This window comes from Lactuca serriola, chromosome 9, assembly GCF_051521515.1.
Source record: "Lactuca serriola cultivar US96UC23 chromosome 9, Lser_US96UC23_V15, whole genome shotgun sequence".
NCBI lineage: Eukaryota > Viridiplantae > Streptophyta > Magnoliopsida > Asterales > Asteraceae > Lactuca > Lactuca serriola.
This window is the reverse complement of record NC_136416.1, coordinates 10,477,088-10,549,176: the sequence shown is the minus strand read 5'-3', so window position 1 is coordinate 10,549,176 and position 72,089 is coordinate 10,477,088. Positions and strand designations below refer to the sequence as shown.

The following is a 72,089-nucleotide window of genomic DNA, read 5'->3' as shown; positions in this document are numbered from 1 at the left end:
ATACATTTATATATGTAATTATTAAATATTATATATATGATATTAAATTACAATAAATAAGTTTTTTTCTTTCTTATTTTAAAGTTGTAATGTTGTATATTAAAAAATATTTTATTTTTACACTTTAATGTTTAATCATTTTTTAAATCAACCCGTAATACACGGGTCTCACACCTAGTTGATGATAAATATATTTAAGTCGGTCCTTCTTTGCTTTGGATTTGTATTTAATTTTAATTTGTTTAATTTGGATTTTGTATGGAATTTATATTTTATTTTATTTTATTGTAATTGTTCAAGAAATTTATTCCGTTTATTTTATAAACAGAAACAGACGAAACCACAATTAACATGAGATTATTGACCATAACATGTTAGTTTGTTACAAAGGACTGCAAACGGTTTAGGATATCCTATTTTGTCGATGCATAGAATCCTTTGTTTGTTATTATAGCTAAAACTGGTTTGCACTAATGAATATAGTTATGTTTTTTTAATAGTTGTAATATTTTAAATTCTGATTTTGTGACATCTTAAAGTCACATTTTATCGTAATAGATAATATTTTGAAAGATAAACAATATTTATAAAGTTATTTATAACGTTTATAGGTTAGTAAATGCGTAAATAATAAGCAATATTCATATACTAATAACTAGTTTATAACCCATGAGAACCACAGTTATAAAATTAATTAATTTTTTATAGTAAAAACTCAAAATTCTTAATTAATTATTTTAAATAAATTATTAATTTAGAGTTTTTTTTAGTTATATAAATTTAATAATTGATTTAAATAAATATGTGAAATTATATCATTTGTATTATTTTTATTTTAATTTTTATTATAATATTATTAATTTAATGTAATTAAAGTGGAAATTTTAAAATTTGAAATTTGAAATGGAGTTGACAAGTGTATACATTAATTAGGAGACATAATAAGGTGACACATGGCAAAAGAAAAATAAAATATGCATTAATTAGTAGGCCTAATAGGATGACACATGTCAAAAGGAGAATAAAACTATTCTTTTATTAGAATAGAGAATAATTGAATTAATAGAGAGTCATACGTGTCACATGTTTATTTACGGTGTCAAAATAATAAAAAATGAAATAAGCTATTAAAATCAAGCAAACAAAAGGTGTTACAAAAATTTTGAGTTGATATTTAATTATTTACCATTCCAAATTTAAAGTAAACTTGTAGAGCTTAACAGAGAGGAGGGGGGATTTTACTGTTTTTCATAAACACTTACGTCTTAGATATGTGTACTAAAGGGGTATATATATATTAGGTATAGAACCATCAAAATTGACTTCATTTTGATTAAAAACACAATTTTTTTAATTGTTAGCTTCTTCCTATTGCTTTTGAGCTCATATTAATTCTTATTTCATAATTTATCCCCAACATTTACGTATTACGAATGTGTTGTTTATATTAGACATCTAGTAGGCTTCATAACTTTCTTTGACACCTACCATATATATACTTGCATAGTTCTTTTTGATGTGGTATGGGAAGAAGTTTATTGGGTTTTTAATGAACAATTTCAATCTTTCACTATAGTTTTCTATATTAAATATGAAGATTTACAGGCAGTTTATAATGTATTTTTATACATAGTTTGTGGTGCAAAATTTAATATTTAAAACTCCATAAAAATATGTACAAAGCCTATCATCTTGTCTAATAGATAATAGAATAAAGCTAGTAAAGAGATTTGATTGCATTTTGTTAAAACTATGTAGATTTTAATGGTTTTATACCTAATAGTAGGTACATAACAGTCATATATTCCCTAAGCCTATATATATATATATATATATATATATATATATATATATATATATATATATATATATATATATATATAGGGTTAGGTTCATTTGAGACCACTTATATTTTGTGAGACCGTGAGACGCATTTGTTTATTTTTTTTTATTTTTTTTTATTTTTTTTAGTTAATTCATGTTCCGAAAATAATATTTAAAAAAAGAATTTTTTGATTTTTCCATTTATTTTGCATTTTAAAATTATTTTTAGAATATGTACAGTGTAATATTCTATTTAGAATATTTCACGTATTTTTCAAAAAAAATAGAATTTTTTTTTTATTTTTTTTATTTTTTTAATTTTTAGTTAATTCAAGTTCCGAAAATAATATTTAAAAAAAGAATTTTTAGATTTTTCCATTTATTTTGCATTTTAAAATTATTTTTTAGAATATGTCAGTGAAATATTCTATTTAGAATATTTCACGTATTTTTCAAAAAAAAACGGATTTTTTTTTTATTTTTTTTTATTTTTTTTATATATTTTTTATATATTTTTTAGTTAATTCAAGTTCCGAAAATAACATTTAAAAAAAGAATTTTTGGATTTTTCCATTTATTTTGGATTTTAAAATTATTTTTAGATTTGGTCTCACGGTCTCACAAAATTAGAATGGTCTCAAATGAACCTGAACCTCTATATATATATATATATATATATATATATATATATATATATATATATATATATATATATATATATATATATATATATATATATATATATATATCGAAATGGACTCGTGTTTGTTTTAAGTTATTACTGGACTCGTGAAATACACACTTATTTTAACATTTCAAAAGAAGTGTCCAATGGTTGATGGGTGGGGTCCGTTAAATGGTAATATGGTCCTATGATCCAAAGGCCCGTTGAAAAAAAAAGGAGAACAAAATGGCATCCTATATTGGGGCTGATGCACGTTTATTTCGTGCCCCGTCATCATTGAAAAATACTATAATCATGCTTACCGTACAATTTTGATTATTTATTTTACAATTCTTTTAATATTAAATCCAAAGTTAAGATTTAATATAGTTACGAAACATATTTTATTACACGGACTTTAAAACGAGTCTATCACTGAATATAGCACACAGTTTGTTTTTAATGGGTTTTTATGATTTTTTTTTTTTTGGAAAGGGAACTTCCCTAACGAGGGTTTCCGGGCCAGCTTACGCGCACCGACTAATCTCCCGCTGCAAACATGAGACTTTGCCTCATGCCCTGGAGTCACTGCAGGCGAACCTCCATGGCCACAAGGGCTGATTAGTGCCAAGATTTGAACATGGGTCAATAGGTTATCCACCATATCTTCCACATGCCTTACCAAGTCACCACAACCCAAGTGGTTGAGTTTTTATGATTTTCATAACTTCACAAAATATTCGTGGACTAGATTAAAAGACACACAAAAATAATATTGGTCTTAGGGAACCATATAAAAATAATGTCGCGAATCAACAAAATATTTCGACAAAAATTATGTAACTCGGTTTAAGTTGTTAAAAATGTATACGAACAGAAATATATATATATATATATATATATATATATATATATATATATATATAGAGAGAGAGAGAGAGAGGGAGAGAGAGAGAGAGGTAGGTTCCGTTGAGATTAAAAATAAAATAGAGATCTTGAGATTCAACCTCAGCCACGTATTTCACATCTGCCGCAATAATCTTCCCGCGTACCGACGCGGCAGGTCTGGAATAATCATAAATGATTACACAGCGTCGCCCATTCCTTTATCCTCCGCCACCATCCCCACCACCATAACCGCCACCGCCACCACCCCTACCACCACCTCTGACACCATCCGACTCAACCATTGTCACCTCCGTTACTTATACCACCGCTATCTTTGTCACCACTACCTTTTCTGTCACCAACTGTCGTAATCATATTTGATTACTCGGTCTGTGAACAGACATATATGTATAATCATTTACGATTAAACATATATGTATAAACATGTATAATCATATATGATTATACCTCTCTGACATATAATCATTTATGATTAGGCATAGTCCGCTGCTGCCGGTACGCTTGAGTGTTAGAGCGGCAAGTAAGAAATACGTGGTTGAGGTTCAATCTCAAGATCTCTAATTTTTTTTAATCTCAACTTACATGAGTCAAGGGCAATCTTGTATTTTAGCATGAGGATTTTTTAATAATTAATCATAGAGTTTGTTACTATTCTGTTTTAGAAGTTTGCACAAAGTAAACTTCTATGATGTAATGTTCATAGTTTTTTCAATCATTGAAAGATTCAAGTTATTGTTTCTTATTCTTTCATTAAAGATTTATGTGGTATCAGATTGATCTGTTTTCTTCTGTAAAATTTCTTCTCAACAGTTCTTGATTCAATCATGTCTACACCGGATCCTCATTCAATCGATCCTATAAACATTTTTGTTTCAAATCCATTTTATCTTGGATCTTCTGATAGTCCAAGTTTTGTTCTCGTATCCACTCCCTTCAATGGTGTTGGCTTTATAGCTTGGAAACGATCCATGGTACATGAGTTAAGGGCAATCTTATAATTTAGCATGAGAATATTTTAGTAATTAATCATAGAGTTTGTTACTATTCTGTTTTAGAAGTTTGCACACGGTTAACTTCTATATGAAGTATATATGATGTAATGTTTATAGTTTTTTCAATCAGTGAAAGATTCAAGCTATTCTTTCTTATTCTTTCATTGAAGATTTACAAAAACCAAAATACAAATAACACACCATTGCAACTAGACAAATGTATAGCATCAACCATTATTAATTGGTCATTGTAATTAGAAAAAAGGACATAATTACAAAGGAGGTAATTAACAAAAATGACAATATTTATGGCATTTGTAATACACGGGGGGTTTCTGGAATAAAACAGGTCAAAACTTATTTGTATTGTTTTCCCTGTATATATATATGGGACATACCTCTTATAGGAACGTCATTCTTAAAATTTTTGAAAACATTTGGACTCTATCTTTGAAAATCGTGTCTAATATAAGCATATATTCAATATATCGGGTTAGATTTCATGTGAAATTTACTAAGATTTTAAGAAGATAATACTATATTTGTTGTCCGGAATGCGATGATCGATTACAAAATGCTTATAAGAACTCTATAAGATTTTGTATTTGAATGTTATGATTTTTTTTTCGTATTCATGTTATTACTTATTAGAATCTTCGGTAGGCCTCATGGCAACCTGTACGTAAAGTAACAACCTTACCTAATAATATAAACTTTGTCTGAAATATTACTTTTATCCCGATTTGAAAAACTAACTTGAATTAACAATCATAGTAATGTTTTTTATGATTGTTTTTTCATTACTATTATAATGTTCTATTATTATTTAATAAGTAACAGTTATTTACATACAACCAAATGTTGTGAATAAGTTTCAAATCCTAAGCAATATTTCAAATCAGTGTCAAAGCTCACCCGAAGCATTAAAGTAAAAATTAAAATGGGTGTTCACATATTTCTTGATGTGGATAAAAGTTATGTGTATAACAATAAAAAAATGGGTTGATAAATTTTCTTCGTGAATTCAATTTGATAAACTCATTTTCATATCAACTAGGTGTGAGACCCATGTATTACATGAGTTTATTTAAAAAAAAAAGGGAGAATTTCATATATGCCCCTCTTAAACCTCAAAATATCATATTTGTCCAGCTTAATTTCTTAATATCATATTTAACCTTCATAAACCTTCAAAATATCATATTTGCCCAAATCATTTTTTATAATGTTTTTAATATTTTATAATCATTTTTTATAACTTAAAATTACTATAATAATTAAAAAATTTAACGATATTATCCTTAGTTTTATGATAATGGAATGTGAACTTCTAAATTGTTGGAATGTCGTCCTCTTGACAAACAAAAATATTCATCTTCAACCCTCTATGAAATGTATATTTTGATTGTTTAGTTTTTTTTTTTTTGATTATGTTGTAGATGAAGGATATTTTAGATATTACCATTGATATTTTGATGTTTAAAAAATGTATATACGATATTTTGATATTTAAGAAGGGCATATATGATATTATGATGTTTAAAAAGAACATATATAATATTTTGAAATTTTATAAATGGTAAATATGATATTTAGAAATTTTATGAAGGGTAAATATGATATTTAGAAATTAAGTTGGATAAATATGATATTTTGATGTTTAAGAAGGGCATATATGAAATTCTCCCAAAAAAAATATGAAATTTTAACAATTTGAGAAGTTTGAATTTATAAGAAAAATGAAAAAGAAAATTTAACTATTAAAATTAATAAGGCTTTAATACATTAAATACATTACATATATAAATCATTTCTAATAAATACCTTACATATATATACTACCTTACATATTAAATGTGGAATTTTAATTTAATAAAATAAAAAATACAATAAAATGACAAGTGGAAAATAGAAAATTCAAAAATTTTAAAAAATGTCATGTGTCCATATGAAGGAGAAGAGGACATGTGGCAAAAAAAAACTTTGATTTATTAAGGAGGATAAGCTATAAAAGATTATTGGTTGTGATGATTGTAATATATATATATATATATATATATATATATATATATATATATATATATATATATATATATATATATATATATATATATATGGAAAAGTTTAATAAAGAACCATAATTATAGGTTCTTCAAGGAACCAAATATTTTTTTCAATTTCTAGAGCTTATTCTTTATCGGAAAAAAAAAATCTAAAAATATCTAAATTCATATATATTAACATTGTGAATGTGAAAAATATTTTTCGGATTCACCGTATGAATCCGGATTTATGTTGTGAATTTTCGAAGATTCACATTGTGAATTTGACGTAAAAAAAATTCGAATTTTATATCATTGGAAAAAGGATAAAAAGTTATGAATTTCAGTATTTTTAGTTTTTTTTTTTTGATAAAAAATAAGTTCTAAAAGTTGAAAAAAAAAGATTGGTTCCTTGGTTAATTATTGTTCTCTATTGAACCTCACCCTATATATATATATATATATATATATATATATATATATATATATATATATATATATATATATATATATATATATATATATGGCAAAAGTGAATATGTGGCTCTCATGAATATAACTTTGCGTATAGAACCATTCAAAACGACATAGTTTTAAGATAAAATTACACAAATTACATATCTTTAACATTAGGTTTTAGGTTATATGATTTTTCATGTCTGCAGATATCTTCATTTTCTCTTGGGAATTAAAACTCAAGGAGTCGGAAACCTTCAATTTATATATGTTGAGGGATTAAGATAAAATTACACAAATTACATATCTTTAACGTTAGGTTTTAGGTTATATGATTTTTCATGTCCGCAGATATCTTCATTTTCTCTCGGGAATTAAAACTCAAGGAGTCGGAAACCTTCAATTTATATCTGTTGAGGGAATCGTGAAACATTAATTACTTTTTATATTTAATTGTTTTATTTGTAATCATATGGTATTCATATGAACTAGGTGTGTGACCCGTGTATTACACGGGTTTATTAAAAGGTCCAAAAGTAAAATGTGTGAGCAAAAAAAATACCATTCATGCAAGTTTTGATAACCACAAGGACCCTTTATGTAATTTAATCTTAATTAATTTATACTAATAAAATTAATTAATATGAATTCACAAATAGAAGGTATTATCTACATTAATATAATTATACATTAATTAATATATTAATAGAAAGAGAAATTCACAAATAGAAAATTAGTATGTACATTAATTAATATATTAATAAAATTAATTAATATGAGATGGTATTTAATAGGTGGAAGTTGACTAAAAATGAAAAATTCTATAAAAATGACAAGTGGTAGGTCTGGCAATCGTGTCGTGTTCGGGTTGGCGTGTCACGGGTTGGCGGGTTGGCGGGTCAAAATATGCCAACCCAAACACGACCCATTTAAATATACAGGTCACGGGTTGGCGTGTCACGGGTTGGCGGGTTTGGAACATAAACCCATATATGACCCACGAACCCATTTATTTATACGGGTTCACAAGTTGGCGGGTTTGTGGGTTAGATTTGGGTTCGTGGGTCAGATTCCATAAATAAAATTAACAAGTAAACATGAATAAATTCTTGATGGTTGATACAAACATATCTAAATTTTAGACACTTAACTACTTAAGTCTTAAAGTCTTAAACATCCAAATGAAAATTAAAAACATTCATAGAAACATGTTCAATGCCTCAATCGCTCATACAACCATACGCTGATACGCCATTTGATTTAGGAAAAAAATGAGGAAAATCAATTGGTTACAAACTTACTTACGACCTTATAAGTTAGGACCACAAGTCAAAATATAAATACATTTAAAAATAAAAAATATATTTTTTTAATCAAAAATATAAACGGGTTGGCGGGTCAACCCATTTATTTTTTGAGAAACTCATATATGACCCGTTTAATAAACGTGTTGGTAGGTTTGCGGGTTGGCGTGTTGAAAAACTCAACCCAAACCCGTTTATTTCGTGTCGTGTCGCGGGTCGTGTCGCGTGTCGTGTCAAGAATTGCCGGCTCTAACAAGTGGATATTAAATAATTCAAAAAATCTAGAAAATGACAAGTGTCAAAATAAATAAGAATAGGACATGTGACAAAATCATTCTTATTTATTAGGGTAGATTAATTACTTTTCATTTATTGTAATTTACAAACAATGGCAGATTGGCAGTGGGATTTCAAGGTTTGTGATCCAGCACAATTTCATATCTATATGTATGATTCGTATACATTAATTGTTCAAGTGATTGTGATTATTTTAACGCACCATTGATATAGATTTATTTTTATATTTGTAAAAGCGTTTTATTGTAATGTAGTTTTGATAATTTTATACATACTTAACAGCCACATATTCATCAAACCATATATATATATATATATATATAATGATCAATAGAAAATACATAAACCTTTGGAAACCTTAAAGCCTCGAACAATCAATACAAATACATAAAAAAATATTTTGAGACATCTATTCTCTTTTATTTTATTTTATAGAGATAAAAATCATAGATTTTTTAACAAATTTGTTGAAAAACAAAAGTTGAAATTATATATATATATATATATATATAATTTTGTAGCATCCCAAAAATACGGTCCAAAAATTTCGCTTTAAGTCATTTAATAAAAACTATGTTTCATCAAACATCATAGTGATAAAGCCACAAGTATAAAAATGTTAGAAATCATGTATCTCAAAAATCTCATATCATCTATCAATGTATCAAAATCATATGTCAAAATATCATAGTGAATCCTCACAGGCTAAAAGTTGTGGTGTGTGCCATACAGTCATCCCGAGCTATTCCCCTTACTAGCGGAAGTACCTGAAAGCAAAACTGAAAATTGTAAGCACGAAGCTTAGTGAGTCTCCCCAAACTGCCACATACCATACATATAATCACATAATAGCATACATTGGGCCTTTCCCACTACATCGAGCCCTGCCCGGCATCAGGCCCCTCCCGGCATCGGACCGAATTATGGTATACATATAACATATCATCAAGCATAACATAAACATATAAAAATTCATCGGGCTTGCCCCGACATCGGACCAAAGTTCGGAACACATAACAAACACATGCAAGAATCACGAAGACATAAAGCATACAAACATTCCTCAGGTTTGCCCCGGCATCAGAACAAAGTCCGGGAACATATAATCTACATCGGGCTAGCCCCGAAATCGGACCCAAGTCTGGTATAAGCTAACATACATAAACGGGTCGGCATTGGTACCTTATACCTGCTTCTACTAGAGGAAAACTCACCTCTCAAGCTTACTACTGAAATCTCGTGTGAGGAATCTCTGATGGCTGCTCTAATCGACTCCCCGACTATCATCATCACAATAAGCACTAAGTCAAAAATTGGTAATTCTTCGAAGGGTAAAATGATCATTTTACCCCTGCTCAAAGTCAACGTTCTGGTCAAAGTCAACATTATGGGTTGACCAACTCGCCGAGTTCTTTAACTCAACAATCCTGAAATTGCGACCCAACTCGCCGAGTCAACCCCCTGAATCGTCGAGTTCTATCGGACTGCTTATGGTCGCGATTTAGGGAATCAACTCATCGAGTCCCTTCACAGACTCGTCGAGTTCTATCTTAAGCTGAAACAGGACAACACGACCCAATTTGTCGAGTTCCCTTATGGAATCGACGAGTTCCTCTATCTATTTGGCCATCTTAACAGATTAAGCCTCTACCATCAGATCCAAAGTCCAAACTTCGTCTATACAATGGAAATGCCCCTTTTTGGGTAAAGTTTCCAACTTTACCCGTTAATAACCCATCTTAATTGGTTTAGCTAAAACCCTAGTTCCTCGGGACATAGATCTTTGTCCAACAGCCTTATTACTCCAAACCAATGCATGAAAACCCAGATATAGGTCCTAGATACCAAAAGAACACGTAAAGCCTCAGACTTTCCTTCCATGCATGGCCTTTTGGGGCACAAAAGGCCATAACAACACCTTAGAGATTGCATGAGGGCTTCAATGGCATACAGCTTGCACCTTTATGCCTTAACAACCCTTAATGATCCTAGATCTGAAAGGATCCTTGCTTCGGACATCCAAACCCTAAGGGTCAAGCTTCTTGAACCAAAACCCTCAAAAAGTGAAAATAAGTAGATCTAATGAATAAATGATCAAGTTAGAGACGTGATTACCAGAAAGTGAAGGGAATGAGATGTTGTTTATGGATCTACAATCTTCTCTTGGAGTCCTCAAGCTTCTTCTTCTTTCACAAGCTTCAAAACACACAAGAACACTCAAAAATGGTTCACACACTCACATAATTCTCTAGGGTTTCATGGATTAGGGTTTGGGACTTGGAGGCTAGAAATGAGGCCAAAAGGTGAGGATTAAGATGCTTAAATAGGGTGCAAAACCCCGAAATTAGGGTTTCACTTGGCATACCTACTCGCCAAGTAGAGGGCTCTCGACTCATCGAGTAGATAGCTTAAAACTCGTGTCCAATACTCATTTCTACTCGACGAGTTTGGGGCTTCCAACTCGTCGAGTAAATCTATCAAAATGAATAATTTATAAATAAATGCGTACCAGGAACCAGACGTTACATTTTTTTTCAACGATTCTACATAAGAAGTAGCGATTGTTATCCTTGTAAAGTAAAAAAAATAGATATCTCAAACTATTTTTTTATACATTTTTAAGGTTTTTATGGTTTTTTTAGGTTTATTCATTTTCTATTGATCATTTTTCTTTCTCTCTCTCTCTCTCTCTCTATATATATATATATATATATATATATATATATATATATATATATATATATATTTAGTGAGGTCTCGTGAGGACACCTTAAAAAAATTGAAAAAAAAAATACAAATCATAAAATCGAATTCAGTGAGATCTTGTGAGGACACCTTAAGAAAATTGAAAAAAATACAAATCATAATAAAATCGAGCATAATACTATATTGAAGAAAAAAAATGGAAAACAAAATTTTAGATCATTAAAATTGAATCATGAATCATAAAAAGTGAATGATGGATCATAAAAATGATCCATGCTTCAATTTTAATGATCCAAAAAAAAATACCAATTTTTTTTCTCTCAATATAGTATTATGCTCGATTTTATGATTTATATATATTTTTTAATTTTTTAAGGTGTCATAATGAGTTTTCACCGAAAAAAGAGTCCTCACATGATCATGATTCTATAATATATATATATATATATATATATATATATATATATATATATATATATATATATATAGAGAGAGAGAGAGAGAGAGAAAGAGAGAGAGTTAGGTTCATGTGTTCTAAGTAATTATTGTGTGGATGTAGGGATGATTATAGACCAATCATTTCAAATTTAATTAATTTTAAATTTAATTAAAAGATAAGGGTACAATAGTAATCTTGTATATCCATTAAATAATATCCTTAATTATAATATCTTTTTTTATGGAAACAATTCGATACAAATAGAAAAACAAAAAATCAAACTTTTAAGCTTTATATATATATATATATATATATATATATATATATATATATATATATATATATATATATATATATATATATATATATATATATATATATGGTCTCTTTATCAGTTATGAAGCCCTAGGAAAAAACTTAATCACATACACATCGTTTTATGCCTCCGCCTATCTCTACAAAATTTTCAATCGCCAACCACTTCCACACTTCCATCCTCGCCTACAACAACCATCGTCTACACCCTCTTCCATCGTCTATTGTTCGTCGAAGTCCTATTCCCTCTTATACTCACTGTCGGCGCCAAATCGCAAAAGTCAACAAAAGGCAAAGCTGTTGGGTACGCCTAGCATACTCTGCTTTTGGCCAGTACGCGCTGCGTACAAGCTGGGTACGCCCCGCGTACTCCGCAGTGGCCCAAAACTTGCCATTAAGTGCTTAATCGATTAAGCCACTTTGTCCAATCTCAGATTTGATCCTAAATGATGTCTTAACACATAAAGTTGGCAGCTTTATTCCTATGGATGTCTTAATGGGACCCAATACTCAATGAAACCTATGATAAGAACCCTAAATCATGCATGGTCCAATATAACCCAACAAGATTGCATTTTTATGAATAAGGGACCTCAAAGGTGCTAAGATCTACCATACGTGGCTTTTGGAGTTGACCATACTCTCAAGTATGGCTTAAAGGTCCCAAAAATGCACAAATAAAGCCCTAAATTGGATCTAGCATAAGGAACCATCAAGTTGAGAGCTTTATACCTAAAATAGCTTGCAAAGATGATGATGATTCTGGATCTACAAGCTCAATCCACACGAAAGAAACCTCCAAGTGTTCTTTTTCCTTCAAATCACCAAAGCCACCACCAAACCTCACTTCCAAGCTCAAATATCACAAATGACAATTAGGGTTTCGTTCTTAGGGTTTAGAGAGGTAGAGGATGGTCATAAGAAGATCCATGAGTGACTTAAGGTGATTAAATAGGGCACAAACCCTAAAATTTAGGGTATTCCCCTGCTGGTCGTACGCCCTACGTACGTTGAAGCCTTCACGATCCGAATGTCGATTCAGTACACCTGACGTACTTATAGCGTACTCCCAGCGTACTTGGCTAGGGTCTAGAACCACCAATCTTTCGGAGGCCATAAATTCTTTGTTTTAAGTTTGATTTTTCGTTCTTTATATCCACAGAAAATTAGTGAGAAGCTCTACAATTCTATCAACTCTCATTTGCCTTACAAATTCTCGAGCTTAGATCTAAAATTCATAAAAGGACCAGAGTATCACTTTGCCGTTATACCCTTGGGCTTCAAAACCGCGAACCAAACACCCGGTACTTATAACCTACATTATCCACCATCCAAATATGCCTAAACGTACGACTACGGTATTAGAACTAGCATGTAAATGTTTCAGAGTGATAAGGATGATTTAAACGTCAAGTAAAGGTCTAAATTCACCTTATTTGGTGTATAGATCGAGATGGTAAGGACCCGTAGCGGAAACGTAAACGCAAATGGGAACAGGAACCAACCCCCAGTGGTTCAGCAAATACCTGTTGTAGAAGAAGTTGCGCCTGAGCCAGTCACCATGGCTGGAGTTCAAGCCATGATTCGGGCTATGTTGGCTGAACAAAGGGAAGAAATGAGACGGATGTTGAATAGGGACGAACCTACTATGCCCATTGAGCAACCCGAACTGATTCCCGAGCAATCTGAGGAAGGGAACTACAGCCGCCAAGTGAGTAAAGTTGGGACTCAAGGTGAGCAAAGGGATGGCCCAGAAGGGAGAAACAACAAGGATGGGCGGATGTACAAGAACTTCTTGGGTGCGAAACCACCAAGCCTCTCAGGAAGCCCAAAGCCGGTTGAGATTATGGATTGGATCTCTGAGATGGAGATGGTGTTTGAGAGCTGCAGCTGTAATGAGAAACAGAAGACTGTCTTTGCAGTAAGACAGCTGAAAACTGGAGTCTTGAGCTGGTGGAAGCTATTGGCAGATACGATGCCACGAGGAGAAGCCTTAAGGATGTCGTGGGAAGAGTTTTTGGAACAGTTGAAAATGCAGTACTGCTCGGAGGTAGATCTGATAGACTTAAACAACGAGTTTCAGAACCTGAAGAAAGGGAAGGTGAGTGTTGATGAGTATGCCACCGCATTTACCGAGAGGATGAAGCTATTTCCCTACTTGGTGCCTACTGAACTCTCCAAGATTGATAGGTTTGCTAACGGACTGCCCACTGACTTTGGTCCAATGGTCAAAATGGCAACTACCTTAAAAGCAGCTATTAGGGCAGCTAAGAACGTAGAGGCCCAGATAAGAGAAAAGGGTCTAGAAAAAGATAAGGCAGGAGAGAAGCGAAAGTTTGAGGGATCTTCGAGGTCGAACAAGGAAAGAAAATTCTCAAAACTCGGAGGAGCAGATGGAGGTGAAACAAGATGGTGTGATAAATGCAAGAAGAAGCATGGTGGGAAGTGCAACGAAGAAGTGACTTGTTACAAGTGTGGGAGGACGGGTCACTATTCCAAAGACTGCACACATAATGACAAAGTATGATACGGATGTGGAGGCAAGGGGCACATGTCCAGAGACTGCCCAAGGAAAAATAAAGCAGCAAGAACAGAAACGCCACCAAGGCCAAGGGCATTTCACATGATCCTCGACGAAGCAGAGAACCATGCGAGGAATCAAGAATGAGGACTTCTTACCCGAAGATCGGATTATGCAGTAGCCATAGTTTCGTATGATGTAGCGTAGTAGAGGCATAGTCTAGGGTGAACTTGAACACCTATATAATCGTTTCAAGAATTAATATAAAACCTTTGTTTTGTTATCTGATGTGTTGAATGATTGTATGATTTGCTGCATGGTGACTTGGGAAACTGCGAGACAATACTTGGGACGAGTATGAGTAGGTGTGAATGGTAGTAGAGGCCTATACTACCGGAAGCACAGGACTCACACTTGGATTAGGGAAAGTCACAAGGTTACCAAGAAGCTAGTAATTGATTTCGTTTTATTCAAGTGTGTTGTTACCATCGTTTCGGTAATGACTAAGAAGATTGTTGATATTCCGACCCTAGTGGTCATATCGAATCGAGTCCGACTACGATGAGTATGTTGTGTGGCTCAGAGGACCAAGTTTGATGTAGCGTCCGACTTAAACCAAACGGTTGAAATCAAAGCGATCAATAGAAGTATCGCACTCGTTGTTAAAGAAGTTGGTGGCTAGAAATGCCTAAAGTTAAAGTGTGATTATATCACATTAGAACATGAAGGAAGGCATAGTCTGTTTTAGAATTTAACTCTAAGAGACCTAAGTCTAAGTGTTGCAACATACGATGATAGGTCATTAGAATATGACACATCGATCTATAGTAGTAATAAAAGAACTTATCTCAAGTCCGTATCCAGCAAGGATCGAGATTGTGACTTGAAGGTCATAATTTGGAGTCTAACCTGAGGTAGAGAGCAGGTGCACGATCGAGTACTCTTACAGTCAATGAGTTTAAGAGATAGAATTGAAGGAATGTAGAAGTTATAATTATTACCTAGGATGAAGAGATGACGTATGGAGTCATTATATGACCCTGTTTTGTTGATGATTCCGGGACGTAATCATCCAAAGGGGGAGATAATTGTAACGCCCGCAGATCCGGGCTAGTCAATTTAGAGGCAATAGGGGTCGAAAACGACTTTTCGACAAAAAGATTATTTAGAAGATGTCACAGGGTTTCCGTACATATAAAGAACGCCGAAATCCGAGTTATAACAAAGAAGTTATGACCCGTCGAAGTTTCGCGTCGGAACCGGCACGGCGCCGGGAAGCGTAAATAGTAAATTTATGATAGAGCGAGATTTAGATTTAGCGCTCTAAACGAAAGTCGTAGAATATGTTAAACTAAGAACTTCGATAAAAAGAACGCCCAAATCTGACTTCGTATGAAGAAGTTACGATTTTTCGAAGTTTCGGATTAGCAGTGTACAGTCCGAAATTCGAATATTAGATCGAGCGATTTTTAGCCGACACAACCTAAACGAGAATTGAAGATCTCATTATTAGTAGCGTAACAATAAAAAGACAGACGAAAATGGACGTCGGATGAAGAAGTTATGAGATTATAACGGACCAATCCTGTCCCGGCCTGTTAAAAATATAACTTTAAAAATAAATTCAAAATTAGCCGAAGGAGTCTAAACGAAAGTTGTAGAGTGCGTCTCCACCTACGCATGGATATAAAGAACGTCAAAAACGGAGTTCGTATGAACGAGTTACAAATTATAATAGCATATTTACGTATTAAAATAAAGTATAAATCATATATACATACACATATATATACATATGTATATATCATTAGAAATGTATCGACGATGCGGTCATTATAAGACTAATGTTGAGTTATTTCGACATTAGTTTAGTACAAATATCTTTAAATCTATTTAAAATAGTATTATAAATGGGTGTTTAGTTGTTTATATAACTATAAGGTCATTAAGTAATTATGGGGGGTAGTTTTTGTAAAATCAATTACTATAAATAAGAGGCTTGGGCTCTCATATTTCTTGCACCATTCTCTTGATTCAAGAGTCTTTCTCTCCTTATCCCCCGAGCATTTCGGTCCCTCGTGATTCGACTTCTCTTTCTGTAGTTTTAGTATAGTAAGGTGAGCGCTGAAGCGCTGCATGAATCTTTCTTAGAAAGATTCAGCGACGAAGTTCTGCCCCTACAGAGCCCGACTCCTAGCTAAAATCCCCTTGTAAGTAAGTTATGCTTACCCTATTTTAAATATAGTTTATATTTAAAATTAGTATTGTTATTATAAATTTATAATAAATATTTGAGCTATTATTATGACTTATATAAGTGTCGTTATAATATCTTTTTAACTACTCGCGGTACGGGGAATCTGGTTTAAAGGGCCGCATAGGGTTGTTGGATTTCAGAAGTGCTATATGCCAAAATGGTCCTGCCCTCCGGTGTTTTGTGTCTGGCCCCTGTCTGTACATAGTGGTTGGAAAATATTGTTTAAACGCTTATATAATAATAATAATAAGACTAATAATTAGTCACGGTAAATATTAGACTAAAATCTAGTGGTAATAATATTAGGTTTCGTCGAAGGAAATTATTTTAAAGTAAACGAAGCGCTGTCCGAGTACCGAGTCACCACCTTCTCAAGTGAGTGCATAGTTACTTTCATCTTACACATAGATATGAAGTATTTTATATAAACTACGTGCTATGTGTGCACATTATCTGAATACTTGCTGTCTATGCTGGTTGAACGTTTTATACATGTTTTAAAGGACTTAAATTGTATACGTATTTTATATATACGAAAATGTTGGGTATGAGATGGGTAGATGAATGATGAGAGATAGAAGATGACGTGAGTATACATTGGCAGCTACAGACTTAGTGCCTATGGGACAAACACCGGTAGCTATGGACTTAGTACCTTTTAGACGTTGGTAGCTATGGATTTAGTACCTGTAGGAATTGGTAGCTATGGACTTAGTACTTATTAGATAAAGACTGGTAGCTATGGATTTAGTACCCGATGAATAGACTATAGCAGCTATGGAATTAGTGCTTTATGAACGAACATTGGCAGCTATGGATTTAGTGCCAGTCCCATAACCCTGGAAGTAAGGGACTTCGGAATAAACGAATGCAGGATAGATGACTCTTAGGTTAAATCCTTAAAGAGTAAAGAAGATAATGGGGATGGGTAATTGGGTTGATTGTTTGATTGAACATAATAATTATATTATTGTGGGTTGAAAACCCTATGTACTCACCAGGTTTCCCAACCTGACCCACTCAGTTTATGTATATCACAGGTGACGAAGTGAAGTGACATTACACTGAGAGATTTAAAAGAGATGTAGATCACTAGTGTAAATCATTGTAAGTATGTTTATGCTTATGTTTCGGTATTAACGATGACATCCCAAACATTTTTAAATGAAATAAATACGTTTCTTCGAAAATGTTTTAATAACGTATTTACCATGTTTTTCTGGGAACAAATTCCGCAACCTTTTTATAAAATGAAGTACTCTGATTTTTATAAAGCATAAACAAAATCGGTCTTTTCTGGCCGTGATTTTGGGGATGTCACAACATTATCAAAACATATCCAAAGAATCCTCATCCATAGGCTTCGTAGATTCTCCGTGACTATCATTGATTTGAGTATAGATCATGTGCTTTCAGTAATACAGGCGCAATACTACCTTTCACACCTATCCATAATTTCCTCAAGAATCATACTGAATCCTCTAAGTCACCTTCTCAAACTGGTATTCTAAGTACTCGCTACACAACGCATCTAAACCCACTAAAAACATTTCCTAGGATCTTCTAGGTTCCCGACCTCCCCCTGCCATTAGCTGCTAAAGAACTCCCACTAATATCAGCTTACTACTTCATGAATATAATCACATGCCATAAAGCTTAGATAATCCTTCAAGTAACAGACTCAACCCTACAACGGTTAGACTCAAACGAGAGCTGTGCAATAGAGTCAAATCCATCACTCTAAGATTATTTAACCTTCATAACATGTGACTTGACACATTCACTTGGTAGTCAGCTCATATCACTAAGAGTACCACAAAACACAAAACAAGCAACATTCACATAGAAACACTCCAAGCCACAAAATAAACAAAGAACCTTCGAAGCTCACTTACTACAACCCATGCTAGGATCTTCCACTCTCGCTACCGGTTTCCTTATGCGTGCAATTATACACAATACTGGATCAAATAGAATGTCGAATAAAAGACTCTACCCTAGGACCACAACCAAACAAGAAACATGAAATAAGGCCAAAATAATCATTCTAGGGCTATATGATCCTAACTGTATACAATTTTTAAAGCATACACTTAGCAATTACTTCCACCAATACAGATTTTAAAATCTAGCATAACATCTGATCCTCCTATGCTACGAGGCATCACATATCAGGAAAATCCATCCAATCACCTGATAATCCATTCTAGCATGCAATTCCATAAGTTAAACCAATCAGGCATATAAAGGCATCTCTCCTAGAATGAAATTCTGAGAAGATCCATAGCCCTAATCTAGCATGCAATTCCCATAACATAAAATCATAACAAACATGTATGGGTATTATGGGAATCACTTACTTCAGCTCGACTGATTGCATGCACCGCACCCTTTCCTGTTATTAGGAAATCTTTGAATAAAACTTTTATTTTATGAAAAATCTACCAAATCCTCGGGTTGAGTTCAGACACACCCAAAAGTATGTCTGAATAGCTCAAACCAAGGCTCTTATACCAACTTGAAACGTCCCAAAAATTAAGACAAAAAATTTCAAATTTTCGAATAATAAAACCATCTTTCAAAACGTATTCATAAAACCATAATAGAATCAGAGTATATCAAAAACATCCAAATACATCATAGTCCAATAAAATGCGGAACAATATGGTGTGTGCGATGCGATCACCCTGAGCTCTTCCCATTCAATTCGGAAATACCTGAAACATAAACTAAAAACCATAAGCATTAAGCTTAGTGAGTTCCCTAAATACCACATACCATACATATCAAACATATAACAGGCCCCACCCGACATCGAGCCCCGATCGGAACAGATCTGTTAGAAATATGAGATAGGCCCCACCTCATCACATTCATCTGGCCCTCCTGGAATCGGGCCCTACCTGGTATACATATAAAAACACAAACACATGCAAGAATCACAAAGATAAATAACATACACTATACTCATCGGGCCCCACCCGATATACATATCAAATATCATAAATGCAAGAGTCACACAAACAACTAGCATCCTAATCATAATAAACCGTGGGCCGACATTGGTGCCTTCAACCCGCCAAGCATAATAAGGAAACTCACCTCAAGCCACTGAGTATCTCAGATAAAAGCTCGGACTGCTAATCCGGAAATCCTCGCGCTAACATCATCAAATAATAACCAATTAATAATTAGGCCATAATCCATGATGAGGAATCTAATTCATTTGTCTAACTCCCACGGAAAAAGACCATTTTACCCTTTCCTCACTTGGTCCAATAACCATGTCCCAACCCAATGGCTCCAAAAGCCCAACATGGCCCAAACTCCCAAATGACACCTAAAACCCATTATGGACCCAAATCCAAGAAGACCCAAATCCAAGAAGACCCAAAGCCTTAAAATGACCCAAAGTCAGAAAGAATAATGGACCAACAAGGCCCAAAACCCTATTAGTCCAAAAATCCCAAATCACAAAATTTAACAAACGTCAAAGCTATCGTGTATGCCCATCGTACTCCGCTTTTGGTCAGTACTCATCGCGTATGAGCTGGGTACACACAACGTACTCTGCAATGGCCAAAAACTTTCCATTAAGTGCTTAATCGATTAAGCCACTTTGTCAAATCCTATATCTGATCCTAAATGATGTCCTAACAAATAAAGTTGGCAACTTTATTCCTTTGGATGTTTTAATGGGACCTAATACTCAATAAAACCTATGATAAGAACCCTAAATCATGCATGGTCCAATATAACCCACCAAGATTACATTTTTATGAACAAGGGACCTCAAAGGTGCTAAGATCTACCATACATGGCTTCTGGAGTATATCATACTTTCAAATATGGCTTAAAGGACCCCAAAATGCACAAATAAAGCCCTAAATTGGATCTAGCTTAAGGAACCATCAAATTGAGAGCTTTACAACTCAAATAGCTTGCAAAGCTGATGATGATTCTAGATCTACAATTTCAAGCCACACCAAAGACACCTTCAAGTGTTCTTCTTCCTTAAAATCACCAAAGACATCACCAAAACTCACTTCTAAGCTCAAATCTCACAATTCTCTATCCCTATTTTGCGGCTCTTGTCTGAGTCCAACCCTTGTAGGGTAGGAACTCTCATTCGAAGAATTATCTGGTCTTAGTAATATGTAATGGTATTCACTAGCTAGTTAGGGAGAAATAGTAGGGACTTTTTATGCAACTTATGGCAGAGAGTGGGTCAGAGATCACCCTAGGGTAAGCCTATGATAAGGTTAGTACGAGCAGTAGTAGTGAAAGGGACTTAATGGAGTCAAGGAAATTCTTAAGGAAAGTATGGATAGATGTAAAAGGTAGTATGGGCTCGTACTATTGAAAGCAGAGGATCCGTAATCGAATCAAGGAGAGCTGAGATTAAACCAGGGAACTTGTATCGAGATCAACGAGAGCCTCACCTTCGTGGAAGAACCGTAGTGACCATGAACCGAGAGGTCAAGCGGACGAAGCAAAGCCGCATCCCATTAGTGAAGGTTCGTTGGAGTGCCAAGCGAGGACCTGAATTCACTTGGGAGCGCAAGGATCAATCGAAACTGAAATATCCTCATCCTTTTAATTGATTATTCGTTACTACTTTCTTGCTTAAACTCTAATTTTGGAACAAAATTCCCTCTAACGGGGGGATGATGTGACAACCCGAAATTTTCTATCCTGTACACTTGTTCAAATCTATCAAAATTAGCCTCGCTTTGCTATTTTACAATGTAGTTTTGGGTCTATATAAGTGTATTAGGCTTGGTATAATCAAGAGATGAGTCTTAGGATGGGTTAGAATGTGTGTAGCATCGCAAAAATGGGCCAAACACACCAAGCAAGGTGTGTGCGGCCGCACACCCGAATATGCGGCCAGCCAGCCGCACACAGCCGACCGCACACCCCCTAGCCTCACACTCCCACCTATAAATATATCCCTTAGTCATTTTTGAACACTTTTTACCACTCCTTCAAGCTGGAACTCGAAATCCTCTCAAGTATCATTCAACTTTTCACTCCAATCTTCAAACAAGTAAGTGATTCATCATTGGATTAGCTAATGCACGACCATAACTAGCCTTCCCCTCTACTTTGATCCATGAAAACACCTTCTTGGTGTTAAATCTTCAAGAGCACCAAGAACACACACTACCTTTATGGACTATAACTGCACTTTTAAGCCCCTAAATCGGTATACACTTGAAATAACTTGATATAAGCAAAGGATCCTTGAAGTTATGCATGAAAATGCCATTTTCACATGATCTTCAAGTGTGTACGGCCACACACACCATGTGTACGGCCGCACACACCAAGTGTAACCGCACACACACTTTTAAGGGTCCAAACTAGCAACAAACTTCCATTCCGACTAAGCAATGGTCAAAACACCTTCCCTAGAACATTCCTAAGGCTTGGAAATACGTGTTGGCACACTTCATAGGGAGTGTGTGGCCGCACACACACCCTGGCCGCACACACACTAAACCTTTAGTTTTGTGGCCTTACACTTCAAAATAGGACCCTACACCCCTTATGTGCAACCATGTGTGTTGGTAACACTTAGTTCTAAGTGTTTTTATGTCCCTAAGGCATGTCCCTATCACCATTAGTGATCATATACATTAAATGTATTCATATATGTGTAATTATATGTTAAATAGGATTCATATCTGCTCAAGACTCCAATTGACACCCAACAATCCTATATCGATCTTTCCTTCGAGTTACTCACTACAGGTGAGTTCATAACCCCTTAACTAACCCTTTTAAATGTTTTTAAATGTTTAGAAATGCTTTTAGGGGGGGATACAAGTTGAATCATGCTATTTAGTACATCAATCACATATGATTAATAACTAGCATACAAATGGATTTACTACACTTTTAGCTGTTTTACCAAACATATTACTTCAAATGACTTCCTCAAAAGTTTTTACATGTTAAAACTCTTTATCAAACTGTCTTACATACTATATGTTTCCATTAAAACTCCGCTACAAATGTGTTTCAAACCAAGGTTTTCCTTATACTTAAAACTGTCTTATTTAACAAACTATTTCCAGATCGTTTTATAAACTGACATCAAGTCATCATTTCTTAGTTATTAAACTTTTCAAAGGTTTTACAAAACTTCTTTTATACTTTTATATTGTCAATTGCATGCCTATATATGTATAGTTATATAAGTAATGTTTAAAGGACTTAGAACTGCTAGCTCGCTTTAATTCCTTTTCCTTGTTTGGATGTGGCCTTAGGGTATCGGTTAGTTGTCCGGATGTCGTCTAAATATTAGTTATATATCATGTATACATATATAGACATAAAAGTTCCATCAGTCAGTTCAGTACCTATGGGTAGCAAAGGCATACTTTCGGTTATACACGTACATTACTAGTAACTATAATAGGTATAGTTAGGAGATACTACTTACTATTCCAAGAACAAGGTATCACACATGTGACAACCCGAAAATTTCTCGCGTACACTCTTCAATTATTTCCAATATTAGACTTATATTACTATATGGTAGTACCCTTTAGAGCCTAATGAAGCGTTCTAAATGTGATATAATCAAGGTAGGAGTGTTAAAAAGGGTTAACTCGAAGTGTAGGAATCAAAACCGGGCCAAACACTCCAACAAATGGAGTGTGCGGCCACACACTTGTGTTTGCGGCCTCACACTCTTCCCAACCGCACACTCCACCTATATATACCATACTTAGTCATTTTTGAACACTTCTTTCACTTCTTCAAGCATAGAACTCGAAATCCTCTCAAGCATCATCCATTCTTTTTGAAGATCTTCATAAAAGGTACCAAAAACACCAAGAACACCATGTTTCTGGCAGCACACACCATCTGGCAGCACACCTGGCCGCGCACATGGCCGCACACATGTGCTGGCAGCACACTAGGCCGCACACCTGGCCGCACACACACACACATATAGTGTGTATTTTGGCCATACACCATCTTGTATAACCTTATAAACCCTCATACAATCATATATGATTGTAACACTTCATTATAAGTGTTTGCTAGTCCCTAAGGTGGTCCCAATACATTAATTAGTCGTTCATAATACTAATTATAATCATATATGTACAATATATGCTAAATAGGATTCGCGTGTGTACTCAAGTCACCACTTGACACCTAGCATCTAATCCAACATTGTCATCAGAACCACTCACTACAGGTGAGTTCATATCCCTTTAATTAACCTTTGAAATACTTTTAAATGTTTTAAATGCTTTTATGGGGGGGAGGGGGGTACAAGTTGAATATTTATAGTTATTACATCAATCACATGTGATTAATAACTATAAAACCAGTGATTTTAATATTGTTCACACTGTTTATCAAACTATTTTACTTCAAACTGTTTTACAAACTCTTTTACGTATCAAATACTTTTACTTAAACTTTTTTACACTTATTATAAATTGCATGCCCGTATATGTATAGTTATATAAGTAATGTTTAAAAGACTTAGGAAGGCTATCCACCTTGTTTCCTTTTCCTCGATTTGGATGTGGTCTGATAGGATATCGGGTACTCGTCCGAAGGTCGTTTAAATATTAATTATATATCATGTGTACATATATAGACATAAAACTGCTTCCATATTCATGCGTACTAGTTACATCATTAATAGGCTACCATCGGGGTAGCACAAAATCATACTTATACTATTGCTAGATCAATAAGTCAGTGCATTTATGAGTCAATACTTATTACTATGAGAACATATACATTACATTACTATGAGTACATATACAACTATACTAGAGAAAGAACATATACAACTATACTAGATAGAGAACATATACAACTATACTAGAAGGAGAACATATACAACTATACTAGAGAAAGAACACATACAACTATACTAGATAGAGAACATATACAACTATACTAGAAGGAGAACATATACAACTATACTAGAGAAAGAACACATACAACTATACTAGAACAATTCATTACATTACATATACAAGAATACGTTAATTATTGTGATATGAATCGGAGCATGACTTAAATGTCATGGCCCGAGTTGTAGCCAGAGTCTCTTGAAGGGAGAGCGTGAGTTTGTGTATAGATCTATACTGGATTGAATATCCTACACCTTGCTGCTAGCTACAGCCGGACCTGCAGGTCTGCGGGTGCCAAACGTCATTTCTTTTTACGACCTACATTTGTCGTTGTTTATCCAGTCGATAGTATGGTACAATAAATCACATGATACCTTAATATAAATCCGGTTTAAGGTAGTTAGTACAACAGTAGTTCATATAATACAACACTACAGTACTACAATAATTTACCCATTACATATATTTAGTGATTAGGTCACTTAAACATTAATGTACAAACTATATTTTGTTAATGATAGTTAAACTTGGGAAATTACACACTTTTACAACAAACGAACATACAAAACAGTTAAGCCTTGGTAGAAGGCTACTTTAATAGAAAATATAGGTTTTTCTGAGAGATTCAAACTTTTACAAACACTTACAAACATTTACATACATTTTACAAACTTACACTTAAGACATTGTTCAAACGTTTTGATAACAAACACCGACACTAAAATACTTATGAACTCACCAGCTTAATGCTGATAAACTCTTTCAAAATAACTTGTATTCTCAGGTCGACAATAGACAGGTACCGAGGCCAGATTTTGAGAAGACGGAGCGCATCCAAGACTCATCTTATTATTTTGATTTACACTATTTTTGGTGTCTATAACTGTTTAGAACCCGCTTGTATTAAAATTATATATTTAATGCAATGGATGATGTTGTATGCTTGTTTACTCTTACTGTGTTGTGATACTTTACATGACGTCCTCCGCCCCAGAACGTTTCCGCCGTTCTTGGTTTTGGGGTGTGACAACACAAGAGTCAGTTCATTCATGAGTTTATACTAATACATTACATATTATACGAAGACATACAATTACAAGACATACTATATGAAGAGATACGATTACATACAATTACAAGACATACAATTACAAGAGATACGATTACATAGATACTATTAGATACATTTCGAGACTTACCATTCCACACCCAAGGCTGTTAGCTACAGTAGGGAAAATGCTCACCGATGGGCGTCTACAGTTGTACTGTTCAGCGAGTTACCACGCCGTGAATATCCTAGTGCAAAAGGATACAATTTCAGTTATTATATTATTTTCCTTATTACCTTTACTTTGTGTCACATTCACATAATCGATGAGGTGGATTAGATATGAATAATAATAGTTGTACAAGGGAAAAAACTTCACATATGTAGAGGTTCAAACCTTCAAAACAGTCGAGTCTTGGTAGAAGACTACATTTTATACTAGTAGGAAATATGAGATTTTCTAGGGTTTTCATACTTATACAAACTTTTCTTCAAACATTTACAAGTCTTTTCTTTACAATTTTACAAATCAAAGACATTAAAATACTTATGAATTCACCAACTTTATTGCTGATACTCACTTTCAAAATAAATTGTATTCTCAGGTCACAAATAGACAGGTACGACGACCAGGTTTTGTGAAGACGGAGCATGTCAAGACTCGTCTTTTATTTTGATTATTCATTATGTTGTTTTATACTATGAAAGAACACACATGTATTTAAAATTATACTATTAATGCAATGGATGATGTTGTTGTTTGTTTACTACTTTGCATTGTTGTGATACATTACATGACGTCCTCCGCCCCAGAACGTTTCCGCCGTTCTCGGTTTTGGGGTGTGACAATGCCACTCCAGATGTGGTAATGGGTATGTTTCTTCTCCCTAACTTTTATTGCATATCAATTTTGATAGTTATTGATGTGTGTAAAACCAACTAGTTTTAATCCTACTAACTCAGACACAAAATAAACACACGAAAGGCAGTGTACCTATCGATTAGTAATATAGTTCAAGCAAGTAGGGTATCGAACACAGGGAACGGTAAACAATTAAAATAAATGCTAATATTATCTAAATAAAACAAATAACAAAATGGGGGTTTTCTCTAGTTTTACAAGACTAGGAACTTAATTAGAATAACCAACACACAAATAAATTAACTAGCAACTAAAACAATTAATTACCAACTAAATTCAATAGTAAAGAGGACTTCTGTTTAGGTACGACTCATTTGTTCCCATGGATGATTTTAATGTATCGGATTAATTCTTCATTGGCTACCGATTAAGATAATTAGGTTCACGTTCGCTATTCCTAATTCTTAGAAAACAAATTAACTCAAGCAATGGCCAGTTGTCTAAATTAACGGGTTTCCTAGATTATTGATTCGGGTTAAGTAAGACTTGTAATGGTTAATTAAATTGACCCTTCAATTAACCTATTGCTGATGTTCATCAAACAATCTCACACATTAACTTATCTATCTTCTAGTTAATTCTAGTTTCACATTCGTTATTCCTAGACATACAACTATGTGGTCACAATAAATCATATGAAATTAATAACTAAGAGATGTTCATACAACTTAATTACTAATTTATTAACAGAAGAATAGTTATTGTCAACACATAAGGTTCTTTAACAAGCTTAACAAAACATAACTACCAATTAAAAATAATCCTACTCAAATAATCAATCCATGTTCACAAAATTGTCTACCCTAACAGAAGAATAAGTTTTTAGCTCATGATTGCAGTAAACATAAACTCAAAAACAAAATCAAAGTATGTAAACATGATTCAAATCAAAAAGTTACTAAGAATAAACCAAAATTGTCTTGATTTTCTTCACAATTGAATGTAGGGTTGATTCTTTAGTTCCTCATGACCTAGCAGCACTTCCAATCGTTTCTCAGCCTCCTAGGGTTTCTCTCCATCCTATGATATCGATCTGAAAGTCCCTTTATATAGATTTTCACAAAACAGAGGCTACTCGGCGAGTCCAGTGACCTACTCGCCGAGTACATCACTTAAAACCCGTGTACGGCAAGTCAGCGCGTCCAGAATCGCGAAAGTTCGATACAACTCGCCGAGTAATCGACCCTACTCGCCGAGTACGTTTCGAATCAGCATTTTCTCAAAACATGAAAGTCGTCCGAAATTGTGTCTACTTTTCAGAACATTTTGAATCTCGTCAATCGGAGTTACGGTTCGTGAGATATGGCCAAAACACTGACGAGGGGTCAAGCTGTCCAGCAACATCCTTCTTTCTTCAAAATCCAAGATCCAAGCCTCCAATTGCTAGTTCCGCTTCATTTTCCACCCGAGCATGTAATTGTTGCTGAAAAATGAAATTATAAACTAATTAAGCACCTTTTGTTCATTAAATGAGACAAAAACAACATAAAGTATTAAGATAATGCATGAATTATATGACTAAATATGCTCATATCAGTTATATTCTATATGTTTTATTTAGGATTGTTCCATATGAACGACATCCCAGTACAAGTATTATTTGACTCGGGGGCTAACCGATCATTCGTATCTCTAGCACTCAGTAAGAGGTTTGCTGAGTCTTCAGGCATGTTGGATTATCCTTTAGATGTCGAGATTGCGGACGACCGATCCGTCCGGGCATCAGAGGTTTACAGAGATTGTTTCTTGAGGATGTATGATGATCGTTACCTCGTGGATTTGGTTCCCATACCTTTACGTGGGAACAAGGTCATCATAGGCATGGATTGGTTGAGCCCAAATGGGGCAGTGATCGACTTTGAGTAGTAGTTGGTTCGTGTCAGGAACCCAAGTAGGGGAGAGTTGGTGATTCAGGGTGAAAGGCCACAACGCGGGCCTACTTTGTGTTCAGCAGCGAGAGCTAGGCACTACCTTCAGTAGGGTTGCATAGGTTATGTCACCTATGTTATGGATACCTGAGAGGGGGTAAGGTGACCGTGAGCGATGTGCCAGTTGTGAGGGAGTATCTGGATGTGTTCCCGGAGGAGTTTCCTGGGATACTTCCGGAGAGATAGGTGGAGTTAAGGATTGACCTAGTTTCATTTGCGACTCTAATAGCCAAGGCACCATATCGATTGGCTCCTCCCAAGATGCATGGGTTGTCTACATAGCTGCAAGAGCTGTTAGACAAAGAGATTTATCAGGTCATGCAGTTCGCCTTGGGGAGCCCCGATTCTGTTTGTCAAGAAAAAGGACGGGTCACATTGAATGTGTATAGACTACTGGGAGTTGAACAAAGTAACAGTGAAGAACTGTTACCCACTCCCGAGGATTGATGATCTCTTCGACCAGCTTTAGGGGTATCTTGGTTTTCCAAGATCGATTTGCATTCAGGTTATCATCATGAAATTTATTCCAGAATCTGGAAGTGGGTACTCGTCTGCACTTCAACATGACTTTTAACCCGCAGACGGATGGTCAAAGCGAGCGGAGGAAGTGTAGAACCCCGATATGTTGGGTTGAGGTTGGACAGAGGGTCATGGGGAGTACCGAAGTGGTACTCAAGATGACGGAGAAGATCCAGCAGGTCTGAAGTAGACTCCAGACAGCCCATAGTCGGTAGAAGAGCTACGCCGACAGACGTCGATAAGACCTGAAGTTTCAGGTAGGAGGTATGGTCCTCCTGAAGGTGTCACCTTGGAAAGGTGTCATCCGGTTCAGGAAGCGGGGGAAGTTGGTCCCCAGATACATAGGTTTGTTCATGGTATTGTCTCAGGTGGTTCTAGTTGCATGTCGACTGGATCTGCCAGCAGAGCTTAGTCAGATCCACATCACCTTTCATGTCTCCCAGCTGCGGAAGTGCTTAGTATATGACTCTGCAGTGGTGCCTTTAGAGGATATTCAGGTGGATGACAGTCTGGACTACATCGAGAGACCAGTAGTCATTCTCGATAGGAGGACGAAGAATCTGAGGAACAAGAGGGTAGAGTTGGTGAAGGTGCAATGGCAGCATTGCAAGAGCTCAGAATGGACATGGGAGCCGGAGCACGAGATGAGGGAGCACTACTCATAGCTATTTCCAGACGCAACAGACTTCAAGGATGAAGTCTGAAATAAGCGGGGGAGATTTATAACGCCCGGTTCCTGGTATATATTTAATTCTCAATTTATTCATTTTTGTATAGAAACTCGACGAGTTGGAGGCCCCAAACTCGTCGAGTAGAGATGGATTTACTCGAGGAGTCAAGAAGCCTCAACTCGACGAGTACGACTGGTAGAATGAAACCCTGATTTTCAAGGTTTTGCACCCTATTTAAACACCTAAACCCCCATAAGTGTCACACCTAAAAAATTCATGCCAAATTAAAACTATTTCAAAACATTTAAAACCGTTTATCATTACAAAGTTTGTTTTCAAATATATAATATCAGAGTTTTCCCAGAAACATAAACAAATCATGAGGAGCTGTACGATCATGCCTTCACCTTGCCGCGATCCCCTGATGTACCTGAAACAATAAACCGAAACTGTAAGCCTGAAAGCTTAGTGAGTTCCCCCAAAACGCAAACGCCACACAAATATAACCATATCATATAAACATATAAGAAAACAACATACATAATGAGCCATCAGTATGACTAGACCAAATCCCGGTCCTCAGTCTATCTGGACCGCTCTCCGAGCCTTCGACACGTCTGGACCGCCCTCCTCGGGGCCTTCAGCCTATCCGAACCACTCGCTAGGCCTTCGGCCTGACTAGATTTTCCCGGCCCGGGCCTACAGTCTACCCGGTCCGCCCAGGGTGTCTTGACCTACTGCACACAGCAGGACTTGCCTCAACCCTTTTCCCCAAACCAATAAACATGTGCACGTAAACATCATACACTAGCATGCAATATTAGATAACCATACCGATCTAACAGATCATAACTCATGGCAACATCCTACAACCAGGATACCGAGCTAACAAATTACTAGCATAGCAACCATCCTAAGCCAGGATAAAATATAACATATCAATAACATAACAACCATCCTAACCACGAATGTAAATCATAAAGGGCCGACCTTGGTGCCTTAGACCCTGTAGATATAATGAGGATAACTTACCTCGCAAGTAGTGCTGAAGTACTGCAAATCTCTGACTTCTGTCTCCCCGGAATCCTACATTATCACACCATAAATAATAAGTTAACACCCATCATGACCTTCTTGACTAAATGTCCCCACCATTATCATATTTTCCCAAAATACCCCAGAAGTCCAATAGTCAAAGTCAAAGTCAACTGTCAAAGTCAACAGTCCATGTTGACCTCAACTTGTCGAGTACCCTCAGCTACTCGCCGAGTTCCTCGCATGACTCGCCAACTCGCCGAGTCACTTTAGCGACTCGTCGAGTTCCTAGTGTCAGTGGCCACAACTCTTTAGCCAACTCGGCGAGTTTTCCCCTTTCAACGTGCCTCGTTCATACGTGTCCAAAGGTTGGGAAAACCCTAGCCGACTCGCCGAGCCCAAGGCAATCTTCATTGGACTCACCGAGTCGTTCATCCGACTCGCCGAGTCCTTTCAATCCTTCATCCATACAAAGGCTTTTTAAGCCATGCTAATACTCCAAATTGTAGATCCATACCCCCAAGGCATGTGATGATATATGGTCCACTACCATGGCCCAGACTGCTCTAGCACGCCAGCCTGGCATGGCATGCTCCTGTCAGCCCTACCTGGCGTTCCCTTGCCATCCTTGCCTGACGCTCCCTTGCCAATCTTGTTGGGGACTCTCCCGCCGGCCTGACCTAACTCTCCCTTGCCAGCCCTGCTGGGGACTCTCCTGCCGGCCTGGCCTGGCGCTCCCTGGCTTGGCGCTCCCTTGCCAGCCTGCCCTGGTGCGCACCCGCCACCCTTGCCTGGTGCGCGCCCGCCAGCCTCGCCCGGTGCCTCTGGGTGGCCTCTCCCAGCTCCTTGCTAGCTGGGCCTGAATTGGGCTGGCCCAAGGCCTGACCTAATTCCCCTTGACCTAATTATTCCCAATATAATGAACAGTACCACCTCCATGGAGAGGAATCTTCCCCTTGGCTTAGCCGCCGCCCTATACTCCGGACACCCGTCGCCATCAGCCACTACCCCCAACACCAGCACCAACACCAATATGGTTCTCTCTAGCTAAAGAGAACCATCTCAGATCTACCAGATGATCCAACTTGACCATCGGAGTCCGCTCCCGGGGTACAGTCCCTGGGGCGGCTCTAACGCATCTCTCTGGTTATGATATCCAGATCTCCGCCATAGCAGAAGACAAGAAGAATCGCCGGAGGTCGATGTCGCATCATTTGGCGCCATCTCGGATTCGAGCAAGTAGCAAAAGCCTTAGTTGGCCTCCATCTCGATTTTGCCCAGATTTGTTCAGATCTGATGTGTTTTCATCTAAGATTTGTTTAGATCTTTTCATTTCTACCCATCATTTGTTCAGATCCGTTTGGATCTTGCCAAGATCTTTTCAGATCTGTTTAAATATCGTTTAGATCTCTTAATTTGTTCACTTTTTTCGTTCAGATCTTTAGATTTGTGGAGTTTTTTGCTCAGATTGTTAGATCTACTTTGCTTTTGCTCAGATATCTAAATCTGCCTTGTTTTAGTTTATTTGAGCAATTCTCAAGTTAAAGGATTTTATCAGATCCATCTCTTGGTTTATATTTTGATATATTATTCAAAAAATCGGGGAGAAAAGAGGTTTTTATGACTTTTTTTCCCTATCTTTGTTCATATTTTCGAGTTTTATCCAGCAAATGGAAGAACAAACAATATTTTGCAAGTTTTTACTTCTTTTGCTTGCTCATTTTCGAGAAAATCGGTCTTTGTTTCCAGATTTCTCATGTACAACTTCATTCAAGTTGTTTATTTGATGCTTCCTCTAGAAGCTTAGAGATGGAAAACAAAATATTTTCAGATCTATTGAGCAAGCTGAAGAGTAAAGAAGGTTTAGTGAGGATAAAACTTTGTTACATCCATTTTGTGTTTAATTCAGATCTATGGATCTACATTATTTTCTTCACTCAAATACTCCCGAAATCTGCAATAACTTTCTTAGATCTGTTTTTTGTTTATATATTGGGAGTTTGTTTCAGAAGAAAAGAAGTTTTATGAGTTCTTACTCATATTTTTCAGTTCATAAAATCAGCAGAAGACTCAAATTTTTACACCACTTTTTATATTTTTGGTGTTTTTTCTTTTGAAATTAGAGGAGAAAAACGAAAATTTCCTCCAGATCTGTTGTTTGCCCATATCTTGATAGCTTGTTGAGCAAGCTGAAAAGAAAATGAAGCCTTATGTGCAGCACTCCACATCAGATCTGTTTTTTTTACTTATAATATGGGGTTTTGTTCAGCAAATCTAAGAAGTAGAGAAGTTTTGCCTCATTCTTAGTTCATATGTTACAGAAAACGATTTTTGTAAAGAACTTCAATTTCTGAAACATTTATTTGTACATATAGTTGTGTTGCTTGTACATTTTACAAAACTCTTCAGGAAAAGAAAAGAGAGAAGAAGAGATGAGATTTTCATGGGTTTTCAGAAAATCCTGTTTGATGTATGATTTTCAAGTTTATTCAAGATGTTTAAAAGCTTGAAAGAAGAAATAAGTTTCTTTGAATTTTTTACCTTCTCAAATTTCTGGAAACTCATTTTTCATTGGAGTATTCTTATATATTCTCAGTCTAAATCCTAGGAGCTGCTAAGATTTCTGATCATGTTTGAAAGGATTTGTTTAAATCTATTTTTGTTTATATGTTGATGGTTTTATTTTACTTTTAGAAGAAAGAAAGCTTTTATGAGTTTTTACTATCTTTTAATTTATATATTATCAAAAGTTATCTTAGTAACTTGTGTTGTAATCTTGGCACATTTCAAAACACCAGTGAAAGTTATTTTTACTTCATAGTGTTACCATTTTATTTGATGGTTTAAAAAAAAGAGGGGGAGGGAGAAGAGTAGTGTACTACTCTTACTCGTGAAGCGTTTAAAAACAATCGTGATGAGCAGTATGAATCGATTTATTATTTCAAGAAAAAATACTAACTATTTGATCGAGTTGTCTTTTCAGATAATTGCTCCAGTGTCGCTTCACTCAGAATGCACCAATAGCAAACTCACAGAGTAGAGCTCGGCCTGTAAAGCATATACAGGGGACTTGTGAAGTGTGCACCGCCGACCAGTCACTCAGAGTTACCATCCAGCGGGCATAGAAATATAACTCCCCACCCGGTGTTGGCTGCGGGTCTCGTCCCCCTCATCGGGGTACCCGCGCGACGCTTAGAGCGTCTATTTCTATTAAAAACTTTCAGCTGTGACTAGAACGCGGGAATCATGGACCAAGTGTATTGTATTTATTCATAGACCTCGGAGCTCGGCAACGGTCTTAGAGACTGTGTGGCGGGGTTACGCTTCTTAGCTACCCTGACCCGACATTTTATCGACATCAGTGTCGCGCAACACTCTTTAGTAGCCCAGTTGCGCATAACATTGCCAACAACAGTTATGCCGCATCTCACCGACGGATCACACTCCTCTCAATGAAGGTGTACCAAGCCAGCTCAAGTTGCATAAGCAATGTTTGGCTCATCACACAACCCCACAACTCTCGTGGGTGAGGTTTGGTCATTCTCTCTATTATTTAATGTATTTGTGCTTTATCTAGTCCGATCTGATTGTCAGCAACCCAATCGCATCAGACTAGGGGGACTTGACGACACACAGTTCATATGACTAAGTCCAGTCCGATGTCATTGGCCGCGTACCAATAACACCAGACTGGGGGGACTTGATGATATATGGTCCACTATCATGGCCCACACTGCTCTAGTGCGCCAGCCTGGCCTGGTGCACTCCTGTCAGTCCTGCCTAGCATTCCCTTGCCAACCTTGCCTGGCGCTCCATTTCCAGCCTTGTTGGGGACTCTCCCGCCAGCCCGACCTGGCTCTCCCTTGCCAGCCCTGCTGGGGACTCTCATGTCGGCCTTGCCTGGCGCACCCTAGCTTGGCGCTCCCTTGCCAGCCTGCCCTGGTGCGTGCCCGCCAGCCTCGCCCAGCGCCTCCGGGCGGCCTCACCCAACTCCTTGCTAGCTGGGCCTGAATTGGGCTGGCCCAAGGCCTGACCTAATTACCCTTCACCTAATTATCCCCTATATAATGAACAGTACCTCCTCCATGGAGAGGGATCTTCCCCTTGGCTTAGCTGCCGCCCTATACTCCGGCCGGGTGGCTCCGCCGCCAGCCACTACCCCCAGCACCAACACCAGCGCCAAGATGGTTCTCTCTAACTAAAGAGAACCATCTTAGATCTACCAAATGATCTAAATTGACCGTCGGAGTCCGCTCCCAGGGCACAGTCCCTGGGGAGGCTCTAACGCATCTCTCTGATTGTGATATCCAGATCTCCGCCACAACATAAGACAAGAAGACTCGCCGGAGGTCGATGTTGCATCAACATGTTTATCACGTAAAGTTGCAAACTTTACTTGCATGCAAGGCCCTATAGTCTTAGAATGACAAACTAAGCTTGCAATGGAGGTTTTGCACTTAAGGAGAGTCTCGTCTTTGCAAAAGTTGGAAGCTTTATGGACTTACAGACCCAAGAGAGTTCAGATCTGAAGCTACAACTTCAGATCTTAGCTCATACACAAGCAAGGCTTCCAAACATAATAGGAAATCCCTAAAATCCACCCAAAAGAGATATAGAATGAAATGAGCCAAGGTAACAGCCTAATACCTTCAAAAGGGTGTCAACTGGAGTAGATCTCTGCTTCCCATGAGTTTCCTTGCTTCAATTTACTTGTTTTCCAAGTGTTTCTTCACCAAGATTCCTCTTCTAAGCTTTAACACACCAAAGAAAAACACACACGATTTAGGGTTTAAGGGTGCCAAGGAGTTGTAAAGGGGAGGCTGGGGGAGGCCAATGATCCTTTAAGTAGGGTGCAATACCCCAAAATTTAGGGTTTCATCTACCAGCTCCTACTCGTCGAGTCCCTTCTTGGACTCAGCGAGTAGGTCACTAAAACACATGGACCAACCCGCTGCTACTTGACGAGTAGGGCAGCCAACTCGTCGAGTAGACCTTGAAAACTAGAGAATTCTTATAACATCGAACCTGAGAATCGGGGCATTACAATTATCCCCCACTTGAACTAGTCTTCATCCTCGAAGTCTGCCGCGGTGAATAGCTCCGGATAGGGCTCCCACATCTTTGCCTCTGGCTCCCATGTCCACTCGGACCCCCTCCGATGCTCCCATTGTACCTTCACCAGAGGTATCTCCTTATTCTGCAGAATTTTCATCTTCCTCTGCAGTATGGCCACAAGCCTCTCCACGTAATTCAGGCACTCGTCGACCTGAATATCATCCAATGACACCACTGCCTCCTGATCCATAATACACTTCCGCAACTGTGAAACATGCAAAGTGTTGTGGATCCGACTAAGTTCGTTTGGTATCTCTAACCTGTAAGCCACCTTGCCAACCTTGAAAAAATCCTGAACAACCCAATGTAATGGGGTCCCAATTTCCCCCTCTTCCTGAAGCGAATCACAACCTTCCAGGGTGAGACCTTTAGGGGTACTGTAACATCCGGATTTCCAGGCATGGCAATTTGAGTATTTCTTATTGAAATATGAGAAGTGACTCGACGAGTTGACGCCTCAACTCGTTGAGTAGGATCGTGACTCGGTGACCTGTTTAATGAAGGGACTCGACGAGTCGGATATCTGACTCGCCGAGTCAGCGCTGTTAAGGAAAACCCTAATTGTCCGGGTTTGGGACCTATTTAAAGGACCTTATGGTTGTCTGTGGCGGCCACCTACACCTTGAGAGACTCCTTTCGAACCAGAGAGCTTAGAGAGTGGAGAAGATCCATCTTGAACCTTTTTGGTGTGACATTGCAAAGGATAAAGAGAGTTTTATCAAGAAGGACCAGAGGAGGGTGATGTTATGAGACTTTGAAGCATGGAGCTTCCCTTTGAGGTAACAATTCGGACCTTTCCTTCTGTATGGTGTTGATTGTGTGAATCTAGGGTTTCTTGACCTTTTTCTTTAAAGGAATATGGAGTACATAAGGTCCCAATGTGAAATAAGCCTTAGATCTGTACCTTAAGAGGTCCAGAGAGTTGGGGACTAGACTCCTTTCGAACCAGAGAGCTTAGAGAGTGGAGAAGAGCCATCTTGAACCTTTTTGGTGTGACATTGCAAAGGATAAAGAGAGCTTTATCAAGAGGGACCAGAGGAGGGTGATGTTCTGAGACTTTGAAGCATGGAGCTTCCCTTTGAGGTAACAATTCGGACCTTTCCTTCTGTATGGTGTTGATTGCGTGAATCTAGGGTTTCTTGACCTTTTTCTTTAAAGGAATATGGAGTACATAAGGTCCCAATGTGAAATAAGCCTTAGATCTGTACCTTAAGAGGTCCAGAGAGTCCCAGCCTTCTAGCTTTATGCAGTCCCTTTGGGGTTATGGATCTAGGTTGCCATTTTGGGAGCTATTTCTTCATTTAGGGACATATAAGTGTTGCATGAGCTTAGAGATTGAGCCTTTGCGTGATTATTGAGTGTTAGAAGGCCAAATCTATAATTTAGAGAAGCAGATCTGACCTCAAAAGGTCATTTGAGTGTTACCATGGAGGAAACTCGCCGAGTCCATATGGGGACTAGACGAGTTGAGTCGAGTTGCCCCATGATTCGTGACCAGTGGTAACCCGTCGAGTGAAAGGCTAGCTCGACGAGTCGAGGGAGGCCTTAAGAGGATTCTGAGAACACGTTTGGACTCGCCGAGTCACCTGTGTGCACTCGACGAGTCTGGTTAAAGTTTGACCGTTGGCTAAAGTTGACTTCAGTTAACCTTAGGGTTTTGGTCAAGCTGATTTAAGAGAGGTCAAGGTAGGGTAGAATGGTCTTCTACCCATTCTTGAGAGATGATGTAACGCCCGGGTTTCAGGGCTAAGCATTTTTGTCAATGTAATAGTCTAGGTCAACTCTTGTAACTCTTTTTGAAGTAATAAAGATGAAATATTTGAGTATTATGTGAATTATGTGTATTTATGTGCTTATAATTTAATTATAAATGTATAATAAATAATAAAAATAAGCGTCAAAATTAAAGTATAAGATAATCCCGATATCTCTACATAAAGCTATAGAATATGTCTCAAGGTTTCCGTACATATAAAGAATGCCGAAATCTGAGTTATAACGAAGAAGTTATGACCCGTCGAAGTTTTACGGTAAAACCGGCACGGCACCGGGAAGCGTAAATAGTGAATTTACGATAGAGCAAGATTTAGCCTTAGTGATCTAAACGAAAGTCGTAGAATATGTTAAAATAAGAACATCGATAAAAAGAACGCCCAATCTGACTTCGTATGAAGAAGTTATGATTTTTCGAAGTTTCGGAATAGTAGTGTACAGCCCGAAATTCGAATATTAGATCGAGCGGTTTTTAGCCGACACGACCTGAACGAGAATCGAAGATCTCGTTAAGGGTAGCGTAACGAGAAAAAGATGGGTGAAAACGGATGTCGGATGAAGAAGTTATGAGGATTTAACGGACCAATCGTGTCCCGGCCCGTTAATAATATAAAATTTAAAATTGAGCCAAAATTAGTCGACGGAGTCTAAACGAAAGTTGTAGAGTACGTTCCCACCTTCGCGTGGATATAAAGAACGTCGAAAACGGAGGTCGTACGCGAAAGTTACGAATTTTTAAAGTTGAAGTATGAAAATGCGAAGTCTGTTGCGAGGCTGATGACGTGGCTGCATCTGGGCCGCCCATCGCTGATGAAGGAATGCGCTTCGGATGATGACACCTGCCCTCGCTGTACGCTCCGCGTCCGAAGCCAGTACGCCCCGCGTACCCTCGCCCTTATCTCTTCCGGAGTGCTAGCCAGCTGGTCCGAGGTGGCGCTCTTATCCGATGACTACGCCCCGCGTAGGTCCGAGGTACGCCCAGCGTACCGAGGCCTCGCAGGGCTATAAAAAGGGGCCGATTTTCCTTCATTTTTCACACCTTTCTTCACTCTCTCTCTAACTTCTTTCTCTCTCCACAACCCCAAAACACCTCTAAACCCTAGTTAAGCCCCTTAGCACCCTAGGGAAGCCCCGAGGCTCCCGGAGTCCCGAGAAAAAGGAGTTTTTCGGTTTCGAAACGTTGCTCCAATCAAGTCCCGGTTCTCGATAAAATTCGCTGTAAGTGTGCTACGCTTACGCAATTTTTAATATAGCTTTCAAATAATTATAGGAATGTTATTAGGTCCTTAAAATAATTATTTGGGCTATTATTATGAGTTATATCGAGTATTATTAACACTTAATAATACTCGGACTAATTAATTTGTCGCGGTTATCGTTAAACTAAACCCTAGTGGTATCGATACTAGGTTTTATCGAAGGAATATCGTTTTGAGAGTATCGAAGCGCTGTCCGAGTGCTGAGTCACCACCTAACCAGGTGAGTGCATAGTTACTTTCAGCTTACACATAGATATGAAGTATTTTATATAAATTACGTGCTATGTGTGCATATTATCTGAATACTTGCTATCTATGCTGGATGAACATTGTTATACATGTTTTCAATGATTTAAACTGTATATGTATTTTATATCTACGAAAATGTTGGGGTAAAACATGGGTAGATGTAATAGCTGATGTGTGATAAAATGATGAGAGGCCTCGATGTTGATGTTGTTGTTTCTGTCATCTAGCGGAGTATGGATGACGACCACAGACTCTTCTAGACAGTCCAGTGGAACACTAGCAGGCTCGCAACCTGTAGGTGTTTGTGAACGATGTGTTCACCGGTGTACTCCATCCCCCACATGGTTGCCTTTAGGACATTTATTGCTGAGGAATCCCCTTAGTAGTAGTGTCCGTCCCGATGATGATCCTTAGGCTAGGTCCCTTATGATAGGTGTTTAGGGACGTAAAGTGAGGATAACGGGAACGGGTAATCGGGTTATTGTTGATTGATGAAATTAATAAACTTATTTATTGTGGGTTGAAAACCCTATGTGCTCACCAGGCTCCCAAGCCTGACCCACTCAGTTTTATGTATTACAGGTAGTGGCGCATGAGCATAGATGTGATGTTTTGGACGAGGGATTACGGATATAGGCCTGTAGATATGAAATAATGTAGTAAGGCTTATATTGTACTGTTTATGCTTTTGATCTGTACGAACATGACATCCCAAGTCTTTTAATGAAATACATTTCTATGGAAATGCTTTTGATAAATCTTTATCATATCTTGTTTTGGGACAAATTCCGCAACACTTTCATTTAAAATGTAACTCTGATTTTTAAACAAAGCATAAACAAACCGGTCTTTTCTGGCCGTGATTTTGGGGATGTCACAGATGAGGACAACAGAAAGTATTGATTAGAGATGTTATCATTTTGATAGGAGGAGACTAGGTCGGGTTATCGAGCACAAAAGGATATCCAAAATCATCCGAGGTGAGTCTTCTCACTATACTTTACCTAGAGTGGTAATCAGAGTTATGTGACAGAGTATTTTGTATGCCATTTATATGATGTGATACACTGCATTATTTCTATGTGAATTATGTTATGTATGTTTCAGAGTTTACAAAGTTAGGACCGGGAGATCCGCAGGGTTAGGACCAGAGGGTCCACAAAGTTATGGGATTGGAGGGTCCCACTGAGACACATTGACCAGAGAGTCAAACAGAGTTATAGCCTCAAGTGGCTAATATGTGTTGTATGGGGTATTTTGGGGAACTCACTAAGCTCCGTGCTTACAGTGTTATGTGTTTTGTGTTTCAAGTTTCTCTCAATATCTCGGGACGGCACTGGATTGATTGTACACACCAGAGAATGAATTATATTTCGAGGATCCTGGATATTTGAGTGATTAATAAGGGATTGTGTTTTGTAAACCAATAAACGAGTTTTTATAAAATGTGATATGATGGTTATATGATTTTAAATGAAAATTTTGTGTTGAAATTTACGTTGTTACAAGTTGGTATCAGGGCTTTGGTTTGAGGGATTTGGATGCACCTTCGGGTAAATCTGGACTCAAACTGAGGATTTGAGAAAATTTTCATAAGAAATGATTTTCTAAAAACGAGCAAGAGTTTCAAAGAGAATAACGAGAAGGAGCAGTGTGTACAATCAGCCAGAGCCTGGACAGTGATTTCCCAAAATACCCTTACTTTTGTGTTATGAAATATGTTATGAGATATTATGCATGCTAGAGATAGGCTTGGTATTTCATATTTTAGGACTAAAGTGGCCTGATTTGTGATGCCTTTGCCTAGGAGTTGTTGTTATCTGTGATGCACTTTCGAGTATGTGCTGAGTGAGAGTATCCAGCAGGAATCCTTGTGGAGAGGGATTAGAGTAGGGGAGTAATCTAGGAGAGATACCTAGATAAGCATTTGTGGAACATATCGGGAGAGTAGCTTGATGCTCGCAAGGGGTAAAGTTGCAGAGTTCAGTAATACCTTTTGAGTACGAGTAGAGCAAGTGGAGTTATCACCTAGAGTGGGTTATACGTGGTTATTCGATGCCCGAATGCTGCTTGCTTCATGCTTTGTGGGATTCTCGATGATGGGAGTCGGATACCAAGTGAATGTGATAATATTCAGGAGGTAGATGACTGGCATCATAAGGAGTCTCTTAGCAGCTGATGGCAAAGAAGTGTAAGAACCTAGGAAGTGACCTTAGTCAAATGAGTAAGCTGACAGAGTGGAGTAATTCGATGGGGAGTGAGCAGCGCGAGTTAAGATTGGTAATTGAGAAGGTTGAGCAGCTACTTAGGGAATCTGGGATGGTCCGTGTAGAGAGTATGGGTAGATGTGGCAGGTAGTATGGGCCCGTACTACTGAAAGTAGAGGACCCATACTCGATGCAGGGAGGATTCCAGAGGTTCTAAGTAGCAGATCGAGAGATGATGTCATGGTTCGAGTACCATGATTGGTAGCATATCAAGAGATGAAGTCATGGTTTGAGTACCATGATTGGTAGTAGATCAAGAGATGATGTCATGGTTCGAGTACCATGATTGGTAGCAGATCAAGAGATGATGTCATGGTTCGAGTACCATGATTGGTAGCAGATCGAGATATGATGTCATGGTTCGAGTACCATGATTGGTAGCAGATCGAGAGATGATGTCATGGTTCGAGTACCATGATTGGTAGCAGATCGAGAGATGATGTCATGGTTCGAGTACCATGATTGGTAGCAGATCGAGAGATGATGTCATGGTTTGAGTACCATGATTAGTAGCAGATCGAGAGATGATGTCATGGTTCGAGTACCATGATTGGTAGCAGGTCGGAAGGCGATGTCATGGTTCGAGTACCATGATTTGAGACAGATTGAGAAGAGAGAACATGGCTCGAGCACCATGATTCATGGCAAATCAAGGGGTGGCCACATGGTTCAAGTACCATGATATGTGGCGGTTAGTGCTTCTGTTTTTACCGGTTATTCCGTGGTGAGTGTCTAGACTGAGGTCGGATGTGAAAGGGTGTGGGGCCAGAAGGCCAGGATTAACGAGTTCTGGTGGAGCATCCCTTGAGAGGGAAATTGAGTTAACTCCGAGGCGTTATTAGTGATATGCCAGTACAGTCTCAAGGCTCAGAATTGAGCAGGGTTGGTGCGTTATGGAAGAATACGGTCTGGGCTGGGCAATTGGCCGATAGTGGAGATGTCACTTTCTGTGACCCGAGTGATGCTACTTCCGTTTCTTGTGGGAAACGTAAGAGGTGTTGAGATTTCGGTCTCTGAGTTTGGGAGTGAGCCCTGTGGGATTGCACTGATGGTGATCTTCAATCATAACATATGGCAGTAGGTTTGCCGTGAGGTAAAAATATAGCTTGATCAGGTCGTTAGTGAGGACTGAGATGGTCAAGGACCAGGATACACCCTATTTGAGTATAACCTGTAGGTGTTGTGAACAATGTGTTCACCGGTGTACTTTGTCCCCCTCATGGTTGCCTTTAGGACATCTATTGTTGAGGAAACCCATTTGCAGTAATATCCGTCCCGATGAAAATCCTTAGACTAGGTCCCTTGTGATAGTTGTTGTTTTAGGGACGTAAAGTGAGGATAACGAGAATGGGTAATCGGGTTATTGTTGGTTGGTGAAATTAAATATAATTATTTATTGTGGGTTGAAAACCCTATATGCTCACCAGGCTCCCAAGCCTGACCCACTTAGTTTTATTTGTATTACAGGTAGTGGCGCAAGAGCATAAGTTGGATGAATCATCAAGTTATTTTGTTTACAGGCCTGTAGTTGTAAATAACCGTTGTAAGACTTATAATATGCTGTTTATGCTTTTGGTCTGTATCGGAACATGACATCCCGAGTTTTGTTATATATGAAAATATATTTCCTTAAGAAATGCTTTGATAAACTTTATTTTATCATATTGTGTTTTGGGAACAAATTCCGCAACTCTTTTAATCAAATGATTACTCTGAAATTATTTTAAAAGCATAAATTAAATCGGTATTTTCTGGCCGTGAATTTGGGATGTCACATATAGGTTTAGGATGTTTTCTCCATATTTTGGTCCAAGAATGTTGGTCTTTGGGACTTGGACGTCCCATGGGGGCAAACCTTTCAAATCTAGGTTCTATAGGGGACTTTATGATATAAAGGTGCCAACTTTATGGTCATGGAAGTCCCATGCAACTTGTGGACCATCTTTTTGGCCTTTTGAGACAAGTAGTCTATAAATGCAAGTAAAGATAAGAACTTTACATGACCAAACTGTCCCTAGAGTCCATATCTATGATCCTATGGCTTATATTAAAGTTTTGATGGTTTTTGAAGTTGGAACTAAGCCATTTTGAGCTAGAGTTAGGGATCGTTTCTTCTAGGATGGGTCTTAATGGGTAAAGTCAGAAACTTTACCCTCCCAGAGGTGTATTTGACCCAAATCTGGAGTATGCGACTTAGAATCGAAGAATAATGGCTTAATACATTAAGAAAACTTAACAGACTGAAGAACTCGACGAGTTCATAGAGGAACTCGACGAGTTGGGTCGAAGTGCCCCGATTCTGTAATAGAAAGCACACGACAAGTTTAAGGATAGACTCGACAAGTTGAGTGGGAAAGTCCCGATTCTGTTGATAGGAGGAACTCGACGATTTCGTGAAAGAACTCGACGAGTTAGATTGCTATTTTAGGGTTTATGATTTATGGGACTCGGCGAGTTGAGTCAACTCATAATGTTGACTTTGACCAAAATGATGACGTTGACTTTGACCAAGGTCGACCCTTAGGGGGTTATGAGTATGAAAGGGTAATTAAAGGAAATATGTTATGTGTAGGAGTTTGAGTGGGGTTGATTTTAGAGCCGAGGACAACCCATCTACTTTACAACATTTGAGGTGAGTTACCTTCTAGTAGAAGTGGGTCGAAGGCACCAATGTCGGACCACTAGTAGCTGATTATAGTTAAGATGATTGTCTTTGTGATAATTGTCTGGTATGCCACTATCTGTTATGATTTATGTGCTAGTATGATATGATATTATGTGATAGTGGTAGGAGGGGTGGATTAGACCCTGTAACTTGTTGAGCTAAACCGGAGGGTAGGTCGGGCACCCATATATGCCTGACAATATGTTTATGTTATGTATTATGTGGTAGTGGTAGGGGTGAAATAGTCCTGGTAACCGGTTGAGATAAACTGGAGGGTAGGTCGGGCATCCAGATATGCCTGGCAGGGTAGGTTGGGCACCCAGATATGACTGACAACGTAGGTTGGGCACCCAGATATGCCTTGCCGTATGTTATTATATGGTATAATGGGAGAACTCACTAAGCTTTGTGCTTACATTTTTCAGTTTTGGAGTTGGCATGATCGTCGCGCATCACACTACATTTTCCGCACATGAGATCTTTGGGAGTTTTACTTTGATATTGTTTTGTCATGACTTGTTTTGATTATGGATACATTGGTTTTGATATGAGTTGATTCTATGATGTTTTCAGACAATGGTTTTATAATTATTAAATTAAAAATGAAATTTTTGGTCTTGAATTTTGGGATGTTACAACATATTGATATTTTTCCACTTTTGGGTACATGGCAAAATGATTTTATGATAATGAAATGCAATGCTTTGATATATGAAATGTTTTTAAATGAAAGTGTTAAACGTTGTTTGAAAACAATGTTTTGAAATAATACCTCGAAAGTAAAAATATTTTGAAAGCAAAGAATATTTTGAAAGAACGAATGTTTAATATGTGAAATGTGTCTTTTCAAAATATATCTTCCTAATAACCTATGCTATTATAAATGATGATATTAGTATTGATAACGTGGAAAGTGAAAGCTAAAAAGAAACTAAAATGGAAAGAATGTAAAGGAACAATGAAAATTGTCGAGGCAATGATACCTCATAAAAGGCACTAGATGAATCTACTAGGATGGTACATTCCCCGCCGCGGAGTAGATGTCCTAATGGAAATGATGCCTTGGTGGATTGATTTGTTCTTTCCACCTTGGTTTACACTTGGGAGTGTTTCCTTTATTGGACGTAAACCTTAAGTATAAAAATGACAACAGTTTAACACCAGAATTAGCCATTAATGAAAGAATGAATGGAACATGTAAATAAATGTATTTTGAAATATGTTATCATTAATGAAATGTTTTGATATGGAACGAATTGTAGAAATTGTATATTTGAAATATGTCTTGCAAATATGAAATGTTTTTAATGAAAATGTGATAAATGTTTTGGATCACAAACCCGCGTAGCTCACGATACATTTGCGTCTTACATGTCTCTTTTAATGTCATTTATGTCATGTTGCATTTAAGGAGAAGAGATGATAGATGAAATATATAGTTAAGAGATATAGAATGAAGTGGAACTCATCAAGTCATTTTTAAATGATATCAATGTAATTTTTATTTGAATGTTTTGGTTTGTATGATGTATAACGATAACATCCAATATTTTAATCATAAATGTTTTTATTGAACCGTTTTTTGTTAAACGTAGGTTAATACCTTTAATGATTTTGTTTAAACCATAAAGTTTTAAAACGTTTAAAATTTTTGGGGTGTTACATGAATATTAACATATGATTATTCATATATTATAACATAATATATACAAGATGCCTAACAAAATAATAAAAATAGTGCCTTGACATATTCATTTTATCTAGTATCTTCATTTCAGCCTCTTCTTAACTTTAATATGTCGATATAAAACTAACAACCATTTCTAGATATAAAATTAGATTTAAAATATTATTTTTGTGTAGCACAATAATAATATTATTATTATTATTTGTTTTTTATAATGGCTAAGTCACGCACTTTAAATCATACTATAAGAGAAGATCTCAACCTTCAATCTTGTGGGAAAGACATATTTCCAAGACACATACCGCTCGACAAAAGACCATTTCAAGACCATTTCGTTATTATTCTTATTTGTAAATATATATATTTTCATAACTTTCATATCATAGAATAGTATTATCATTATAATTAATTACGTATTTTAAGTTTTATTATTTTGATATTTTTAAAAGTCAACCCATTGAAATTTTCAATAACTAATATAATTATCTTTTACTTGCTAATTGGTATTAATTGGGCATTTACTACCGTCACATGTCAAGTAAAGTCTTCATTACCATAATAGCATCCAAAGATTCTAAGATTATAATTGGTATATAGCTCTCCTCGTTGGTATCAAATAGGAAAATAATTATCTCAATATAATCTAGTAGTGGTTATTTAATATGAAATGTTTTTTAAATAGAGTTTATCTATGCTTCAAGTCGACATACATCGACATAAAGATTGTCTGTTGCTAAAAAATAAAAATAAATAAGTAATCAAAATATTTGTGTCAAAATGGAATATTTATCAATAAATGCGAGTGTTTTTTTTTTCTAATGAATTTATTTTTAAGAAAAAATACAAATTTGGCCATATGATTTTCGAATTTCTTTTGATTTTGTCAAATAAAAATGTTTCATTAGCACCACAAGTTCGAAACGGTAATTTTTTTTAGTAATCAGTAAACCTATTTATTATTATTATTATTATTTTTTAATATGGTGTAGGCGAAACTTGAAACGACTAATTTATCTTTAAATATACTCATTTTTTTTTCTTTCATTTAGTTTATTTTTTTGTTATTATTATTTAAGCCCACATAGACCACCAGCACCGTCTCTCTACCATAACATATCTTTTTGACATTTGAGGAAGAAAATGGGGAAACATATCTTTTATTTTCTTGACAACGACATTTTTTGGAGACCATTCTATAACAACAATACTATAGTTGCGACTCAGGCCACCGTTGTATGCATAGCGGTTAACAATGACCCGTTCAAAATCTATCTACGTTTTACAAAAACATAATGTTTGATTGTTTTCCAACTAACTAAAAACCTTAGAGGCTGTTTGATTTGGGTTTGACTGGGTCCGGTCAGACATGATGGTTTGACTCGGTCCGGTAAGTTTGTTTGATGCAAGTAAATAACCCATTGACACGGTCCATTGGCCTCTTACCCAGTCATGAAAAAAAAAGTTGACTGAGACCAGAAGCCATCTTTCCCCTCGCGTGCCCTTCTACTTCTCTAACCTTGGTCGTATTTTCTTCATCTTCCTACCTCGTTCCTTCCAATCGCCCACATTTCCTTCATCGTCACCATCGATCAGCCCTCCTCCAACGACGACTCCAAACAGATTGCTCAAACTCCTTTGCCCCTCCTTAGCCATAATCCCCTAACACGCTTTGAACGACCTTTCTCTTCAACGGCCTCTGCATCGCCGATCTCTGCTTCTCCAACAACCGAAGACGTTGAAATTGCTCAGATGCTTAAGCGATTGGGATAGGTTATTAGAGGCGATGGAGACTGCAGATAGTTGTTGGTTGAAGTTCATCCGAAGAGGCTACAGGTAACAGATGTTGAGCTTTCATCCCTCTCTAATTGTTCCAAGTTGGAAATTCTACACATCGTCAAGACAACGTAATGCACAAATATGTGGGTTATCTTCATTGCTAAGCACTGTAAGTACTTAAGAAAGCTTCACTTCGATGGGTGGAGAACAAACAGGATAGAGAACGAGGGTTTGACAGATTACCAAACACTTGTTAAGGGGAACAAATGCCAATAGCAACTCACGAGTCATGAAAACTTAAAAATTAATCAAAAGCTTGTGTTGTGTTGTTAATATCTGATTTTTTTTCTTGAATTTAATATGGAGTTGAGGTGTTATTTTGATTTGTGTTTCCATGTGATCATTCAACAATGTTTATCAAATTTTACATCTTTAATTTATTTACTTTTTACTATAGGGTGAATGTATTTATTAAAAATATAATGTTATAAATTAAATGTTAAATAATTAATGAATTATTATAAAAAATGATGTCTCGGGGTAATATAGTTATTTTATACTATCATATGCAAAATCAAACAACAAGTTTCATTCATAAGTTCACTCAGTCAGAAACTCTAACTCAGTCAACTTCTAACTCAGTCAGCTCTAACCAAGCCAGGATCTATCAAACGACCCCTTAGTTGATCTATTAGTGAATAATTTTGCAATAATCTTGTATTGCACACCAATAATATTAATATGTTTAAAATCTTTAACAACATCTTGGTTTTAGCAAATTTGAATATATATATATATATATATATAGAGAGAGAGAGAGAGAGGGGAGTTAGGTTCATATATAAACACTATATATTGTGTGATTGTATAACCAATTTTTGACAAATCATTTAAATAAGGTATGATACTAATTAACATATAAATCAATAAATGCATTTTCAGTTATAATCTTATAATTATTGTAACTCATTTCATTTAACTTCACTCATATAATTTTAGTAAGTAGTTTAAATTGAATTCTTTAATATATGTATCAAGAAAGTTAGTGACTAAAACTCAGATATAGTGCCGAATCGAATGCTCATTCTTTCGGAATTCATATAAAGAATATATTAGTTTATTGCATATTCTTCAAGATTATGTTACATACTGTAACATATTTTTATTTGTAAAAATAATATTTTTCTATTCTTCAAGAATTTTGAGTTGGTCTATAGTTTTGGTGAATCTATATAAAAAGAATATTACATATACTTTTAAAAAAAATATGTTATAAAATATTAATGGATCGTTCAAAAAGAATGATTTTTTTTCACATATAGCACTAGTTTTATGACAGTAGTTCACAAATATTTATTAGTCAATGCATTCTTAAATAATGAAATGTGATTCTTAAAAAATGAAATAAGTTTCAAGTAAATTCTTGAGTTTTTAAAGAATCAAACCGTCCGATTCTTTAATTTTCTACTTTCTAAACATTGTATAAAAACATTTTGTTAATAGTTTTTAAAACTAATAGTGAAATCGTCTAATTATTATAGAAAGAAATATGTTATCAAACTAAGTAATTTTTTAAAGAATGAAATCTATTTCGTTCTTTGTGATTATCGTATAAAAAAATATTGCACAATTTTCAATACGTGATTTTCTTTGATTTGGTTTTAAAAATAATAATATGGATTCTGTTAATATATTTAATATATTTACTTCTCTTTTATCTCATTTAATAAAATGTCATAATTACTCTTTAATAACCTTAGGATTAGTTGATTGTAATTATATAGTAATTGTTATCCTACATTAATACAATGCACCCTAAAATCATAGTCATTAATTTTTTTTAATCCAATGATCATAATTTGGTCACACATTCACACAATATTTAGAATTCACATTTAATCCTAACCCTATATATATATATATATATATATATATATATATATATATATATATATATATATATATATATATATATATATATATATTAAAATTGTCCAAAGTTAGGAATAGTGAAAGTTGATGGTTTTTTTGGCAGAAATGATCCTTCTTTTATATTGGTTTTGTTATACTGGGCATATGTTGTTTTATGGGCATTCGATCCTTTTGATATGCAATCCACCCAGTCTTCTCCACCGCCTTATGTATTTGGTATTTTTTGGTCACCCCCTCCATGAAATTTTTTGTTTCAGGGCATGATGATTTGAGAGGACGATGAGATGAAGAAGAGCATAATGGTCGGATATGGGTTTCTATTTGTGCCACATAAATCAAGTTGAAGAACCCAAAGTGGGTGACCTTCATGAATTGTGCGGGGGGTAATCGGATTATTGAACTAATTTTGCATTTATCAAAGGTAATTGATGATTTCACATAATTTCTACCCTACTATTCCGATTCATCCTTTCTCACCCCTCAATCTTGGATTGTGAACCACAACTGATACTCTTACCCGATCGCTGACTTGCTGACATTCGGTGACACTTTGTTGTGCATCTTCTATTCCACACTTTCGTTGTTGCCTCCTTCAGGTTTGTGCTCAAACTTGGTTGTGCGGTTTCTATTCCAGGTTTTCTGTGTATTTTTACATTCTTATTTTGGTGTAATTATATTTTGCTTTCCTATTGTTTTACCTATTTTTTTGTTTGTTTGGAACCTATTCAATTTTTGCTACTGATGCTGAAATTTTTGTTTCTTAATCAGAAGAAGAGGATACCACGATAATAGAGACGACATTGGTCCGTTGCTTGTTGCCTTCGTATTAAGTTCACAAAACTTTATGAACTTAAAAGGTCAAGCTAACTTCTTATACCCATACTTCGTCACTCTATTTGAACTTAAAAGGATAAAAAAATCTGTTTGAAAATCTGAAACATCATATTCTCCTGAGAAACAAGCAATCAAAGGCAACATTTGTCTAAAGTTATGATTTCACACCCCAGGTGTTTGATTACTTAGCATACCAAATTTAAAAAACCTCAACAAATGTTGAAATCGGTCTGCTGATGCCGAAGCAGGTATGTGTGTGGATAATTAGGTCCTTTAAAATTGAATTTGTAATTTATAGAACTTCATATAGTGATTTTGATACTTTTCATTATGTATTGGTTTTGGATTATGTTTGGGTGTTTCGCTTCTCAAGAATTTAACTATATAATTATATATTTTTGCACAAGAATTAAATTGTTCAATGAAGATATACACCTTATTAATAAACTTGAACTCTTAATTTAAATCAGTTAATATTATTGGACGAAAATGGAGAGAGGGGGAATACAATTAGATATGGAAAATATGAGATAAGAAATAGAGGACATGAAATATATATATATATATATACAAGCAAAAAGATTAAATATAACAAAGGAAGATACAATGACATGATTTGAAGGGCATAACTATGATCACAAAGCTTACCACTCAATTACAAAATTCATCCCATCTTCAACTTCATATTCATCTGGAATTAACACACTTGCGCTCTCAAAGGTATCTTTTCTTTTTTGTTAATTAGTATCTATGATTAATTTTTATTGATTTCTTATAACAGATTTTCATATTTAAAATAATTCACATGTATATTCAGAAGGATTACATCAAAGAGTTTGAAGAAAAGAAGAGTGAACTCCAAGCTAAAGTCATTGAAATCTATGAAGCTTCTGCTGATGAAATCAAGGTCGGTCTATAGTTAGATAACTAACTTGCTTTCACTTAAATTAGATATTTAAATTTCTCATTTTTTATACCTATAAAAGAACAACTATTACATAATTAAATAAAAGAAAAATCAAGTTATGCTTTGCAACTACTTAATATATAAGCTATAATAAAAAGACAATGACACTCATAATTGAACTCAATTATTGAGTTTCAAATTTCCATATATTTCTATTTTTCTTGAAACATTTATTATTAGAATAATATTAGCAAAAAATATAACGAATTTTACTGAATATGGGAACAGATAGTGGTGAAGGAGAAGAAAGAGGGCGCCTTGAAAAAGGTCTTTACTGGTGTTGAGAAGTTCCTTGAAGAACTCTCTAAAATAGGTAAACTGCAAACTAAAATAATTTACTTTAAACATGCAATCTCTCATTAATATGATTAATTTACTAAATTTTGTATTTTTTTATTGTGTTAGAATTTCCTTGATCGGAACTAGTTGATGAAGCTTGTTGTAAATTCGGCGCAACCTTGGTGAAGGGACCCATCTTCTTTGTTTTTGAGAAGGTGTCAACATTCATAGTAGTTGAAGAGAAAAAAGAGAGGCTACACCAGCACCGGAAGCAGCAGCTCGGGTGGAAGAAACAACCAGCAAAGAGAAGGAGATTGTGGTGGAGAAAGAGAAGAAATAAGAGGTGGTGGTGGCGGCGGCGGAGGTTGAGAAGACACCGGAAACCACCCCAGTAAAGGCAGAGGAAGTATCCCTAACCGAGCCACCAAAGGCTTGATGAGCTGAAGGGTAAGTGGTGTGTGATATCGATGATTTGTGAAAATTAAATTAAAGGTTTTGTGCATGTATCTGTAAATAAATTTTACTTGGACAAATTTGTTATTCTTTCTTCTTTCTTTTTCCATTTTTATGGGGGTGGGTTACCCCTCCCTACCCCTTTGTAATACATTGAAAATGTTTTATTGGGTGTTTTCTTTTTTGCTTTTTGTATATTAATTGTTGTAGTCCATCGTAGAATATAAACAGTTTATAAACTAAATAATTGTGATTGGGTAAGTGTTATAGTTTGTATAGAGTCTTCTTTATATGTTTATAAGTTGATCTATTCCGGAATCTATAAATGGGTAGAATAATTTGTTAAATGACCAAAATACCCTTTAATAAGTATAGGGTTTGTAAGGACAATTTGATATGGGAGAATGGAATTCAATTCCGTCTTCCGTTCCTAAAAATGATGAAATCCATCATATATGGATTTTGGCTGATTCATTGGAATTGACTCAATTCAATTCCTGAATTGTGCAACCAAACATGTCATGAAATGGAATCTCACATTCTAGTGTCATTGGATTTCGTCCCAATCCGAATAAAACATATCCTTAGAGCATATTTGGTTTGTATATTCTAGGTAAATCAAACGAAATCGGAATCCAGTCTTCTTTTCCTTGTGTTTTGTCTATTAGATTTATATGGGATTTTGTTGATACGAACCTGTTTTAGCTCATGGATTCCAGCTTAGTCCAAAGTAATTGGAATTCAAGATTTTATTGTATGATATGGTTGGTTACCAAAATGTATTGAAACTTGGGAACCAAACATGTCACTTTTCCAATTCAATGCAGAAATAGACATGTAATAGATGGTTGCCCAAATGTATAGAATTCAATTGCCAAAAGGTATAGATCTCAATTGTCAGTTGTTTGAAACTTGATAAATTTCTATCCTCCTTTTGCTCCTCATGATTTTTTCTTATGTAATATGCGACAGGTACCAGATGGTTATTCCCATATATGGCACCCATAAATTTTTCATGTCAAACACCCGGTGGCTGTATCACTTTAATACATTGTAGAGCATATATCTATAATTCATTTCTATTCACTTTGTGAGATTTAACTGCAAATTGTGAATATAGTTACCGCCTTCAATTAGATTACAAGTTTTTTCCTTGATGTTTGGTATATTTATGAATCATGTTTTCATTAAAATGTGAAAATCAAGTCGACCACCCTCCATCCCATGCAAAGCATGGGCATCCTTCTAGTTTAAATAAAAATTTTATATTGTGAACAACTTATGCTAGGTAAGATGCAAAATCATTATGTTAAAGGTTTACAAGGTTAAAATCAATAACAATGGTTAAATAAAAGGATAATAAAAAAATATGTTTAAATGTATTTCCAACTATCTTTTAACACATTTTCAAAAAGGACCATGTAGTTTGAAATTTCACGGTCTGGAGAAGGGTTTTGGATTTCCGATTACACATTTCGACTTGCATAGTTAAATTTTTCTCAAAAAAATATTCTTGATTAAAATGGTTGCTTTGGCGTAAACATAGAGTTAGGATTAGGTTATATGTTGCTTTGCTTAAATGTCAACCAACATGGACCGACTATTTAGGTTAAAAAATATTATGTAAGAGTGATTCAACATTTTCATAAGAAAGATAAGGATGCACTTCGGATCAAGTAGCTCAATATCGTACGAGCACAAATAAAGACATGGATGCACTTAAAAAAATATTATGTAAGAGAGATTCACCATCCCCAACAACATTCCCCGACAACTCACTAGTACCTTTACCATCATTATCCTTAAACGAACAAAACCTCCTCAAGCCATGAATGTCCAATTCACCCAAGTGCAACAGGGCAGCATAATCGCAAGACGCGAAAGAGGCAATTGAAGAGTTTTGAGCATTCGAACACTCCTAAGGTGTACATGCAACCCTAGAAACCTTGGATCTATGTTTTCTCTATTATACATGCAAACTTTTATTTTTCCATGGTTTCATCTTAACTAGCCTACTATGAAGTATATGTAATACAAAAACTAGTAGAATGACATACCTTTTCTTGTAGTTGGAAACCTTGGACCTTTAAGAACTTAGTGCCCCAAGTGTTGCACCTCAAATGGAATCACACAAGACCACCAACAATGAAGGAACTTGAGAGGAGGTTACTTGCACTCATAAAATCGGCTTGCCCTATTGTAAGCTTACTTAGGTCCGATTTCATGAGCTAGAGGGGTTCTTATATAGTGTGGCTTAGTTAGGGTTACACCATGCAAACCTTAATGTGCACGAACTTCCATATTCCTCATGCTCCATGGGTTTAAACCTCCATGGATCATCAATGAGTCATCACATGGGTTTAGCCCAACACAAAGAACTATGGATCATAAGTCCACATTATAAGAATGAATGATTTACATAATCAATCCCCATATCAAACATATTACATTAATTTAATATTATGTAACTAAAGAGAACAGGAATTAGATAACAATCATGAAAAAAAAAAACAGAAAGCAAACAGATTACATCGGTGAGTTTTTGGAAAATAGCAAACGAAAAAAAATCCTAAGTTTTTTCACAAACATGAAACTCATATCAGTTATCGATCCCTATGATTAAAATAATGGGTTCACTGTTTCTATTTTTCCTAACTGGATCGGTAAAATCAAAATAAAAAGATTGTTTATGTATTGTTCTTATTATATACAACAAGCCAACAACTAACTGACTGATTGAAGGATAATCGATTATTGAAAAGACCAAGTAGATGAAATCGATTATTACAAAAAACAGATTATAGAAAAAAAACAGTTAAAGATAAATGATTACAGGAAAAAACGATTACAAATAAGCCAATTACATGAGATCAATTATTGCTTAAAACGATTGCAGAAAATAGATTACATGAAATCAACTTTAATAAATAAGTTTAATAAGAAAAAGAAACTCACTGATGATAATCGTTCATGGTAACAACCATTGGACAATTTTGCCCTCTTGGTGATCAATCGGAGAAGAAGAAGTGCAACCTGAATCAGATTTCTTGAGTCTTGAATCAAAGGATTTTGCTAATTGATTGGAGAATGGAGAATGAGAAGGAGAAACACAGAAGTGTAGAAGTAGAGACTAGAGAGTAAACTGGAGTTAAATCGAAATGCACTATAGATAAGTATACGTCTTCAATTTTTATAGTCGATGTGTTAACTGTTAACCCTCTCTCACAAGTCAGACATGCTCACAGATTACTAAGAGGTACACGACGTTTCACTATTCTATGTGTTGTAAATTGAAAGCTATTAATAATAATAAATAAAAGATGAAAGACTATTTCATATATATATATATATATATATATATATATATATATATATATATATATATATCCACACAAAAACATGTACAATCCACACAAAACATGGCAATAACATACACATACTCAATAGTACATAGCCTAGTACCATTCCTAAACAATCAAGTATCACACACAATCTAATGTAACGACATATACGTCAATGTAATGTAGTGAGAAACTCACATCGAACTAAATGTATACAACAAAAAGCAAACACCAAAGCTCCAATGAACTCAAGGCACTTCCTCCTCTTATAAAAGTGTTATAAAACACTAATAAGCAACCCTCATCCCATAATTCAACTAGTTAGTCCCTATGTTCATTTTCAACTTTTAACAACAAAACTACAGTCTGCTCAAGACCTGTTTTATCCCCTTTAAACCCATTCAATCCAGATTATTATCCCATATTTAAAAATTAAGCTCAATACCTTTCTAATGATATATTATACTAAGACTAATTATTTTTCTATGATTTGATATGAATTTTAGAATACATTTTATCAAAACAACTAAAATTGGATCGATTAGTGAAAATAACACTTTTCATCTTACTTAGAGCTAACAACATGTCTAAGAAAAAACCATGAGTCATTAGAAACAAAAATAAATTTAGAATGTAAAACTTGTGGTTTTTATGGTAATAACCTTTTTTTAACACCAAACTTCTTTTTGTTACTATTCATTTATATAAGTTGCAAAACTTAAGTTTTCTACATGAGATTCAAATATATAAAGTTGCAAAACTCAAGTTCTCTACTTATTAGTAGTTTGAAAGTTTATACCTTGTATAATTTTTTTTAGTTTGATAACATGATTAAAATATTTTATAAATTTATGTTTCTTCTTATATTCCAAAAAACAAAGATGGAAATTAAAACACTACCTAATTGTATTTGTTGGGCTACAAAGTGGTGGGGTATCCCTATTCTAATAAAAGAATAGTTTTAATATCCTTATGATATGTGTCATCATATTAGACCTCCTAATTAATACATATTTTTTTTTGTCATGTGTCACCCTATTAAAACTCTTAATTAATACATGCCACTTGTCAACCTATTAATTCTCTATTTTAAATTTTAAAATTTTCATTTTAATTACAATAAATTAATAACAATGCAATAAAAATTAAAATAAAATTAATAGAAATTATAAGGTGATATAATTTCACATATTTATTTAAATTAACGATTATAACTGATTAATAATTTTATGTTCTAACTATTAAAGTTTAATTAATTTTGTAGCCGTAGTTTTACGGGTTATAAACTAGTATCGAAATATATAGGGATTAGTTGGTAGCGGACAGCAACCGCGTTTTGTTTGAAAGCAAAGTTTTTTATTTTTTTTATTTTTTTATTTTTTTTACCAGCGTTTAACTCTACTTTGCAGTTTTTACCATCGTTTAACTCTGCGTTCCTAACAGTCCCGTAACCTAGAAATAAAGCTTCTCATATTTCCAGTGATAAAATCGTGGTTGTGTTCAAAGCAACTGTAAATCAATGGCGACATCCCTGAGCACACCAAAGCTCAGCACGACTCTGTCTTCTTCAACCCTTCAAACCCTCCTATATAGACACAAGTTCTCAACCCTGAATCGTTCTCCTTTCATTATTTGTCCGCAATCATCATCATCTTCCTGCTATTCATCTAGTTTCAATCTCTCGAAAAAGGCCCTAAGTTTTCTCTCTGACCATCGGGGGAATGCCATACTCAAGTCTCGTCGATTCGCCACCAGAGCGGAATCGACTAACGGCGCCGAGCCACGTCACTATGACTTCGACTTGTTTACTATAGGTGCCGGGAGTGGTGGCGTTAGGGCTTCTCGTTTTGCTGCGAATTTTGGTGCTTCAGTTGCTGTTTGCGAGCTTCCGTTTGCTACCATATCTTCCGATACCACTGGAGGGGTAGGCGGAACGTAAGTTCCTACTTTTGTTACTTTTGTGTATTTTTTTACAATTGAGATTTAGGAGCAGTTGGTTTAATTAAAATTAATGGCTACTCGTTTCTCATATTGTTTTATAATCTGCATACGCAAATTTTGTTTATTTGAGACTGAATTTTTCGAGATGCAATTGCACGATAACTTGGGAATATATCGTTTTAGTTTTATTTGTTAGGCTATTTACTGCTCCCTACCCAATTTTGATTTCCCTTCATAGACTTGTTATTTTCAAGCTCCTGCATTGTCATTAGGACTATATTCTTGTCTTTTGTAAGTCCAGGTTATATAATTCTTTGACTGCTTGATGACCTTTGTATGTAAACTTCGATTACATACATATAATAATTCAATATGTTATGCAAATATGAAGTGCAAGATAAGCAGAATAACAGTAATTATTAAGGATAATTAATAAATCATTTTAAATGATGGTGTTGTAACAAGATGAATTTCATGATGAGCCTAGAAACGTGTAGGTGGAGTTGGTTACAACTGGAAATTGTTCAAGAACAAAAAAGTAGAAACTTTAGCTTGTTTGCTCTTTGTCCAATTGGTTGGGGTATTTTCTGAAGTATAACCATTTATTATCAATGAAATTGATACTTTATTTTGTTGATGGTGTTATAATATAAACTGTTCTGTTTCAAGAAAAGGAATGTTACACTGATAATATCTGATCTTTGCAATAAAGGTGTGTGCTTCGTGGATGTGTACCAAAGAAATTGCTTGTGTATGCATCTAAATATTCACATGAATTTGAGGAGAGCCTTGGTTTTGGATGGTCATATGGCTCTGAACCTACACATGATTGGAGCACCTTAATGGCTAATAAGAATGCTGAATTGCAGCGTCTTACTGGTATCTACAAGAACATTCTAAACAACGCGGGTGTCAAACTGATTGAAGGACGAGGAAAGGTTATTATTGTCATTTGACAACACTTTCTGTTTTCTGTTTTTGCAATTACATATTGAAAAAAAACGTGTAAGTTGGACTTATGACTTTGCAAGCAGATTGTGGACCCACACACGGTGGATGTTGATGGGAAACTTTACACTGCAAGAAACATTTTAGTTTCAGTTGGAGGTCGCCCATTCATTCCAGATATTCCTGGAAGAGAGTATGTGATAGATTCAGATGCTGCTCTTGATTTGCCTTCAAAGCCTACAAAAATTGCAATTGTTGGTGGTGGTTACATTGCCCTTGAGTTTGCTGGCATCTTCAATGGATTGCAAAGTGAGGTGCATGTGTTTATTCGTCAAAAGCAGGTTTTACGTGGGTTTGATGAGGAGGTGAGGAATTGAAAACAAGACTTTTATGGGGGACTTGTTCTGTTAAGAGGCTAACCTTTTTGAGTTGAACAGATCAGAGACTTTCTTGCAGAGCAGATGTCATTAAAGGGAATTGAGTTCCATACAGAGGAGTCGCCACAGGCTGTGATGAAAGCTGCAGATGGAACATTTTCTTTGAAGACAAATAAAGGAACAACTGAGGGCTTCTCACATGTTATGTTTGCCACAGGGCGCAAGCCCAACACAAGGGTACTTTTTCTTTCATAATCGTTTTTGTTACTAGTCTCTATTTTATTTGAGGACCTTGGAAACTACACCAAATGGGTTGAAATTAGTAATTCATAAACCGTAATTTCGTTGAGCTGTTGGTCACTCGGTTGTCTAACTTAATGCACCTGCTGTTAAATTTATGAAAAATGACCATTTTGCCCTTGTTCTATCCGTTTGCTTATCTCTTTCTCTCTCTCCCAAATCCACATCTTCATTGTTCTTCATCTTCAAGAACAGTAAATTTTAAGTTCGATAAAACTCTAAATTTAAACTGGATCCAACCAATCAAAATCACTTTACAAAAAAATGAATTTAAAGTAATTTCCCAAGATAAATGCAGTGCCAATTTATCTTGTCTTTGAGTAGCAGAATCATATTATCCAAAATTTATTCTTGTGCTTAGTTTAAAATACATAAGTTTAAAATTCATCAGCATTTATCTCATATGAATTCGAATGTGATCTGATAGTGATTACGGATGATATAAACATATATTGAATGAAAATTATAGTTAACATAATTACTTGTTTTATCCATTTTTAAATATGTTGTCTTTCTAGGTTGTAAAGTAACTAAATTTGCTTTTCATATAAGGGTAAACTGTGTGAAATTGCAGGGAATGTTGATGTTGTAGTTTAACCATAATACGCATGCACTTCATTTTTAACCTGCAATAGCAATAGTAACCAATTTGCATTCTTTTTTATTTAGGCAATATGTAACCTAGAAAATCTGATGGTGTTGCATATATAATGTAAAGTAAAAGAAATAATAAAAAGTTAAATGCTGAGTCATAGTGCGTGTATTGACAAGTCAACAAAGAACAGACATCTAATCAGTCCAACAGTAACACAACATATCGCATTGTGTTTGAGATTGAAATATGGTTAGGCAGGTATTGTTTGTGGTAAAAATGTTTGAATTGATTTGATTGGCAGAATTTGGGATTGGAGTCGGTGGGTGTGAAACTGGACAAGAATGGAGCAATAGAGGTAAGTAAGTTATGTTGCAGTCTGTTTGTGTTTGTGTTTGTGGATCATCATAAAATAAAAATAATATATATATATGATGATGATGATGATGATGATGATGATGAAATTTTGGAGTGGAGTCAGGTGGATGAATACTCTCGCACATCAGTTCCATCGATTTGGGCAGTTGGAGACGTTACGGATAGAATGAATCTGACTCCGGTTGCTTTAATGGAAGGAGGGGCGTTAGCCAAAACCCTTTTTGCAGATGAGCCTACAAAACCAGATTTTAGGGCTGTTCCTTCTGCAGTCTTCTCCCAGCCACCAATCGGCCAAGTTGGTCTTAGTGAGCAACAGGTACCTAAAACTCCTCAACCACACCAACATATAATATATCTAACAAACCAACAAAACAAACAAACAAGCGATTGATGCGAGATTATTTGCAGGCAATAGAAGCATATGGTGATATCGATGTGTATACAGCAAATTTCAGGCCCTTAAAAGCTACTCTATCCGGCCTCCCCGATAGAGTCTTTATGAAACTTATAGTCTCTGCCAACACCGACCAAGTCATCGGCTTACACATGTGCGGTGAAGATTCAGCAGAAGTTGTTCAGGTTGGTTCTCTTTGCTTCCTTTTTTCTTTCTTATATCATCCATCATCTGTTCAGCTTCTTTTTGACTTTCTCTATTAAGTCAGTCAACTAACTTATATATATATATGTTACAATGCAGGGATTTGCTGTTGCTATCAAAGCTGGGTTGACCAAGGCGCAGTTTGATGCGACAGTGGGTGTTCACCCCACATCCGCAGAAGAATTCGTCACCATGAGGACACCTACTAGGAAAATTCGCACCCCTCCACCTGCAGTAAATTTATATCACTCTCCTCTCTATTATCAAAATTTCTTTCACCAAATAATTGTATAATTAATTCATTTTCTTCCAATCCTTTCAGGGTAAGACGGATTCCGAGTCTAAAGCTGCAGCAGGAGTTTAGTCAACTCAATGCATCATCAACTTCTATCCTACAAGCAAGCGAGAGCCTACTTATAAGAGAGAGCTAAGATGATGATGGTTTTTTTTTTTTTTTTTTTTTTTTTTTTTTTTTTTTAAAGTTTTGTTGGTGACATGAAAGAATTCATCACGAACAGATACTCCCACTCCTCTACTCCCAGATATGTTGAAGCGGTCATCATTCCCAATGCTTTTACTACTGTTAGCATCTCCATGTTTGACTCAAATGGTACATATATCCATGTTTGTATGTATTTATCACAATTCTTGCTTCACTTGTCTTCTTTGAATCTGATTGCTGCTTTCTTCACCAAACAAAGTTTATAACTTTTGCTGGGGAACCCATTTTTGTTCAGTAACTTGGATATTCAAATTTTCCTCCAGTAATAGTTTCATCTTCTAATGTGTTTGAAATATTAACAAGAATAGAAACCAGACAAGTATGCTGAATGATCAATGCATTTATTAACTGAAGACTACAGGCTTTTACACGAACAAAAGAAGAAGATGAAAGCTAAACATAAATAGCCAAAATCTAGGAATAAAAAAATCTGTTAGACTGAGAGAGATACTCTTATTGACTATCTTAACTTTTAGGAAATGCTTTGAATCATTCAACATGTCCTCTTGATTCACAAATTTCTGATTTGTGTGTAAGAGAATAAACCCAACTCATTCATGAAACATCATTGATGAAGAGTAGAAAATACTTGGACCAACTGCAACTCTCATTGTTACCTGTTCATTAACTTTGACTGCAATTGTTCCTTTTTCTTCAGTTTTCACTTGCTTATTGTCTCATAATCTCTCCCAAGATTTATGAGTTTCATCCAAGTCTTTGAACTTGCTTTTGTCATTGATTACATGGTTTGAGCAAGCACTATCTGCAAACCACACTTCATTTGAGTTGATTTGAAGATTTACATAGGTCATGAACATGAACAGGCATTCATCTTCCTCTTCTACATAGTGTTCTTGTTCTCCTTATACCAACATCACTTTCTTTATGACCAATTGACCATGCTTTTGGCAGTTGGTGCATTGAAATGAAGGAGAGGTTCAACCTCCCTAAGACTAGCCACATCGGTGAACAACTCATCATGGTTCACCCAAAAAGTTAAAATATAAATAATAAAAAAAAGAAATGGTGTGAGCAGATTGCCCACACAACCTAGCTCACCGTAGTTAACCATTTTTTTTTTTCACTTTCATTTATTTTATAAAAATATAGATGTGGTATTAATTTTAAAATTAAATAAAGTATATTAAAATACATAAAAATAATACTCTACAAAATGAGACTAATGTTGATATGCTTTTTGAATATTTTTAAAAAATAAAATAATAGATTGGTTTGAGTTGCTAATATGGATAAAAGTTTATGGTTAGTTAGATTGTGTATGTGACACGTAAAATAAATAGTTTTTTAATAGATATTTGGGTTGAGTTGGGTTGTGAATAAGACACAAATGCAAGGAATGCACTTTCTGTTAGGCTAGACAATTTTTGTTTAAAAATGTAACATAATAATTATTCATGTAATTTTTTTTATAAAATAGAAGGGAAAATTATTTATTGATCAACTACATAACCTAATTTGCCATACAAATTTGCGTGGTTTAATTTGTTACGGACCCGCATCACATAAGTCATCATCAATAGTTCAATACACATTAAGGTATAGTACATGAATGTGTCGTCAACTAAGATCGAATTAAAGTAGGATTCAACACTTACCAGTTTGGAAAAAGGCACATTTGTATTCATAGTAATTCACACGTATCTCTAAATTTTTTTATGAGACAGACCTTAATCTTTATGTTTTCAAATATCAAATAGACCTTGAATACCAATAAGGTTTATGAAGCAGTGGTGTGCGTTGTGACTGTCGTCCACGAAAAGCATAAACGATGCCATGTATGGGGTTTGATTGGACTAGCCTAAAAGCTTAGCCGGATTTGAGTTTGACTAAATGATCTTTTTAGGCTAAGCTCAAACCCAATTTAGTATGCAAGCACAAACTTGGTTAGTTGGTTCCGGACATATGCAAGCTCGGTTGAAAAGCTTAAAGAGCTTGAAATAAACCATCAGACTAGTATATGTGATTAAAACTCGACTAACAGAAGAAAAGCAAAGCATTCGCCACTACCAACAAGCTAATAAAAGATATGGAAGACATCAACATCCACATGAACCCTAAGAGAATAGAGCATGTTTAAGCAGATGATCATTCCAAAAGGCACTAAGTAACATAGAGCATGTTTAAGCAGATGATCATTCCAAAAGGCACTATGTAACAGGTTCATGAATACGATCTTGCATAACTTGATCCCTCAAAATTTATCACAACACAAGCATTTTAACCCTGGTTACACTAGCAACATACTAGTCATTAGCAATTTGTAGACATAATAGTCCATGTAACATGTTTGATAAAAAGAAGCGAAAATGATTATGAATTGAAAAGGCCAATTAACAAGTTGATAGACACATAGTCTGCTATTAAATTGATAAATTACTTCAAAAGTAAAACCCCTACTAGTATAGAAGGGGACAAATACTCTAACTTGGCTCTCACAACCCAATGGTCTAGCCCTTGGCTAGCTAGGCCTGAACTAACTAGCTGGGCCCGAATTAGGCTACCTAAAGGCTTTTAGCGTTTCTATCGTGTCTTGGTGGAATATCACCAAAGGTAGCCGTATCAGACTATAGTGTAAAACCCCTGCTAGTATAGAAGGGGACAAATCGTAGAACCCTTACTAGTATACTAGTTTAGAAAGAGACAAAGCATTGAACCCCTACTAGTTTAGTAGGGAACAAAGCATAGAGCCCTTACTGGTATAAAAGGTGACAAAGCGTAGAACAACTACTAACTGAGATTTTGTAAAATACTCTATTATTTAAAGAAAATGTATAGAAGGTGACAAAGCGTAGAACAACTACTAACTGAGATTTTGTAAAATACTTTATTATTTAAAGAAAAGACCCTGTTTTGATAAAGAAAAGGATAATGTTCTATGACTATTTTATGAATTTACACATTGAATATTTTGTAAAATACTTTACCGTTTAAAGAAAAGATATTGTTTTAATAAAGAAAAGGATAATGTTCTATGACTATTTTATGGGTTTACACATTGAATAACCATAAAATAAAAAATCTATTCGTGACGTAATCAACAAATGATGAAAATACGTTTTGTTTTTTGTTTTTTTGTTTTTTTGTAATCTAATGTTGTAACGCCTAGTTCCTGGTATGTATTTAACTAAAGATTTATTCATTTTTGTAAACAAAATCGACGCGTTGGAGGCCCCAAACTCGTCGAGTAGGAATGGAAATTGGACGCAAGTTGTAAAGACTACTCGACGAGTTGAGAGCCCTCAACTTGTCACAACTAGAAATTTTGTGTCTTGTAATCACTATACTTAAGTAAAATGTTGAATCAAAAACTTAAGAGCATGTGTGATACCTATTATTATGACATCAAAAACTTCAATCAAATACATCATACAAATACTACAAATAGTCATCAAGCAATTGGAAACCCTAGAAGTTCTTGTTTAGGTCCATTTTGGACTAGGACTTCCTTATTGGACCCATTGGGCCAATAAGTCTCCAATTTGACTATCATGGAATTAGAACCTTTAAATGGGCTCTAATTGGACCCACATTAATTTATTTCAACATTATGGGCCATATTGGGCCTAGAATGAAATAAATTAAAAGTTTTGAACCATGATTAACCTAAACTAGCCCAACAAAGTGTTAAAATCATATTATATTTCTTTTAGGTCAAACTCATCAAACCTAACTCTACATATTGGGCTTAGGGGCATTAAAGCCCAATACACCCTTTTCTTTACAAAATTTCGGCCCAAGAAAAGCCCAAGATGAGAAGTTGACTATTACCATGCCACCTCATTTTTATCTCTTGGTTTTCCATGCAACATGTCTCATGTTTCCATGCATATCACCTCAAGGTCTATTTCTCCCTCTCTCTCTCTTGCTCTCGGCCATTTTCAAACACACACACACCTCACAAACTCTCTCTAGATTACTCAAGAAATCATTCTTCCTCTCCATTCAAAATCTCGAAATTTTTCTTGTGTTCAAGAGGATTTTACAAGATAATCATCATCCTTTGGTAAGCTTTTCCATGTCTAAGTTACAAAACTCCCTTCTCATATAAGATCACTTATCCTAAACAAGTTTCTTTGGTGATCATACTCCTAGAAAACTCCATAAACTCGAGATCTTCATCAAGGGGAGCTAGGGCCAAAAATCACCAAGTTTTCTTCCATCTTTTCTTCAAAAACCGAAACTACACCCTAAGGTGAGCTTCATACTCCCTATTTTTCTGTTTTATAAGTTTTATGGGGGGGGGGGATACAAGCAAATGTGTAGATCTATATGTATTTGTATGCTTTGTATGATTTCTATGCTTATATGTGTGTTTTTGTGTGATTATGATGTTGGATCTAGTCATAAGCCCCTAAAAATCGACATATACTTTATGATAAATGATACTAGCATAAATTATATTTCTACATACAAAGTATTTCAAGAAAAATAGCTAAGTGGCTTAATAACATCTTCTTTGGGCTAAAAACTCATTTTTGGACACAAAATGTTAAAAAAATAAAGTTAAAGGGCCCAAAATGACATATTACGAATTCTGATGGGTGAGATGAGTCAAAACAGTTTCAATAAAGTGTTTTCTGGAAATACATTCTTTTGGAGGATTAAAAATATAAATTTCAAGCTTAATGGGCTAAAAATGGCATTTTCGGCCCAATAGGGCCCAATATGCGAAATTTTCTGTTTTGAAGGGCTAAAACTGTGTTTTTCTGTAAAACAATGGACTACTAGTGTTCCAAGTCCTTTTCTAAGGTTTAAAATGCTTTTCAAAATTTAAAAGGACCAAAGTTGCAAAAATTTTCTGATTTGGGCCAAAATTGTAAAAACTGCGAAAAAGAGGGGTTACAACCGAGAAAACTGTATTTTCAGGGAACAAAACTGTTTTCAACTAAGAATATGCTGAAAAATATCAATTTCGATAAGTTTTGGTGTTAAAATGACAAGAAAAATGGTTTAAGGACTAAACCGGAAATTTATTTATTTAAAGGGTCGAAAAAGTAAATTTACAACTTAAAGAGGGGCTGTAAACAGAAAATTTTCAATGCTAATTCAATACACCCATCGTGATCAAATATTGGCACCGCGACTACCGACAAAATACAATACACAACAATACCAAAAATCGTTGTTAAACGAATTGATTCGGTCTCGAATCAATAACAACCCGAAACTACTAACACGACGATAACTCAATTCACACAAGTAACATTTGGGAATTCAATACACACGTGAGAGTGCACAGACGTCGACGCACCATCTTTGGGCCCAAAAGTGTAAAATCTTGTTTGTTGGGCCTAGCTAGCCCAATGACCTGATCTTTAGGCCCGAAGACATCAACCTTACGAGTTGTTGGGTCTTACATGATCCAACACAGCGTAAAAGGACTTTCAATGGCAAACGTGCTGCTGGTCCCCAAGGGTCCTTCGGTACTGCTAGCAAAGTCGAGACTTCTCAAATGCGAGTTGGGCTAAGGGTCCTTCGCATTCACTATAGCCTTGAACGACGTAGGGAATTACCGGGGGCTTCGCACCTTCTTTTTCCTCTCGGTCGTGGGGCTACATGATTCCGGGGGGTTGGATTATGTGAATAAGTGCGAGCGACGCCTAAGGGATCGTTTGTACGGTTGTCAACTGGTCGTTTTCATTTACGTACGTTACAACAATTCACAACCCACTGTTTATCCAAGGTCTCCGGAGCTCAATGCATACACCTGTCGTAACGAAGTACCAACACATGAACTATTTAAAGTAAAGTGATAGGGAAACGTCGGGTTTTCCTAGGGTTTCAATTAATACATTTTTGAACTACATACCGAGTTTTACAAATCGTATTCTTACATTTATAGAAACAAACAAGCATACTTATGGATCTTCACACTTTTTATACTAAGCTCTTTTCAGAAAATATCGGATTTTCTGGTGGTTTTCAAACAATACAAAACATTGGATTTCAAACATTACTTATGAACTCACCAACATTTCATATGTTGACGATTTTCAAAATACTTGTATTCTCAGGTAACAGATAAAGTGAAGAAAGGATTGTACTCTATGATGTTTTGCGGGTGTTTAATTATCAATGAACAATTTATTTTTGGACATGTAATTTTTGAGACAATGTAATGGATGTAAACACTATCAGTTGTAATATTCAAATGTTGGTGATGAATGATGTTATGTTTCATGTATATTCATTGTGATGGTATTCAATTGAGTCACAACAGCCCCTGGACGTTTCCGCCGTCTGGTTCGGGGGTGTGACACAACTCGACGAGTAGGCTGGCAGGGGTGAAACCCTAATTTCGGGGTTTTGCACCCTATTTAAGCATCATAATCCCCACATGCTGACCTCATTTCCAGCCTCCAGGTCCCAAACCCTAAATCCAGAAACCCTAATGCATTTGTGAGCTTGTGAGCCATTTTTGAGTGAAGATTTGTGTGTGTTGAAGCTTATGAAGGAAGGAGAAGCTTGGGGGTTCAAGAAGAAGCTAGTAGATCCAGAGACTCCATTTCATCCTTCCTGGTAAGCAAGTCTCAAACTTGCTTAATAACTTTTTAGATTTTCTTATTATCATTTTATTGGGTTTTTGGTCCAAGAAGCATGACCTTTGGGAAATGGACGTCCTAAGTGAGTACAAGAAGCATGACTTGTAAACATGCCATGTTTCACCATCATCCAATCAGTCGAGGAAAACCCTAGCCAACACGCCGTGTTGACTTGCAAACACGTCGTGTTTTCCTGAGTTCCAACAACTTAACACATTAAACTGCCTTCTTCGACCCTAAGAGCTCCAAAGATCATATCTATACCAAAGTGAGATTTAGAAGGGTAAAGTTTCCAACTTTACCCATAGAGACTACCAAAAAGGGTCCAAAACCCATCCATAAGGCTTGATAGAGCAATAGCTTAACCAATAAGCACTTAATCCTTGAAGACATAACTTCGAAACATAGATTTGACTTCCTTGAGCTATAAATCCACGTAAAGTTGCCAACTTTACGTTCATGCATGTCTAAATGAAGCTCTTAAGCTTAAAAGGGACTAAATAAGTGACTTATTGCATGCATGAAGCCAATTATCTCATAAAGCTTGCACCTTTATGCTCAACGAGTCCAAACAAACTCAGATTTGGAATAATAAGCCCTTCAAACGACTTCACTCTCTTAAAAACCCAAAAAAGGGCCAAAAGCATAACAAAACACAAAATGAGGTGATCTAAACATCTATAAGTCAAGGTTCAAACTTGATACCTTAGAAAGCTTGCACAAGAGAAGATGATTCTGGATCCAAGGCCTTTCCACCAAGCAAGACAACTTCAAGATCTCCTCTTCCTTCACAAAGGCCAAAAAAGAGCACCAAGAACTTCTTACTAGCTCAAGAATACCACTAAGAGACTTAGGGATCGATTTTAGGGTTTTAATGGCGATGGAGGCTGGTAAGGAGGACAACGATGAGGACTTAAGGCCGTTAAATATGATGCAACACCCTAAAAATTAGGGCTTCTCCACCAGACACCAACACGTTGTGTAATGACACAAACACGCCGTGTTGGTCCAATAAAATTCACGGCCCAAAGGCCTATCAACACGTTGTGATAAGGCTTCACCATGCCGTGTTCAAAGAGAATCATAAAGACTTTTGAATTTAATTCATGCTTGGAACCGAGTGTTACATTATTAAGGAAATTATGTCCTATCAAATCCATTCAGCTAAAGACCCTCCGCCATTCAAGAGAGCGGTGGGTAAGAATGGATACTCAATGACGGTTATTTTATATGTCGCTTCCTTAAACTCCTTTTATAATATGGCTTTGTGAATGAAGCGTATTAGTGATTTGACTGATTTATCTTATACATATAGTGTATTAAATTTTAATTATATAATATAAGGTGTATTTTAAAACTTTTCTAAAATAGTAGGTTTAAGTTTAAATTTCAAAATTAATTTAATTAATCTAATTTAAAAACAAACCAATTTTGATTTAATCTTTATCTTCTAATTAAACAATTAATATTCTATCAAAATGCATTAATGTTTTACTTACATTTCAATATTTTTATTTGATTTTTAACCATTCTCAAATTTATTCTTTAAAAATAAATGTAATTGTTAACCGTTATTAGTGATATTCTTTCAACATAAACGTAATTTATGTTTCATATTTGTATTCTTTAAGAATGAATGTAATTATGATTCTAAAATATTAATTTTTTTCATATAAAATATGTATTCATTAAAAATTACTAATATTGATAATATATGTTTATTGTATTCTGTCAAATTTAATGTTTTTTTTCAAGATAATCATAAATATATTCTTTTAAAATGTCCGAATTAATATATTAAATATCCAAAAATCAGATTTTAAAGTTATGAGAATTAATTATTCTCTAAAATCTGCAATTTTTTTTTTAAATTTATGTTAATTACTAAAATACATTTACAATGAAATTAGACAGTATTTTTTAATTATCTTTATTTCAATAATATGTATTAATCACTTTTTTAAAATAACTAAAATGATTGATTCACAATTAACCTTACATCCACACAATAAATAGTTAGAATACAATAACCTAAGTCAATATATATATATATATATATATATATATATATATACACACACACACACACGTAATATTTTCAATTTTACAAGACATTTATAAACTTGATCCAATTTTTTTTTTTTTTTTTTTTTTTTTTTTTTTTTTTTTTTTTGTTTTTGACTAATTTTCAAATTTTTACAGATTTGTTCAAAATCTTTTTTTTATAAATTTTTAACACCTCTTTTACTAACTTTTTTTTAACTTCTATAAAAATTAGTTTTATAACTTTTTCGTAGCATCTGGTCCATGTGATCCTTTTTTCATTAAGGCTTTAAGTTAAAATAGTTGTTTTCAAGGCCACAGCCTGGGGATGTAGTCTCCACGACGTGGCAAAGGCCATGGAAATCACGCATCATTAGTGGGTGTCACAGCGTGACAGTATAGTGGTCACGACGTGGCAAGCTGTTTAATGACAAATACTAATTTCGGGGGTTGTGCCCCTATTTAAGGGATGTGATGGTTGTTGTTGGCCATCCTCAGCCTCTATCACTCCCCCTCATCCTCCAAAAGCGAACCGTAGCCTCCATTGTTAACTTTTAAGCTTTCGTGGTGTTTGGTGGTGTCTTGAAGAAGAAGGTGTCCCTTGAAACTTTGTTTCAACAAGAAACTCTCCTCATTCTCTTTGTGCGTGTTTTCTACACTCTTGTAAGTCCTTAAGTTCCAAGCTTTATGACTCCATGTTCTTAGTTCTAGGTTTTCTAGTTTTATTCTTCATGATTAGTCTAGTTGGAATGTTTGGGTTCCATAAAGTTTCCAACTTTATAGATCTATAGAGTCCTTTTATGGTTTAGAGTGATGGATCTGAATTTTGATAGAGTTTTGAATTCTTGCATGAGATCTTGGCCCCATTTTGCACCATTTTGACCTAGCTTGAGCTCAAGACATGCATTAGATATGCATGTCTATAAAGTTGCGCCTTTTATGATCTTTGGGGAGTATGGAAGCATTCTAGAAATTTTAGATTAATGGAGAAAACAATTAAGGGCTTAATGGATTAAGCTGGTCTAGATAGTTTCCACGACGTGGAGAATTAGTCGCCACATTGTGGAGATTGGCAGAATCTCGACTATTTTGTCCTATTATCCCCAAGACGTGACATAAGCTCATCCATGTCGTGGCGATTGTTTAGAGTTGACCATTGACTTTGACCAATTTTGACTTTAGGTCAACTTTAGGGTTTGGGTTGTAGTTTGAGGAATTATCATTGTTTAGTGTAAGGCAAAGGCATGATCGTACACATCCTCTTATGATTTGATGTTTTGAGAGATTAACTTAATACTCTGATTTTGTTGGATATGATTTCAAAACATTGGTTGTTTATCTTTGGCTTCTAGTGGAAATGTTTTTTATAAAAATGAAAATTTTTATCATAGTTTTTGGGATGTTACAAGTTGGTATCAGAGCCTTGGTTTAAGAGAATTGGATGAAAATTCGTGTGATCCCAAACTTAAACTATGGAACTGCAAAATATTTTTCATAATGAAATCTAAAATAATTAAAAGAGATGATTTGATTTGTACAATCAACCGGAGCCAAGAAAAGTTATTCCCCAAGATACCACACTTGTTTTGTGTATTGATGATATGTTAGATATACATGTTAGTTTGTAAGCTATGGATATTCAAGACAGGGTCGACCCATGGGCATGGGAAAGCTGGACGATCGCCCCGGGCCCCCAAATGCCAAAGGGCCCCATTTTATATTTGTTATTGGATTATATTAATGACAACCCATTAAATTTAAGACTTATGGACTAGTTTTGGCCAAATATTGTAAAGAGTATAGGCGACAAACCAAAATGAAGAAGTGAGGGAGTTTTTTTTTTTTTTTTTTTTTTTTTTTTTTTTTTCTATTTCTAGTTGAAGATAATCGATTCTTCTCCTCTTTTCTGATTTGCTGAATTCGCCCAAGTCCAAAGACAAATAGGCAACACTTGATTCTTTCACTTCTTATTTATGATTTCATTTTTCTAGAAATACGAGCAATTGGATGTTACCTGTTGTCGTTTTATTTCTGAATCATATGTTTTTTAGTTGAGACTCGGGATTAAGTGCATCAGTTGGATTAATCTCTTCTGAATCGTATTCAGTCGGAAGTGTGAAGTAGAACAATCTTTCATAATCGTTTGTGTTACTATCTGATTCGAATTTCTGAATTTATGAACTTGTTTTGTTAAGAATCTGCAAAATCGATCTTTGATTTTGATTTTGTATGAATCATTGTCCATTGAAATAGAATTTACTGATTTCAAATTTGTATGAATCATTGCTTATTCGAATTTTCTGAATTTTAATGATGAATTTGTTTAACTCGATTTCTCTGTTTTCTAATCTAAACTTCAAATAATCAGATTTCTCATTTCTTATTTGAGCTCAGAGGATTATTAACATCCAGGATAGCTGTTGAGCATGTATTCTCTTTTCACTTTTTGTTAATCAATTTTTTGTGATTTTGCTTAATTCGAATTTTCTAAATTTTAAATATTATT

At 35.5% G+C, this 72,089-nt stretch overlaps 1 protein-coding gene and 1 pseudogene across 2 annotated transcripts; both read left to right on the top strand.

The window, feature by feature from the left end:
• The first annotated feature begins 47,542 nt into the window (after positions 1 to 47,542).
• LOC145075323 (plasma membrane-associated cation-binding protein 1-like) lies at positions 47,543 to 52,018 on the top strand (annotated as a pseudogene).
• Positions 52,019 to 56,807: 4,789 nt separating this feature from the next.
• GR (glutathione reductase) lies at positions 56,808 to 61,131 on the top strand. 2 transcript variants are annotated; one of them, XR_013690963.1, is made up of 10 exons: positions 56,808 to 57,276; positions 57,995 to 58,220; positions 58,317 to 58,595; positions 58,668 to 58,844; positions 59,804 to 59,857; positions 59,981 to 60,193; positions 60,286 to 60,456; positions 60,575 to 60,709; positions 60,798 to 60,916; positions 60,947 to 61,131. XR_013690963.1 is itself a non-coding variant. In XM_079018678.1 (9 exons), the coding sequence occupies exons 1-9, from the start codon at positions 56,861 to 56,863 to the stop codon at positions 60,837 to 60,839; spliced, it is 1,713 nt and encodes a 570-aa protein (XP_078874804.1). In that variant the 5' UTR covers positions 56,808 to 56,860; the 3' UTR covers positions 60,840 to 61,131. The 2 variants fall into 2 exon arrangements, 1 of the variants encoding a protein (XP_078874804.1); XM_079018678.1 differs by having other exon boundaries at positions 60,798 to 61,131.
• The last annotated feature ends 10,958 nt before the right edge of the window (positions 61,132 to 72,089 follow it).

Excerpts from the sequence above, each read along its gene's own strand:
- GR (XM_079018678.1), top strand. The coding sequence starts at position 56,861 with ATGGCGACATCCCTGAGCACACCAAAGCTCAGCACGACTCTGTCTTCT. Across the intron at positions 58,221-58,316 it reads TGATTGAAGGACGAGGAAAG|ATTGTGGACCCACACACGGT; the intron begins GTTATTATTGTC and ends CTTTGCAAGCAG. Across the intron at positions 60,194-60,285 it reads TTGGTCTTAGTGAGCAACAG|GCAATAGAAGCATATGGTGA; the intron begins GTACCTAAAACT and ends GATTATTTGCAG.